At 41.5% G+C, this 61,719-nt stretch overlaps 1 protein-coding gene across 1 annotated transcript; it reads left to right on the top strand.

The window, feature by feature from the left end:
- Positions 1–7,803: 7,803 nt before the first annotated feature.
- ZNF333 (zinc finger protein 333) lies at positions 7,804–39,194 on the top strand. The gene is made up of 13 exons (XM_036845693.1): positions 7,804–8,101; positions 8,282–8,517; positions 10,703–10,746; positions 11,720–11,843; positions 12,577–12,672; positions 16,027–16,109; positions 19,178–19,294; positions 20,508–20,595; positions 34,459–34,547; positions 35,151–35,277; positions 35,694–35,789; positions 37,476–37,552; positions 38,054–39,194. The coding sequence occupies exons 3-13, from the start codon at positions 10,744–10,746 to the stop codon at positions 39,149–39,151; spliced, it is 1,998 nt and encodes a 665-aa protein (XP_036701588.1). The 5' UTR covers positions 7,804–8,101; positions 8,282–8,517; positions 10,703–10,743; the 3' UTR covers positions 39,152–39,194.
- The last annotated feature ends 22,525 nt before the right edge of the window (positions 39,195–61,719 follow it).

The following is a 61,719-nucleotide window of genomic DNA, read 5'->3' on the forward strand; positions in this document are numbered from 1 at the left end:
AAGAATGACAAGCTCAAAGTCCTAAAATATTTGCTCAAGTCACTTGTCAGGGAATCAGGGACTTTATCTTACTTTACTAAAAGAATGTCTTATTTCCTACATCCTCAGGCTGAAATAATCTAAAACTAACCTTAAAGTTTTATCTTGCAGGTAGCAGAATTACAGCCACAGATAAACTCACAGCCTCAGTGGATTCCCAATTGTGATAGTGTTTGTGTTAAGGAGACTCCATAACTGTCCTAAAATAATCTCTGGGAACAAGTAAACTCTTAAGAACACTTTTAATTTGTATCTTCAAACAGATAAAACAAGAATAGTTGCAAGTAAAGAAAGAATAAGACAGAGCTTTAAGAAATTAAAATTATGGAAGCCAACATGAAAATTCAATAAAAGGATTAGATATAAAGTGGTGACACTCTGCAAGAAAGGAGACCAAAAAGATAGAGTCTGAGGAGTTTTAGAAAGAAAGAAACAAAAAGGAAAAAAAATCCAAAAGGAGCATGTTATCTAAGAAAATAATATAAAATACTTTCCCAGAGCTGAAAGACATGAATTTCCAGATCAAAGATACCTACTGAGTAAACCACAGTGAAATTTTGGAACATGTAGTATATAAAGAAATTATTTTTTCTATTTCTTTATATTTCCCATAATATATAACATTTTAAAATAAGTAACATGGATGACTTTAAGTTGTCATAACCCTTTCTGTTCTAAGGGACATTTTTTTTGGGTCAATTCCTGTTGGGTGTTTGTACTGTTGGTGTGGCAAGAACTCTACTGGGGATATAATCTTCTCTTTATATTAGGAATATATCTCCAAGTTTATCACTTATCATTTACTCTTTACTCTTGTTTAATATAGAGAATGTTATAATTTAAGTCTATTAAATCCATCAGTGTTTTCCTTTGTGATATATTAAAAAAATAAGTATTGAATAACATGGATGATTTTAATAATATAAATACAAAACAAGGCAGAAAAGGACAAAATAATTGATAATCAGGAAACAACACCAAATAATACTCTTAATTTTGACCATAACTTGTACTTTTACAAATTAACATACTGAAGAAAAGGTGGAGCAAACTGAGAAGAGTAAAGAGAACTGGCTCACCCACCATCAGTCCCTCCTATCAGGAAACTTGCACAAGCCTCTTAGATAGCCTCATCCACCACAGGGCAGACAGCAGAAGCAAGAAGAACTACAGTCCTACAGCCTGTGGAACAAAAACCACATTCATAGAAAGATAGACAAGATGAAAAGGCAGAGGGCTATGTACCAGATGAAGGAACAAGGTAAAACACCAGAAAAACAACTAAATGAAGTGGAGATAGGCAACCTTCCAGAAAAAGAATTCAGAATAATGATAGTGAAGATGATCCAGGATCTTGGAAAAAGAATGGAGGCAAAGATCGAGAAAATGCAAGAAATGTTTAACAAAGACCTAGAAGAATTAAAGAACAAACAAAGAGAGATGAACAATACTGAAATGAAAATTACACTAGAAGGAATCAATAGCAGAATAACTGAGGCAGAAGAACGCATAAGTGACCTGGAAGACAGAATGGTGGAATTCACTGCTGCAGAACAGAATAAAGAAAAAAGAATGAAAAGAAATGAAGACAGCCTAAGAGACCTCTGGGACAACACTGAACGCAACAACATTCGCATTATAGGGGTCCCAGAGGAGAAGACAGAGAGAAAGGACCCGAGAAAATATCTGAAGAGATGAAAGGGAAGAACCTACAACCAAGATTACTCTACCTGGCAAGGGTCTCATACAGATTCGATGGAGAAATCAAAAGCTTTACAGACAAGCAAAAGCTAAGAGAATTCAGCACCACCAAACCAGCTCTACAACAAATGCTAAAGGAACTTCTCTAAGAAGGAAACACAAGAGAAGAAAAGGACCTACAAAAAGAAATCCAGAACAATTAAGAAAATGGTCATAGGGACATACATATCGATAATTACCTTAAACGTGACTGGATTAAATGCTCCAACCAAAAGACACAGGCTTGCTTAATGGATACAAAAACAAGACCCATCTATATGCTGTCTACAAGAGACCCACTTTAGACCTAGGGACACATACACACTGAAAGTGAGGGGATGGAAAAAGATATTCTATGCAAATGAAAATCAAAAGAAAGCTGGAGTAGCAATACTCATATCAGATAAAATAGACTTTAAAATAAAGAATGTTACAAGAGACAAGGAAGGACACTACATAATGATCAAGGGATCAATCCAAGAAGAAGATATAACAATTGTAAATATATATGCACCCAACATAGGAGCACCTCAATACATAAGGCAACTGCTAACAGCTATAAAAGAGGAAATTGACAGTTACACAATAATAGTGGGGGATTTTAACAGCTCACTTACACCAATGGACAGATCATCCAAAATGAAAATAAATAAGGAAACAGAAGCTTTAAATGACACAATAGATCAGATAGATTTAATTGATATTTATAGGACATTCCATACAAAAACAGCAGATTACAATTTCTTCTCAAGTGCACATGGAACATTCTCCAGGGTAGATCACATCTTGGGTCACAAATCAAGCCACAGTAAATTTAAGAAAATTGAAATCATATCTAGCATCTTTTCTGACCACAACCCTATGAGATTAGCAATGAATTACAGGGAAAAAAATGTAAAAAACACAAACACATGGAGGCTAAAGAATACGTTACTAAATAACCAAGAGATCACTGAAGAAATCAAAAAATACCTAGAGAGAAATGACAATGAAAACACGACGGACCAAAAGCTATGGGATGCAGCAAAAGCAGTACTAAGAGGGAAGTTTATAGCTATATAAGCCTACCTCAAGAAACAAGAAAAATCTCAAATAAACAATCTAACCTTACACCTAAAGGAACTAGAGAAAGAACAAACAAAACCCAAAGTTAGCAGAATAAAAGAAATCATAAAGATCAGAGCAGAAATAAATGAAATAGAAACAAAGAAAACAATAGCAAAGATCAATAAAACTAAAAGCTGGTTCTCTGAGAAGATAAACAAAATTGATAAACCATTAGCCAGACTCATCAAGAAAAAGAGGGAGAGGACTCAAATCAATAAAATTAGAAATGAAAAAGGAGAAGTTACAACAGACACCGCAGAAATACAAAGCATCCTAAGAGACTAGTACAAGCAACTTTATGCCAACAAAATGGACAACCTGGAAGAAATGGACAAATTCTTAGAAAGGTATAACCTCCCAAGACTGAACCAGGAAGAAATAGAAAATATGAACAGACCAATCACAAGTAATGAAATTGAAACTGTGATTTAAAATCTTCCAGCAAACAAAAGTCCAGGACCAGACGGCTTCACAGGTGAATTCTATCAAACATTTAGAGAAGAGCTAACACCCATCCTTCTCAAACTTTTCCAAACAATTGCAGAGGAAGGCACACTCCCAAACTCATTCCATGAGGTCACCATCACCCTGATACCAAAACCAGACAATGATACTACAAAAAAAAAGAAAATTGCAGACCAATAACACTGCTGAATATAGATGCAAATATCCTCAACAAAACACTTGCAAACAGAATCCAACAACACATTAAAAGGATCATACACCATGATCAAGTGGGATTTATCCCAGGGATGCAAGGATTCTTCAATATACGCAAATCAATCCGTGTGATACAGCATATTAACAAATTGAAGGATAAAAACCATATGATCATCTCAATAGGTGCAGAAAAAGTTTTTGACAAAATTCAACACCCATTTATGATAAAAACTCTCCAGAAAGTGGGCATAGAGGGAACCTACCTCAACATAACAAAGGCCATATATGACAAAGCCACAGCAAACATCATTCTCAGTGGTGAAAAACTGAAAGCATTTCCTCTAAGATCAGGAACAAGACAAGGATGTCCACTCTCACCGCTATTATTCAACATAGTTTTGGAAGTCCTAGCCACGGCAATCAGAGGAGAAAAAGAAATAAAAGGAATACAAATTGGAAAAGAAGAAGTAAAACTGTCACTGTTTGCAGATGACATGATACTATACATAGAGAATCCTAAAGATGCTACCAGAAAACTACTAGAGCTAATCAATGAATTTGGTAAAGTTGCAGGATACAAAACTAATGCACAGAAATCTCTTGCATTCCTATACACGAATGATGAAAAATCTGAAAGAGAAATTAAGGAAACACTCCCATTTACCATTGCAACAAAAAGAATAAAATACCTAGGAATAAACCTACCTAGGGAGACAAAAGACCTGTATGCAGAAAACTATAAGACACTGTTGAAAGAAACTAAAGATGATACCAACAGATGGAGAGATATACCATGTTCTTGGATTGGAAGAATCAACATTGTGAAAATGACTATACTACCCAAAGCAATCTACAGATTCAATGCAATCCCTATCAAATTACCAATGGCATTTTTTACAGAACTAGAACAAAAAATCTTAAAATTTGTATGGAGACACAAAAGACCCCGAATAGCCAAAGCAGTCTTGAGGGAAAAAAACGGAGCTGGAGGAATCAGACTCCCTGACTTCAGACTATACTACAAAGCTACAGTAATCAAGACAATATAGTACTGGCACAAAAACAGAAACATAGATCAATGGAACAAGATAGAAAGCCCAGAGATAAACCCACGCACCTATGGTCAACTAATCTATGACAAAGGAGGCAAGGATATACAATGGAGAAAAGACAGTCTCTTCAATATGTGGTGCTGGGAAAACTGGACAGCTACATGTAAAAGAATGAAATCAGAACACTCCCTAACACCATACACAAAAATAAACTCAAAATGGACTCGAGACCTAAATGTAAGACCGGACACTATAAAACTCTTAGAGGAAAACATAGGAAGAACACTCTTTGACATAAATCACAGCAAGATCTTTTTTGATCCACCTCCTAGAGAAATGGAAATAAAAACAAAAATAAACAAATGGGACCTAATGAAACTTCAAAGCTTTTGCACAGCAAAGGAAACCATAAACAAGACGAAAAGACAACCCTCAGAATGGGCGAAAATATTTGCAAACGAATCAATGGACAAAGGATTAATTTCCAAAACATATAAACAGCCCATGCACGTCAATATTAAAAAAACAAACAACCCAGTCCAAAAATGGGCAGAAGACCTAAATAGACATTTCTCCAAAGAAGACATACAGATGGCCAAGAAGCACATGAAAAGCTGCTCAACATCACTAATTATTAGAGAAATGCAAATCAAAACTATAACGAGGTATCATCTCACACCAGTTAGAATGGGCATCATCAGAAAATCTACAAACGACAAATGCTGGAGACGGTGTGGAGAAAAGGGAACCCTCTTGCACTGTTGGTGGGAATGTAAATTGATACAGCCACTATGGAGAACAGTATGGAGGTTCCTTAAAAAACTAAAAATGGAATTACCATATGACCCAGCAATCCCACTACTGGGCATATACCCAGAGAAAACCATAATTCAAAAAGACACATGCACCCCAATATTCATTGCAGCACTATTTACAATAGCCAGGTCATGGAAGCAATCTAAATGCCCATCGACAGACGAACGGATAAAGAAGATGTGGTACATATATACAGTGGAATATTACTAAGCCATAAAAATGAACGAAATTGGGTCATTTGTAGAGGTGTGGATGGATCTAGAGACTGTCATACAGAGTGAAGTAAGTCAGAAAGAGAAAAACAAATATCGTATATTAATGCATATATGTGCAACCTAGAAAAATGGTACAGATGAACCGGTTTGCAGGGAAGAAATTAAGACACAGATATAGAGAACAAACATATAGACACCAAGGGGGAAAATCGGCGGGGGGGTGGTGGTGGTGGTGTGATGAATTGGGCGATTCGGATTGACATGTATACACTGATGTGTATAAAGTTGATGACTAATAAGGACCTGCTGTATAAAGAAATAATAAAATTAAAAAAAGAGAACTGGCTTAATCAACATACAACAAACACACATGATAAATAGAAAACATAAGATAAATGTAAAATGAGGTGGCAAAAATACATTAAACATATCAATAATCACATTAAATGTAAGTGGTTTAAGTTCCCCTGTTAGAAGAGAGTTACTTTCAGACTTCGTTAAAAAACAAAATCCAGCTATGTACTATTTCTTTTTTCTTTTTCTTTTGTTTCTTCAGCTATGTATTATTTATTAAAAAACATCAATTAAGAGAAAATGACAAAGAGGTTGAAAACAAGAGACATATCAGACAAATACAACAAGAGCAAGAAGATGTTATGGTAATATTAGACTAAATTCAAGGCCAATGTTAGAAAGGGAAGAGGGGGAGATTTTATACTGATATAAGGTTGCGTCATCAAAAACTATAATGATAGTAGCCAATATTTATTGAGCACTTATAACATGTCAGGCATTATGATAAGTGTTTTGCATACAGACATTATATCATCCAATCCTCAGTGCAATCTCATTATTGCCCCCACTCAAGAGTTTAGGAAACTTGAGGCACAGAGAAATTAGGTAGGTCACAGGTTGGCTAGTAAGTATCAAAAACCAGTACTCTTAACCATTGGGCTATGCAACTGATACCATACCTTTGAAAAATATAAAGCAAAATCTGTTAGGAATACTATTCCTATACTTTCATCTAATATCTTAAAGTTCTTTTTAAAGTTTGAGTCAGTCTGCCTGGAATTTATTGTTGTGAATGATGTGAAATGGGGATCTAAGAACTTAATCCTTTAGCCAATTGTCCCAACTGCCTCCTTTCCCCATTGATTTGAAATACTACCCCCTAACCCATACTAAAAGTCCATACATGCCTGAGTCTGCTTCTGAGCTATTGTTTCTTTGATCTATTTGTGTATTCCTGTGACAGTAACACACACACAGAGCTTTAATCTCTAGCCATAACTCATTACTCAGTGTTCCCAGAACATGTATTTCCCCCTTGCCTCTGTGTTTTTGCTCACACTATACCCCAAAGTTGCAACATTTCTCACCCACTGCACTAACCATTCTCCATGACTTGATATTCATCCTTTAAGATCTACTTTCAACCAACTATGCCAAATTTCTTGATTTCTCTTCCACATCTCCTTATCAGTTAAAAAAATTCTGCTAATACATCAATATGACAATGTGTTGAGTTAGTTTTATTGGAATGGATCAACCTCATCTCTCTCTCCACATCTTCCCTCCAATCCTCCACTTGTAGCACCCTTGCAGGAAAGGGCTTTGTAACCTTAGCATGTAGCAATCAACCGATGCTCTGCAGGTTACTTATTGAGAAAAATAATACACGCAGTGCTTGAAATATAAACGATATCAGGGAACTGGTCACAGTGGTTGTTTCTGGGGAGGAAAACTTAGGGATGGAGGGAGATCCCCCATTGAACTTTTCCTATATGTATGTATTATCTGTACGACATAACAAATACATAATTTTAAAAAGAACAGTCAGATCTATCTATTGTCTTGAATAGATTTTCACATATTATTTTTAGTGAGAAAGGCAAATTGTAGAAGTAGAATATATAATCTTATTTTTAGAAGAAATCAGAAATTCTGAACAAAAAAATCTTACTTATGGGTATGTTTTTGCAGGGCATTGGGTTAAGGCAAAGGAGAAAGGCAGGGCGGGGCAGGGTCGGGGGGAAGGAAGGGGGAGAGGAAAGTAGAACATCGAGCGTGCCAACGAGCCAGCGAGGCCCCGCCTCCATCCCGCCCACCAATCCCAGGCCCTGCCCCAATCCCCGCCCATCGGGCTTCAGCTCCGTCCTTAGCCCCGACCAGTCGGCGTACACCTTGCCCCAACCCCACTCTTTAGGTCCGGTCAGACCCCACCCCAGAGCTTAACCTCGCCCGCAGCCCTGGGGAAGGAAACTAGACTTTTTCCTCCAAGGTTGGATGAAGGAGTCAACCTTTCCGCCACTGCCCGGAGGTCCTCTGGCCCTGAGGGCCGGTGCCCCGACCACTTCCGCTCCCGGCGGGCCTGACACCGGAAGCAGAAGTGCGCAGCGGCGGCGGATGGTGGCGGCTGTACTGGGCGCACGGCGCGCTGCGGTGGGAGTGTCTCCGGCCGGTCTGTAGGTGCGGCCAGGTCCCTCGGGAGGGCGGGGAGGGCTCGGCGGGCGCGGGGAGGGGCCGGAGGGCCTAGGACGGCCGCCCGGGCCGAGGTGCTTCCTCCCCGCGGTAACCCCGGGGCCGGGATGGGGCCCGCACAGCTCGGCTCTGCAGCCGGGCTCCCCCTGTCCGGTCTGTCGCCCTCAGGTACCCCTTGTTCGGGCCAACAGGACTGTCATCCGCCTATTGAAGGGGAAGTCACGAAGTAGAGCCCAGGTCCCGCAGCGAAGAAATGGTGACACCAGCCGGCCCCAGCACTCACCCGTCTTCCCCGATTTGTAGGCCTACCGTATCTCCCATATGCAGGATACCTGTTTATTAATAAATCACGTTTTATTTCATATTACGTTTCAGGTTATCTAGCTCTGCAAATGGAAATTTAGGTCTGAGTCTACATGTGCAAACTGGTTTGAGTGACTTGGCATGTGAATTTAAAAAATGAAATGTACCCTCTATCAAGGGATGAATTAGTTGGTGACTGACAATTTGCACTTGCTTACCTTAGGACCTGTTAACTTAGCTTTCTTTTACTTTTCCTTTCCTTTCCCCTCCCTCCCTCCCTCCCTTCTAACTTTTACTTTGTATCAGTTTTCTTAACTGTAAGGGGAGCATGTCCTAATAAAAGCTATTTCTCACTTATGTCACAAGTCTTATTAACATAAAAGAAAAGTAAGACTATTCAGTTCTTTTCAAGTTGGTTCCAGCCTGTAAATTGCCAAAAGGCTTCAAAAGATGGGACTCCAGGAAAAAGAACATAAGCTTTGTTAGTACCGGGAATTGAAATTGAGTTGGCAGTAAATGGGATGTCTTTTTTAAATCATAGGGTTAAGACTCACTTCTAATGAGAAATGGGGAAAAAATGAATTCTGGAGGAAAATTAAGCATCAGATATCAATTTGATGAGTGTGGTGTTTGTTTTTAGAGAGAATTCATGTCCCGCCTTGTCTTTTTAGAAAGAATTAACGTTTCTTAAAGACAGCTGAAATCTAGTGTTGTGATTTTTGTTATATGAACAGGCATTTAAAGTCATTTTTATTTTTGACTTGTGTTGTCTAATGTGTTTGTGTGTGTGTGTGTGTGTGTGTGTGTGAGTGTGCATGCGGGCACATGCCTTCTTAGTCTAACTATATTGAATTATTTTTGAGGAGTGTTGATTGTTTGGCACATTTTCATTGGGGGTGCCCTCAATGAACCGGGCCCTGTACAGGGGAAACAATATGACTGAAATAGATTTAGTGCTTGCCCCTGTGGAGGTTTTATTCTAGCTGGGAAGACAGATTTTAAATTAATCATGACAAGGGTGATGTAGAAACACAGAACAGGGGAACTTGAGGAGGAGATCAGCAAAAATATCTTAAATGGGACAAATGTTTGAACTTAAAAGATGAGTTGTATGTAGCTAGACATGGGTCAGGCTGTGGAGGCGGAGGGGGGAGGAGATTTGAAAGAATGGTGGATGCGTAATCCCTCAGGCAGTACAAAGCCTGGTGTATTCCAGGAGCTGAGAAAAGATAGGGAAAGCTAAAACACAGAAGACAAAGTACGGAATGGATGAGCCAGGAGGAGAGGAGGGCAGGGCCCTGAAGGCCATGGTAAACTATGGACCTTGTTCTAAGGCCAATGGGAAGCCACTGAATCAGAGTTTTAAGTAGGGAGTAATATGATTTTGTTTGTGATTTAAACAAAACACCAACTCCTGGGTTGAGCATGGTGTTTAGGATGGACAAGAATGAATGCAAAGTCCACACATATAGCAGCTTGGGTTAGTTCAGGACTCAGATGATTGTGGAGTTGGAAAAGTTGGGGCTTGGTGGTGATCGTGGAATTGAAAAAGTTGGAATGTTTGAGATGCATAAGAGGTAGAACTGAGAGAATTTGGTGATCGATGTATTCTCTCTACCACATTATATAGAGTAGGGCTTGGCAAACTGTGGCCTGTGGGCAAATCTGCCCCAGTGCTGTTTTCTATTAATAAGGTTTTATTGGAACATGTGTTTATGTGTTCCCTGTGGCTGTTTCTGTGCTATAACCACAGTTAAATAGTTGCCATACATGTGGGCCACAAATTTTAAGATATTTACTGTCTGGCCTTTTACAGAAAGTTTGCCAACCCCTAGTACATAAAGTACTTAGTACTTATCAAGTGCTGTTCTGGTGGCAGGATTTGGAGTCCTGAAAAAAGTGGACACAGGTCTATACTTCGAGAATTTACATCATGGTTGGAGAGAGAGAGGCAAACTTACCTATACAAATACATATTAAAAAATCGCAACTTGATAAGGGCAGTGGAGGAAAAGTAGAGGATGTTAGAGGTGTTTTGAGGAAGGATAAGAGGAGAAATGATCCTTTTATTAGGTGACTGGAGCCAGTAGAAACGGTCAGGGCCTGTGGTGTGAAAGGTGGCTCGGGGCCCAATATGTTCCTTATTGAGATAATTTCCGGGTAAGCAGGTTTCGCTTGGCCGCCCTGCTGGTGGTCCACAGAAATGGAATTACCTGGGCCAAAGCCCTGCTTGGTGTTCTGCTTCCACTCTCATTTCTTCTTTTACCTCCGTCTCTCTTATTGCAGGAAGGACACCTACTGAAACTTTAAACCCTGGCGCTGGTGTCATGGTGAGGGGGAAGGGGGTTAGGATGGTTGCGGGGTGGGGGGGGGAATAATTATGTACTCTGGGCCCTGTCTCCTCTCTGCCTGCCTCCCAACTGAGGAAGAAAGAGGAGGGAAGTGTGGAACATCTTTAGCCCCGTCCCCAGGACCTGGCAACCTCTTTCAGTACATGACCTCCGGAGGGAACTGGTTTGGGTGGAGGGTTCCCAAAGCGACCCTGGGGTTCTGTGCCTAATTCCAGAGTGTGACTGCAGTGTGGGGCTCATTTAGAGCCGGCAGCAGCAGAGCTCCAGGGCCATCCCTGCCATCGCTCGTGAGAGCTACCAAAAACACATGGCTCTATACAGTAAAATTAGAATTAATTAAAATCCAACAAAATTAAACCTCAACTACTCAGTCACCCAAAGCACATTTCTCAAGTGCTCAGTAGCCGCACGTGCCAGTGGCTGCCTTTTTGGAAAGTGCAGACATAGAACATTCCCATCGTCACAGTGAGCTTTACCAGTCAGTGCTGTTCTAGAGAATTCTGAGATTAAAAGGCCATCAAGCTTCTCAGATGCAATGGAAGTCTTATTTTAACAGGCATAAAAAATGACTAAATGCTTATCTATGTCTTGGGCGGCGTCCTAGGGACTTGATGAAAATTAAAAGATCAAACACAAACTTTTGATGTCTTAAATAAAGAGTTTAGGAAAAGCTCTGTAAAGCTGAGAACAGGCTCTGCCATCACTGGTTAGTGGAGTGACAGAGAGCCAAAGCTTATACTTTTGGATCTGTCCCAAATGTTGAAAGAAAGTCGATATTTTCTTCTGGGTGTACCATATGAGCTCTGTCCCAGCAACTCCTCAATTCTGCCCTTGTAGCACAAAAACTGCCGTAGAGATAAACAAACGGGTCTACCTTCCCCAGGGATAACCCCTCGTCCTGCAGAATGGTGAGGGTGGTCCTTGCTGAGCCGGAATATGTGTACTGTCTTAGGAATCAGTCACCTTGGAGGATGTGGCAGTGGGGCTCATCCAGGAGTGGGAGTTGCTGGATGACGCTCGGAGGAACCTGTGCAGATACGTGCTGCTGGACAACTGCAGGACCCTGGCCCCCTGGGGTAAGGCTGGTGCTACTCCGGTCCTTCCTGTATGCAAATGCTTTTTAAGCGCCTGCCACGTGACCACAGTGATGTAGTGTGGGTTTCCAGTTCATGGGCTTCCACAGGATAACAGCTCCATGCATTGCTTTTTTAAAAAAAATTTATTTATTTATTTATTTATGGCTGTGTTGGGTCCTCGTTTCTGTGCGAGGGCTTTCTCTAGTTGTGGCAAGCGGGGGCCGCTCTTCATCGCGGTGCGCGGGCCTCTCACCACCGCGGCTTCACTTGTTGCGGAGCACAGGCTCCAGACGCGCAGGCTCAATAACTGTGGCTCACGGGCCCAGCTGCTCTGCGGCATGTGGGATCTTCCCAGACCAGGGCTCGAACCCGTGTCCCCTGCATTGGCAGGCGGACTCTCAACCACTGCGCCACCAGGGAAGCCCCCATGCATTGCTTTTACTTAATTCTCTCCATAGTCACTCGTGTGGGTCTCACTGACTTTGACCTTGGACTTCGGGACTTAGAGAACCACAGTTCCATGGGGCAGAGAGGGGAGCGTTTGTGGTTTGGGCCCTTGTGAAAGAACCTCACTGAGTTAATTAAAAACTGGATGCGATCACTTAGGTACCCCGTGTACTTGCTCGGGGTCAGGAGCTGAGGTCCAGGTGGAGGGCGGGCAGGCTGGGGAAGCATGCATTTTCCTCTGCAAACCCTCCCTTCCCTCAGCACGTATGTTTTTCTCCACCCGCAGGGACTCCACCCTGCAAAGCCTGTCTGGTCTCCCAGGTGGGTCCAAGAGAAGAGCTGAGGACAGCAGAACGAGGCATTCTCTGTGCCACGGGTGTGGGTGAGTACCAGGGGGGCGTAGCATATTGTGACCCAACCAGACCGGGGTTGGAGGGTGGGTGCTGCTGGGAAGTGTCAGTCTGAGGGCATTTTTAAGGTTCTTTATTCTGAGGGGAAATAAGGTTGTTTGGGGTGAGTTCCTTTAGTTCTTCTTTTTTCACTTTTTAGCTCTCTTACTTTTTGTTGGTTTCAGAAAAAGATCTGTTCCAATTTCTCTTTTTTTAAAAAAAAATTTAAGATACGTACTGTAAAATTCACCCTTTTAAAGTGTACAATTCAGAGGTTTTTAGTATATTCATAGAGTTGTGCAACCATCACCACTATCTAGTTCCAGAACATTTCTGTCACCTCAAAAAGAAACTGTACTTGTTAGCAGTCCCCCCCATCCCCCTTTCTGCAGTCCCCAGCAACCACCAATTCACTTTTTGTCTCTGTGGATTTGCCTGTTCTGGACATCTCATATAAATGGAATCATACGTCTGTATCTGTCTTCTTTCACTCAGCATCATGTTTTTGAGGTTCTTCCATGTAATAGCATGAAATGCTTCATTCCTTTTTAAGGCTGAGTGATATTCCATTGTGTGGATGTACCACATTCTGTTCATCCATTCATCAGATGATGGCCATTGGCTTGTTTCCACTTTTTGGTGATTGGGAGTAGTGCTATTCTGAACATTCATGTATAAGAATTTATGTGGAGCAAACATCATTCTCAGTGGTGAAAAACTGAAAGCATTTCCTCTAAGATCAGGAACAAGACAAGGATGTCCACTCTCGCCACTATTATTCAACGTAGTTTTGGAAGTCCTAGCCACGGCAATCAGAGGAGAAAAAGAAATAAAAGGAATACAAATTGGAAAAGAAGTAAAACTGTCACTGTTTGCAGATGACATGATACTATACATAGAGAATCCTAAAGATGCTACCAGAAAACTACTAGAGCTAATCAATGAATTTGGTAAAGTTGCAGGATACAAAATTAATGCACAGAAATCTCTTGCATTCCTATACACGAATGATGAAAAATCTGAAAGAGAAATTAAGGAAACAATCCCATTTACCATTGCAACAAAAAGAATAAAATACCTAGGAATAAACCTACCTAGGGAGACAAAAGACCTGTATGCAGAAAACTATAAGACACTGATGAAATAAACTAAAGATGATACCAACAGATGGGGAGATATACCATGTTCTTGGATTGGAAGAATCAATATTGTGAAAATGACTATACTACCCAAAACAATCTACAGATTCAATGCAATCCCTATCAAATTACCAGTGGCATTTTTTATGGAACTAGAACGAATCATCTTAAAATTTGTATGGAGACACAAAAGACCCCGAATAGCCAAAGCAGTCTTGAGGGAAAAAAACGGAGCTGGAGGAATCAGACTCCCTGACTTCAGACTATACTACAAAACTACAGTAATCAAGACAATATGGTACTGGCACAAAAACAGAAACATAGATCAATGGAAGATAGAAAGCCCAGAGATAAACCCACGCACCTATGGTCAACTAATCTATGACAAAGGAGGCAAGGGTATACAATGGAGAAAAGACAGTCTCTTCAATAAGTGGTGCTGGGAAAACTGGACAGCTACATGTAAAAGAATGAAATCAGAACACTCCCTAACACCATACACAAAAATAAACTCAAAATGGATTAAAGACCTAAATGTAAGACCGGACACTATAAAACTCTTAGAGGAAAACATAGGAAGAACACTCTTTGACACAAATCACAGCAAGATCTTTTTTGATCCACCTCCTAGAGTAATGGAAATAAAAACAAAAATAAACAAATGGGACCTAATGAAACCTCAAAGCTTTTGCACAGCTAAGGAAACCATAAACAAGACGAAAAAACAACCCTCAGAATGGGAGAAAATATTTGCAAACGAATCAACGGACAAAGGATTAATCTCCAAAATATATAAACAGCTCATGCAGCTCAATATTAAAGAAACAAACAACCCAATCCAAAAATGGGCAGAAGACCTAAATAGACATTTCTCCAAAGAAGACATACAGATGGCCAAGAAGCACATGAAAAGCTGCTCAACATCACTAATTATTAGAGAAATGCAAATCAAGATTACAATGAGGTATCACCTCACACCAGTTAGAATGGGCATCATCAGAAAATCTACAAACAACAAATGCTGGAGAGGGTGTGGAGAAAAGGGAACCCTCTTGCACTGTTGGTGGGAATGTAAATTGATACAGCCACTATGGAGAACAGTATGGAGGTTCCTTAAAAAACTAAAAATAGAATTACCATATGATCCAGCAATCCCACTACTGGGCATATACCCAGAGAAAATCATAATTCAAAAAGACAGATGCACCCCAATATTCATTGCAGCACTATTTACAATGGCCAGGTCATGGAAGCAACCTAAATGGCCATCGACAGACGAATGGATAAAGAAGTTGTGGTACATATATACAATGGAATATTACTCAGCCATAAAAATGAACGAAATTGGGTCATTTGTAGAGGTGTGGATGGATCTAGAGACTGTCATACAGAGTGAAGTAAGTCAGAAAGAGAAAAACAAATATCGTATATTAACGCATGTATGTGGAACCTAGAAAAATAGTACAGATGAACCGGTTTGCAGGGCAGAAGTTGAGACACAGATGTAGAGAACAAACATATGGACACCAAGGGTTCTCCCCAGGGCCACCCACGCTGCCGGGAGGTGGGGATGGTGGTGTGCTGAATTGGGCGATTGGGATTGACATGTATACACTGATGTGTATAAAATAGATGACTAATAAGAACCTGCTGTATAAAAATAAAATAAAATAAAATTCAAAAATTTTAAAAAATAATTTATGTGAATATGTTTTCATTTCTTTTGGGTATATACTTAGGTGTGGAATTGCTGGGTCATTTTTTAAACTTTTTGAAGAACTGCCAAACTGCTTTCTAGAATAATCACACTATTTTACCTTCCCACCAGTGGTGCATGAAGGTTCCAATTTCTCCATATCATACAAACAATTATTGTCCAATTCCTCTTTAAACCAAACATTTCTTTGTGTGTTCCTTGTCTAATTGCTTCTTACTTGTTTGCCTGATAACACTGTCTGATAACGTCACTTTCAATGTCCACGGATTCCTTTGCTGGGAAAAAGTCTCTCACTTCCACCTCATTCCCATCACTGCCCAATTCCTACTCTTTAGAGCCTCACTTTTTCACTGATACCTTCTTCCATTTCAGTACTGACCCAAGTTTAGGGTCAATATTAAAAAAACAAAACAAAACATGTTGTGTGTGTCAATATCATGCCACTACTTCTTTCTGAAAGAAGGTAATTTTTATTTTCCAATTCATTTTAGACTGGGAATCTCAACTTAAACCCAAAGAGTCTACTCCTCTGCAGGATATTTTGGAGGAAAATTCATCCCATGATTTGCAAATGGTAAGACTCACGGGTGATGATTCTTTACTCCCTGTCATAGAAGAAGTTGAGGAATACGTGAGTTGGACACGCACACCAGGGCCAGGCAGATATTTGAGCCAGGGCGTCTCCTCAAGGGCATGAAGTGTCTGGAGGGGGCATCCAGGATCCACGAATTTGGGCAAATCCCACCTATCACTTAAGATTCTTTCTTCATAGAAAGTTCCCCTGAGTAAACATTTCCATCAGTGAGAGTCAGACATCGATTGTATGCAGTGTGATTTACTCTTCAACAGCGATCAGAAGCACGCTGTGTGTTAGAGATGCCCCATGTAAGTTCAGGACGTGAGAAAGCCTAGTGGTGGAGCCTGCAACATCCTGGAAGAACTCGACCTGTCTGAACAAGGCGCACCTTTGAAAATGGTGAAAACGTGCCCCTCACGAGGAGCGTCCCTGGGTGACCTTTTTGTCATCGTCCACTGCTTGTCAGGAGCAAACTCGCCCTGGAGGGAAGCCCCCTGATGATTTAACGTGGTGAGAAAGGCTCCTGGAGGAATTATGACTTGGATCTGAACAAGAGGACCTGCAGGAGAGAGGGCCACTCTGATTGTAAAGAACGTGGGAAAGTTGTCAGGGCTCCCACACCCCTGGGGAGACAAGTTGAGACCCCACACGGGAAGGAAGCCCTTGTCAAAGAGCGGATAGGCATTCAGAACCAGCTTGCACAGTATGGTGCGTGAGAAAATGCAGAGTCCTGCCATCCCGCCTTTGACCCTAAATTCCTGCCTTCCTAAACTACCGAGCCTCCAAGTTTGAGTTCCCATTCTTGGGGTTTTGAAGCTTAGGGTTAGGGCTAAGATTTGGATAGAGGGACATACAGAGCCCAGCTTCACCCCCAGGCTGGGCCTCTTTGTCCCAGAGCCAATGAGATCTCTAGCTTCCCTCAATATGTGCCTCTCTACCTCTATCACGGATGGTGTCAGGCTCAGAGTGTCAGAGACACTGGCGCAGTGCATGGGGTGGTGAGGCCGGGGTAGTAGAGACCCCTTTTCCATTCCTGTGCCCTGAGCATGCGGAGCCTCAACCCTGCACAGCCTCGTGTGGAGTGGGCTGCCAGGCAGCTGAAACTCTCGCCCTGCATGGCTGGCATCAGACCCCAGGGCAGCCGAGCCCTCTCCTTAGTGCCCAGATCCTCCTCGTCCTTGGTTTACACTCTTGTTTCAGAAGAGAACGTCCTCCAGTAGCTGCTTGGGAAAGGGCGCTGGCTTTTTGAGACCTTAAGATCTGCAGATGTCTTACTGGAGCTGCTGGATCCCAGGGGCCTCATCTGATGTCATTGTTGCAGCAACCCCATTATAGAGTGTTCTGTGCGCCATTATAGAGCTCTCGATTGGTGCCTTTTGAGTGAAGGAGTGAACAGATGGGTGCTGGTAGAGACGGCTCCAGGCCCCTACCGTCACCATGCCTCAATCAGCAGATGGACCGTGTGAGGGAGGGAGTACGGGCCATGAGGGACGGGTGTCCTCTGTGGTTTCTGTGGGCTCTTTCCTCTCAGTATGGGGTTCCAGCACTTTCCACAGAACTTCACTGCCAGCTCAGTAGTGAGTACTGAGTGTGGGAGAGGAGGGGCTTCTGCTGCATCTGGAAACACAGGCAGTCACAGAATGTTCTGAGTGGGCATAAGTGGTCCACTTCCTTCTATATAGAGAAATCCCACTACAGTTCCCTCTGTGTAGAGGAATCAAGCAGTTCATCCCTGAATATGCCCCTAAGTGGTCCAGCATATGTGAGGCTGGGAGTCAAATCCAGGCCTGTCTCTAGAGACCGCCGTCTTAGCCACCAGGGTCTTCTGCTTGAGGATTGCACATCCTGATACTTGGTCCATGTGGCTGAACCTTTGGTTATCCCTTCTAGGCCATGTGGGTGTCACTGTCACCCCTTGTCGCAATCACTGGGGCCCCTTATGGCAGCTCTGAGGTCACGTGTGAATAAGTGCTGGTCCAGGGACAGACCAAGGCCCTGTAGGCGCAAAGAATGGGCATCTCCAGGCTCAGCCTTCCTACTGTCCCAGGGCCACCCATGCCACCTCTCCTGCACAACACCCAGCTCCTCAAGGCTGTGATTTCACCTCTTTTGTTTTCTGCTGGATCCACAGTGCTTGTACTAGCAGCGCTCAATAAGTATGTGTTGAGCAAATAGGCGGAACTCCTCAAAACCTTCAAGAAGAGTGATCTGTGTCAGAATTATTCTGATTAAAACATTTGTCTCAAAATGGTACCCCCGGGATTTCAATTCACGGAGGTGACTGAGTGATGACATGGAGAGGCCAGTGACAGCGACTTACATTTCTTGAGAGGAGGGGGCTGGCCACGCCACACAGGGCCACACGAGGAAGCACCAGCATCAGTCAGGAGGCTGACAGGAGTGAGGGGAGACTCTAGGCCAGAGCCTTTATTGGTTTTCTATAGGAAAGGCAAGGGAGGGCAGGGTAGACAGCTTAGGATTGGTGAGTTTGAGTAATACTTCTGGGGGATCTTGAGGCACAGGGGCTGTCCCCAGTTGTCTGGTACCTGGCCTTGGTGATTTAGGGCAGGGGAAATGTTGGCTTGGTGTGTGAGAACTAGATAAAGGAGGTGGTTCAGAGTACGAGCTGTGGATCACAGGAGAGATGTAAACAACTGTGGCCATTCGTTTGGCCCTATGATTGATGGATGCCAGATAGACAAATATGGAATCTAAGAAAACATAGAATGAAGTTCATATTCAGCGCCAGGAGCTCCCAGCCTTTCTATAGAAACCTTTCTAGTAAAATATCTTGGAGCGCCTCCAAGGGCTTGTGGCCTAACCTCCAGACAGGGCCTCTCCAGAACCAGAAAGGGGTCAGGTCTGTCTCCAAGTCTCTGGCGTGATCAGTCCTCGTTGGTGGCAGGGGCCCACAGTGCAATAGGGGAAGTCACCAGGTCTGAAACTACCAGGCCCATGTTCCCCAAATTCTGATGGCACTAGCCCCAAACTTAGGGGTCTCTGAGGGTGAGAACGGCCTCCATACCGCCTCTGTCCTGCTCAGCACCCTCCGTGCCTTTTCCCAGGGGCTGGGGCTGGACCTGAGGATGCAGATCAAGCCCATGATGGGAGAGAGGGGGACACCTCTGACTCCAGGGGACCGGTCAGCTCTCCAGGAATCACCTTGGTCTTCTGAAGACACAGTAAGCCTGGGAGGTGGTTTGCTGGGAGGGCCCCAGCCCCAGCCAGGAAAGCCTGGGGTTCAGGAGTTTTGTTAGGTGGGGAGGCAGGAGGGAGGGATGAATCTAGGGCCAACTGCCAACTGTTGGGGGAATTGGGAACATGCTGGAGGCCCAGGCTTACCTCCTGGTAGGAACTACTGGACACGCCGTGGCGTTTCTGCGTTGAATGTAAACATCCCTAGTGTGATGTCAGGCCCAGAGCAGTCCTAGGGGAGGGGCTAGCAACTAGCGTCCAGGCCCTGCCTCTCTGGGTCCAGCCTTTCTTCGTCCAGTCCTTCCACCCTCATTCCCACCGTGTCCATGGCCAGGAAACCTACAGGAATGAGTGGGTCCAAGGGCTGTGTGAAGAGTGTCCCGGCCGGTAACCAAGCTCTTGGCTCAGGGCCTTGTGTTTTGGTGCTGAGGTGGGGAGAGTTACAGAGAAGGACACTTTCAGGTGTGCTGTGAGCCCCGCGCTGAGGAGAAGGGGCCTCCTCTCACCTGTCCCTGCCCATCACCTGCCCTGAGGGACCTGCCACATTTACTTCCCGTCCACCACGAAGTCCTACGAACTTGTCCTCCAAAATATAAACCTACCTCCGACTGCTCCTTCTGTCCCTGGTGCCACCACCCTGCCCAGAGCCACCGTTAGTTCTCCTGGACCCCCGGGAACTGCTCCTGACAGGCGCCTGCTGCCACTGGGCATCACCCTGGACACGGAGGCCAGAGGCATCCCTTAGAAATGCAAGTCAGTTCAAATACCCTTCCCAAGGGAGTGGCTGGCGGTATAGGAGAGTTCAGGTCCTTTCTCCCACAGCAGGGCTTCCCCTCCGGGAGTTTGCTAACGTCCCCTCATTTGCAGGGACCCACCTCTGCATCCTCCCTCTACCCCTCAATCTGCTGGCCAGCCACTGCCCCTCTTTGCTCCAGCATCTCCCCCACTACCGGAGGCTGCTCAGAGAAGGCCTCCCCTACCCAGGCCCCCTCTCTCCATCCCATCTTGGAGTTGAAATTCCACGACAGTGGTTAGCTTTATACTGAAGAACTGTAAACCTGGACAAGGGAACAGGGCCTGTCCCTGTATGTTCAGTGTGTTCCCCAAAGCAGGGCCAGTCATGCCAATTCCGTCTGGGTGAGCAGGTGTGAGTGGACCCCACCGACTGTGTGACTAATATGTTCCTGTCACTCTGTCCAGGGGCTGAAGGTGGCTGTGCAGATTCAGAGGGTGGCCACACCGGAGCCTGCGCCGCGCCTCCTCAACCTGTTGGGCGCTGGGGGTTCTGGTGAGTGAGAGCTGGGTGGAATTGACGGCCAGCGGGCCCCGCTCTGCTGCGTTGTGTCTGGGAACTTGCATCCGCCTTCTTTTTCTCTGACTGCAGTCGTTGCCATAGGGAGAGAATACATGAAGCAATCTCTTATTATTTACATATGCAAGGGGAAAGGCACTTTCTAGGGATTGTGGGCTGGGATTCTTTTTTTGTTTTTTTTGGTCTCAGATCTTTCTGTTATGGAAGAGCAGTCCCCACTCAACTATGGCAAAGGCCAGACCTCTTTTGGGGCACGGTTAAAATCTCCACTGCGCAAGCCTGTTGATGCTGAAGGTTACAGTTGAATTTACTATAAGTGGCACATGTTTGAACTAAGCTTTTAAAAAATGAGGTTAAAAGCCACATCTCCTGGGCTTCCCTGGTGGCGCAGTGGTTGAGAATCTGCCTGCCAATGCAGGGGACACGGGTTCGAGCCCTGGTCTGGGAAGATCCCACATGCCACGGAGCAACTAGGCCCGTGAGCCACAATTACTGAGCCTGCGCATCTGGAGCTTGTGCTCTGCAACAAGAGAGGCCGTGATAGTGAGAGGCCGGCGCACTGCGATGAAGAGTGGTCCCCACTTGCCATAACTGGAGAGAGCCCTCGCACAGAAACGAAGACCCAACACAGCCATAAATAAATAAATAAATAAATAAATGGATTATCACGTTTAAAAAAAAAAAAAGCCACATCTCCTGAGAAGTGGGGGAAAAAATTAATTCTGGAGGACAAATAACATCGTAGCTTGAACTGCAAGGCATTTGTTTCCTTCCATCTTGCCTTATTGTAAGAATAATAAATTTTGTTTATTAATCATATCATCCAGTCTTGCATTTGGAATCTGTATTATGGCACTGACAGGAAGTAATTCTTAGATTTGGGTTATATGTTGTTCTATATATTTTTGGTATGCCTTCTGGGCCAGGCTCTGCCATAATGTACTTGTTTTTTTAAAAAAAATTTTATTATAGTTAATTTACAATGTTGTGTTACTTTCTGCTGTACAGAAAAGTGAATCAGTTACATATATCCATATATCCACTCTTTTTTAGATTCTTTTCCCTTATAGGTCATTACAGAGTATTGAATAGAGTTCCCTGTGCTATACAGTAGGTCCTTATTAGTTATCTATTTTATATATAGTAGTGTGTATATGTCAATCCCAGTCTCCCAATTTATCCCTCTCCCCCCCCCCTTTCCCTCCTGGTAACCATAAGATTGTTTTCTTTTTTTTTTTCACACACACACACTGTATTTTATTTTTACAAGAGATAAATAGACTGACACCAAGCATTGTACATGGATGACCACAACAACAGCAACAATGATTGTAATTACCAAACATGAAACACACTCATACTATGTCATAATATTGACATTCAGTCCAGTAATCCTCCACTGTAACAGCTCCTTTACTTTGCAGTGAAAATTGATTTGTATATTCTTTGCCTCTGAGTCCTTGTGGGATTTTTTTTTTTAAATTCAGACAGAAAGTCACAAAAATTATACTCATCCTCATCAGTTCACTCAGTCCCATGTAATTAATTTTTTTTTTCATCTTGATCTTTTGTTAGCACTTTTATGCGTTCATCAGTTTTTCATTAGAGTTCTGAAAATGCTTATTCATTCAGTTCAGCAGTACAGTCAGTTACCAGAAACCTGTACTTGTCAGAGTCTTTTCCATGAATTTCTTGAAGATGAAACCCTTTTATAGGAACATATTTGCAAAAGCATCAGAGTACACCCAGAACTGTCTGTAAATGACAAAAGACTTAAAAATGACCACGGTTAAAGATTTGATGAAAGTTCATAATAATGCAGTTGACAAGAAAATTAGTTATTTCTGAGATATACATTTTAAAGTAATAACTAGGATTATTACTTATAACATTATACCAGAACATATAAGATTTTTAGAAATTTCATGCAATGTCTGAAACATTTATATTAACATATTTCCATACATATTTCCATACAAATACAAATATAAGATTTTTAGAAATTTCATGTAATGTCTGAAACATTTATATTAACATATTTCCATACAAATAACCCAATGAAAGTTTAGTATTAGTTGTTTTGTTTGTTTTTTTATACTGCAGGTTCTTATTAGGCATCAATTTTATACACATCAGTGTATACATGTCAATCCCAATCGCCCAATTCAGCACACCACCATCCCCACCTCACCGCAGTTTTCCCCCCTTGGTGTCCATATGTCCGTTCTCTACATCTGTGTCTCAACTTTTGCCCTGCAAACTGGCTCATCTGTACCATTTTTCTAGGTTCCACATACATGCATTAATATACGATATTTGTTTTTCTCTTTCTGACTTACTTCACTCTGTATGACAGTCTCTAGATCCATCCACGTCTCAACAAATGACTCAATTTCGTTCCTTTTTATGGCTGAGTAATATTCCATTGTATATATGTACCACAACTTCTTTATCCATTCGTCTGTTGATGGGCATTTAGGTTGCTTCCATGACCTGGCTATTGTAAATAGTGCTGCAATGAACATTCGGGTGCATGTGTCTTTTTGAATTATGGTTTTCTCTGGGTATATGCCCAGTAGTGGGATTGCTGGGTCATATGGTAATTCTATTTTTAGTTTTTTAAGGAACCTCCATATTGTTCTCCATAGTGGCTGTATCAATTTACATTCCCACCAACAGTGCAAGAGGGTTCCCTTTTCTCCACACCCTCTCCAGCATTTGTTGTTTGTAGATTTTCTGATGATGCCCATTCTAACAGGAGTGAGGTGATACCTCATTGTAGTTTTGATTTGCATTTCTCTAATAATTAGTGATGTTGAGCATCTTTTCATGTGCTTCGTGGCCGTCTGTATGTCTTCTTTGGAGAAATGTCTATTTAGGTCTTCTGCCCATTTTTGGATTGGGGTGTTTGTTTTTTTGATATTGAGCTGAATGAGCTGTTTATATATTTTGGACATTAATCCTTTGTCCGTTGATTCATTTGCAAATATTTTCTCCCATTCTGAGGGTTGTCCTTTTGTCTTGTTTATGGTTTCCTTTGCTGTGCAAAAGCTTTGAAGTTTCATTAGGTCCCACTTGTTTATTTTTGTTTTTATTTCCATTACTCTAGGAGGTGGATCAAAAAAGATCTTGCTGTGATTTATGTCAAAGAGTGTTCTTCCTATGTTTTCCTCTAAGAGTTTTATAGTGTCCAGTCTTACATTTAGGTCTCTAATCCATTTTGAGTTTATTTTTGTGTATGGTGTTAGGGAGTATTCTAATTTCATTCTTTTACATGTAGCTGTCCAGTTTTCCCAGCACCACTTATTGAAGAGACTATCTTTTCTCCATTGTATATCTTTGCCTCCTTTGTCATAGATTAGTTGACCATAGGTGCATGGGTTAATCTCTGGGCTTTCTATCTTGTTCCATTGATCTATGTTTCTGTTTTTGTGCCAGTACCATATTGTCTTGATTACTGTAGCTTTGTAGTATAGTCTGAAGTCTGGGAGTCTGATTCCTCCAGCTCCATTTTTTTGCCTCAAGACTGCTTTGGCTATTCGGGGTCTTTTGTGTCTCCATACAAATTTTAAGATGATTTGTTCTAGCTCCGTAAAAAATGCCATTGGTAATTTGATAGGGATTGCATTGAATCTGTAGATTGCTTTGGGTAGTATAGTCATTTTCACAATGTTGATTCTTCCAATCCAAGAACATGGTATATCTCTCCATCTGTTGGTATCATCTTTAATTTCTTTCATCAGTGTCTTATAGTTTTCTGCATACAGGTCTTTTGTCTCCCTAGGTAGGTTTATTCCTAGGTATTTTATTCTTTTTGTTGCAATGGTAAATGGGAGTGTTTCCATAATTTCTCTTTCAGATTTTTCATCATTAGTGTATAGGAATGCAAGAGATTTCTGTGCATTAATTTTGTATCCTGCAACTTTACCATATTCATTAATTAGCTCTAGCAGTTTTCTGGTGGCAGTTTTAGGATTCTCTATGTATAGTATCATGTCATCCGCAAACAGTGACAGTTTTACTTCTTCCTTTCCAATTTGTATTCCTTTTATTTCTTTTTCTTCTCTGATTGCCGTGGCTAGGACTTCCAGAACTATGTTGAATAATAGTGGTGAGAGTGGACATCCTTGTCTCGTTCCTGATCTTAGAGGAAATGCTTTCAGTTTTTCACCATTGAGAATGATGTTTGCTGTGGGTTTGTCATATATGGCCTTTATTATGTTGAGGTAGGTTCCCTCTATGCCCACTTTCTGGAGAGTTTTTATCAGAAATGGGTGTTGAATTTTGTCAAAAGCTTTTTCTGCATCTATTGAGATGATCATATGGTTTTTATTCTTCAATTTGTTAATATGGTGTATCACATTGATTGATTTGCGTATATTGAAGAATCCTTGCATCACTGGGATAAATCCCATTTGATCGTGGTGTATGATCCTTTTAATGTGTTGTTGGATTCTGTTTGCTAGTATTTTGTGGAGGATTTTTGCATCTATATTCATCAGTGATATTGGTCTGTAATTTTCTTTTTTTGTAGTGTCTTTGTCTGGTTTTGGTATCAGGGTGATGGTGGCCTCATAGAATGAGTTTGGGAGTGTTCCTTCCTCTGCAATTTTTTGGAAGAGTTTGAGAAGGATGGGTGTTAGCTCTTCTCTAAATGTTTGATAGAATTCACCTGTGAAGCCATCTGGTCCTGGACTTTTGTTTGTTGGAAGATTTTTAATCACAGTTTCAATTTCATTACTTGTGATTGGTCTGTTCATATTTTCTGTTTCTTCCTGATTCAGTCTTGGAAGGTTATACCTTTCTAAGAATTTGTCCATTTCTTCCAGGTTGTCCATTTTATTGGCATAAAGTTGCTTGTAGTAGTCTCTTAGGATGCTTTGTATTTCTGCGGTGTCTGTTGTAACTTCTCCTTTTTCATTTCTGATTTTATTGATTTGAGTCCTCTCCCTCTTTTTCTTGATGAGTCTGGCTAATGGCTTATCAATTTTGTTTATCTTCTCAAAGAACCAACTTTTAGTTTTATTGATCTTTGCTATTGTTTTCTTTGTTTCTATTTCATTTATTTCTGCTCTGATCTTTATGATTTCTTTCCTTCTGCTAACTTTGGGTTTTGTTTGTTCTTCTTTCTCTAGTTTCTTTAGGTGTAAGGTTAGATTGTTTAGTTGAGATTTTTCTTGTTTCTTTAGGTAGGCTTGTATAGCTATAAACTTCCCTCTTAGAACCGCTTTTGCTGCATCCCATAGGTTTTGGGTCGTCGTGTTTTCATTGTCATTTGTCTCTAGGTATTTTTTTATTTCCTCTTTGATTTCTTCAGTGATCTCTTGGTTATTTAGTAACGTATTGTTTAGCCTCCATGTGTTTGTCTTTTTTACGTTTTTTTCCCTGTAATTCATTTCTAATCTCATAGCGTTGTGGTCAGAAAAGATGCTTGATATGATTTCAATTTTCTTAAATTTACTGAGGCTTGATTTGTGACCCAAGATGTGACCTATCCTGGAGAATGTTCCGTGCGCACTTGAGAAGAACGTGTAATCTGCTGTTTTTGGATGGAATGCCCTATATATATCAATTAAATCTATCTGGTCTATTGTGTCATTTAAAGCTTCTGTTTCCTTATTTATTTTCATTTTGGATGATCTGTCCATTGGTGTAAGTGAAGTGTTAAAGTCCCCCACTATTATTGTGTTACTGTCGATTTCCTCTTTTATAGCTGTTAGCAGTTGCCTTATGTATTGAGGTGCTCCTATGTTGGGTGCATATATATTTATAATTGTTATATCTTCTTCATGGATTGATCCCTGGATCATTATGTAGTGTCCTTCCTTGTCTCTTTTAACATTCTTTATTTTAAAGTCTATTTTATCTGATATGAGTATAGCTACTCCAGCTTTCTTTTGGTTTCCATTTGCATGGAATATCTTTTTCCATCCCCTCACTTTCAGTCTGTATGTGTCCCTAGGTCTAAAGTGGGTCTCTTGTAGACAGCATATATATGGGTCTTGTTTTTGTATCCATTCAGCCAGTCTATGTCTTTTGGTTGGGGCATTTAATCCATTCACGTTTAAGGTAATTATCGATATGTATGTTCCTATGACCATTTTCTTAATTGTTTTGGGTTTGTTTTTGTAGGTCCTTTTCTTCTCTTGTGTTTCCCACTTAGAGAAGTTCCTTTAGCATTTGTTGTAGAGCTGGTTTGGTGGTGCTGAATTCTCTTAGCTTTTGCTTGTCTGTAAAGCTTTTGATTTCTCCATCAAATATAAATGAGATCCTTGCCAGGTAGAGTAATCTTGGTTGTAGGTTCTTCCCTTTCATCACTTTAAGTATATCATGCCACTCCCTTCTGGCTTGCAGAGTTTCTGCTGAGAAATCAGCTGTTAACCTTATGGGAGTTCCCTTGTATGTTATTTGTCGTTTTTCCCTTGCTGCTTTCAATAATTTTTCTTTGTCTTTAATTTTTTCCATTTTGATTACTATGTGTCTCGGCGTGTTTCTCCTTGGGGTTATCCTGTATGGGACTCTCTGCGCTTCCTGGACTTGGGTGGCTCTTTCCTTTCCCATGTTAGGGAAGTTTTCGACTATAATTTCTTCAAGTATTTTCTCTGGCCCTTTCTCTCTCTCTTCTCCTTCTGGGACCCCTATAATGCGAATGTTGTTGCGTTTAATGTTGTCCCAGAGGTCTCTTAGGCTGTCTTCATTTCTTTTCATTCTTTTTTCTTTAGTCTGTTCCGCAGCAGTGAATTCCACCATTCTGTCTTCCAGGTCACTTATCCGTTCTTCTGCCTCAGTTATTCTGCTATTGATTCCTTCTAGTGTAGTTTTCATTTCAGTTATTGTATTGGTCATCTCTGTTTGTTTGTTCTTTAATTCTTCTAGGTCTTTGTTAAACATTTCTTGCATCTTCTCAATCTTTGCCTCCATTCTTATTCCGAGGTCCTGGATCATCTTCACTATCATTATTCTGAATTGTTTTTCTGGAAGGTTGCCTATCTCCACTTCATTTAGTTGTTTTTCTGGGGTTTTTTCTTGTTCCTTCATCTGGTACATAGCCCTCTGCCTTTTCATCTTCTCTATCTTTCTGTAACTGTGGTTTTTGGTCCACAGGCTGCAGCATTGTAGTTTTTCTTGCTTCTGTTGTCTGTCCTCTGGTGGTTGAGGCTATCTAAGAGGCTTGATGGGAGGCTCTGGTGGTGGGTAGAGCTGACTGTTGCTGTGGCGGTCAGAGCTCAGTAAAACCTTAATCCACTTGACTGTTGATGGGTGGGGCTGGGTTCCCTCCCTGTTGCTGTGGCGGTCAGAGCTCAGTAAAACCTTAATCCACTTGACTGTTGATGGGTGGGGCTGGGTTCCCTCCCTGTTGGTTGTTTTGCCTGAGGCAATCCAACACTGGAGCCTACCCGTGCTCTTTGGTGGGGTTAATGGCAGACTCTGGGAGGGCTCACGCCAAGGAGAACTTCCCAGAACCTCTGCTGCCAGTGTCCTTATCCCCACGGTGTAACAGAGCCACCACTCGCCTCTGCAGGAGACCCCCCAACACCAGCAGGTAGGTCTGGTTCAGTCTCCCCCAGGGTCACTGCTCCTTCCCTTGGGTCCCGATGCACACATTACTTTGTGTGTGCCCTCCAAGAGTGGAGTCTCTGTTTCCCCCAGTCCTGTCAAAGTCCTGCAATCAATTCCCACTAGGCTTCAAAGTCTGATTCTCTAGGAATTCCTCCTCCCGTAGCCGGACCCCCAGGTTGGGAAGCCTGACGTGGGGCTCAGAACCTTCACTCTAGTGGGTGGACTTCTGTGGTATAAGTGTTCGCCAGTCTGTGAGCCACCCACCCAGCAGTTATGGGATTTGATTTTACTCTGATTGCGCCCCTCCTACCGTCTCACTGTGGCTTCTCCTCTGTCCTTGGACGTGGGGTATCCTCCTTGGTGAAGTCCAGGGGCTTCCTGTCAATGATTGTCCAGCAGCCAGTTGTGATTCTGGTGCTCTCACAAGAGGGAGTGAGAGCACGTCCTTCTACTCCGCCATCTTGGTTAATCCCCTCCATAAGATTGTTTTCTACATCTGTGACTCTGTTTTGTCAGTAACTTCATTTGTACCTTTTTTTTAGATTCCACATATAAGTGATATCATATGATATTTGTCCTTCTCTGTCTGACTTACTTCACTTAGTATGACAATCTCTAGGTCTGTTCATGTTGCTGCAAATGGCATTATTTCGTTCCTTTTTTATGGCCGAGTAATATTCCATTGTATATATATACCACATCTTCTTTATCCATTCCTCTGTCGATGGATATTTAGGTTGGTTCCATGTCCTGGCTATTGTAAATAGTGCTGCAGTGAACATTGGGGTGCATGTATCTTTTCGAATTATAGTTTTCTCCGGGTATATGCCCAGGAGCAGGATTGCAGGATCATATGGTAACTCTATTTTAGTTTTTTAAGGAACCTCCATACTGTTCTCCATAGTGGCTGTACCAATTTACATTCCCACCAGCAGTGTAGGAGGGTTCCCTTTTCTCCACACCCTCTCCAGCGTTAATCGTTTGTAGACTTTTTCATGATGGCCGTTCTGACCTGTGTGAAGTGATACCTCATTGTAGTTTTGATTTACATTTCTCTAATAATTAGTGATGTTGAGCATCTTTTCATGTGCTTTTTGGCCATCTGTGCCATAAAGTACTCTTGAAGTACTTGGTGTGCTCTGTGCTTCTGAAGTACTCTGGAAGGTACTCTTGAAGTACTCACCACTGTCATCCTGTGGTGAGATGGGCACTGGGAAACAATTGCAGACCAAACCCTGAGGCCCTCCCCCGTGGAGTTCACAGTCAGGCTCGGTGGTCAGATTTTTAAATGGAGACCGGAATGCAATGGAAGCATATAACAAGAGGGCTTTATCTTGGGGGGCAGAGAGGAGCTCTGGGAAGTTTAAGTTTAGACCAAGTGTCTCAACTGCAGCACTCCTGACACAGGGGCGGGATCTGTGTGGTGGGGGCCGGCCTGCGTGCTGTGGGATGTTTAGCAGCATCCCTGGCCTCCACTCACTAGCTGACAGTACCACCTCCCCCTGTATTCGTTTGCTAGGGCTCCCATAACAAAGTACCACAGGCTGGGTGGCTTAAACAACAGAGCTTCGCTTTTTCTCACAGTTTTGGAGGACAGAGGTCCAAGATCAAGATGCTGGCAGGGATGATTTCTCCTGAGGGCCGTGATCTGTTCCAGGCATCTTCTCTTTGGCTTGTTGATGTCCGTCTTCTTCCTGCATTTTCCCTCTGTATGTGTCCATGTCCAAATTTCCACCAATTACATTGGATTAGGACCCATCCTACTGACCTCACTTTAATTTAATGACCTCTGAAAAGACCCTATGTCCAAATACGAGTTATATTCTGAGATTCTAGGGGTTAGGACTTCAACATATGAATTTTTGGAGGGACACAATTCAGCCCATAACACCCTAGTCATGACGACCAAAGACGTCTTCATGTGCTATGGGTTGTCCCCCTCTAATGCATATGTTGACGCCGTAACCTCCCATGTGGCTGTATTGGAGACAGGGCCTTTAAGGAGGTTGTTAGGGTTAAATGAGGTCTTAAGGGTGGAGCCCTGATCCCATAGAACTGGTGTCCTTATAAGAACAGGAAGAGGAAAAGCAGAGTTCTCCACCATGTGAGGACACAGTGAGAAGGCAGATGTCTGCCAGCCAGGAACAGCATTCTCACCAGAGCTGGACCATGCTGACACCCTGATCTCAGACTTCCAGCCTCCAGAACTGTGAGAAAGTAAATTTCTGTTGTTTAAGCCACCCAGTCTGTGGTATTTTGTTACAGCTGCCCGAGCTAAGATACTAGACACTGCCACCTGACCCCTGGGGACAAGTGCTGGCTTAAGACCATAATAATTACTGTATCGTTTAGATGTTGGGTTGTTTGGAGGTTTGGGGAGAGGAGTTCAGGCCTAGGAATGGCATCTCTAAAATCCACTGGGGATTGGGGAAGAAGAGCCTGGTCTTTCAGCACCTGGGAGGAGGATGGGCCTCGGGAGGATACGAGTGGTGGGTGGAGGCAGTTAGGAAAAGGATGGTGGTGGCCTAGACTTGGGGGTTAGTGTGGGGTAGGTGTGTCAGGGGTCCCTAAGACCACTCCCAGGTTTGACGATTTGCTAGGAGGACTCAGGACTTAGCTTACAGTTGTACTCATGGCTATGATTTATTCCAGTGAAGGGATGCAAAGCAAAACCAGCAAAGGGAAAAGCCTCATGGGGTGAAGTCTGGAGGAATTCAGGCACAAGCTTCTGGAGTCCTCTCCCAAGGGGGTCACAAGGGACACGCTTAATTCCTCCAGCAACAAGCTGTGACAACACATGTGCAGTGTTATCTACAGGGAAGCTCATTAGAGACTCAGAGCCCAGGGTTTTCCCTGGGGGCGGTCATGTAGGCACCCTCTGCCCAGCACATACCTAAATTCCAGACTTCCAGAAGGAAAACAGGCATTGAGCATAAACCACACTGTTTGTACAAACAGTTTAAGCAGAGAGTGAGCCCCTCTTATCAGTTAGGGTGGTGGGAACCCTCTCGAAATCCAAGTTCCCAGAGGCCAACTAAGGGTCAACCTTGCTGGCAGGCCTTGCTGAGGAGAGCAGTCAGGCCTGCTGTGTTAACTCTTGTCTGCAAGCAGGGAAGCTAGGAACCATGTAAGATGTACACAGGAGGTCGAGTTGAGATAGATTGGTGAGTCATGTGTGCATGCGTTTACCAGACATTCCAGGGCATTTTTATGTGCCAAGCACGGTTGGGGGGTGGGGGTGTAGCAAAAGGAAAAGGACCCCAGGCTTGTTCTTCTGAAGCTGCCAGTCAATTGGGGGAGACGGAAGATAATCACCTAAGGAAGCAAAAAAAAAAAAAAAAGCTGGTTATAGATAGGTAAGGGCTGTGAAGAAAGGAGAGGGTCTTTTTAGAGAAAAGAAGGGTATTGGGGAGGAGAGACTCTCCGAAGGAGTGACATTTAAGTGGGTCCAAATGAGAAGGTATGATACAGGCGTTCCCCATAATGGGGACAGGATGGGAGGAAGGGGAATAGGGTGGGTGGAGGTGGGGAGGTGGGTGTAGAAATGTCATCACTGATTTTTTTTTTTTTGACTGATTGTTGTGGTCAGAGGGGGTGGGATTGCTCATCTGAGATCAGGGACATTGGAAGAAGGACAGGCTTTGAGAAGAAGGTGATGAGTGCATTTTTTTTTTTTTTTTTTTTTTGGGTGGAGTGGATGAAACAACAGAAATTTCTGTCTCACAGTTCTGAGGTCAGAAGTCTGAAATCAAGGTGTTGGCAAGGCCATGCTTCCTGTGAAACCTGTAGGGAAATAATCTTTCTTGCCTCTTCCTAGCTTCTGGCGGTTGCTGTAAGCCTCGGTATTCCTTGGCTTGTGGATGCATCACTCCCATCTCTGCCTGTGTTGCCACGTGGCTTTCTCCCCTGATTCGGTATCTCTTCTCCTCTTATAAGGACACCATTTGTATTGGATTAAGGGCCCTCTATTCCAACATAACTTTATCTTAACATCTGCAAAAACCCTATTTCCAAGTAAGGTCATATTCTGAGGTACTGGGGGTTAGGACTTGTTATTTTTTGGGGGGACACAGTTCAACTCATAACAGTCTGCTCTCTGGACCCCCCAAATTCATATCCTCCTTACATGCAAAATACAGTCACATGATCCCAACATCCCCAAAGTTTTTACCCATTCCAGCATCAACTCTGTCTAAAATCTCATCTAGATATTGGCTCAAAATGTCCCAAATTTTATCATCTAAATAATCTAAATCAGGTATGGTGAGACTGGGGGTGTGATCCATCCTGGGGGCATAATTTCTCTCCATCTGTAAATTGGTAAAACCAGAGAACAGGTTCTCTGCTTCCAAAATACAATGGTGGGGCAGGCATTGGATAGACATTCCTGTTCCCAAAGGGAGAGGAAACAAGGGTCCCGGGTCCCACGTAAGTTTGAAACCCAGCAGGGCAAGTTCAAAGCCTGAGAATGATCCTCTGTGGCTTGAATCTCTGTCCTCCGCCTGCTGGGGCAGCAGCCCCCCCTCCAGCTCATTTTGGATGTTTCATTCGTATTCCCCCAGGTAGATGAGTGGAGATATTGGAGCCAATGGTTGGGTATATGGGTCTGGAGTGCAGATGTGAGAGTCAGCCTGGAGATTTGGGCCTTCTCAGGTAGTTGGGAATTGACGCCCAGAGCTGGGGACGGTGCCTTCCGAGGCGGAGACTACAAGGTGAGAGGAGGAAGGTGTGCGCCATGGGGACGCCAGCAAGTGATGGAGGAGGAGCCTATACAGGAAACCGGGAGGGAGGCTGGGGTGGTGGGCACTGAAGCCCAGGGGGGTGGGTTCTAAGATGGAGGGATTGGATGGCTGAACATTTCAACTAGATCCCCACTCTGGATGGAGGTCACGGGTGATCCTAGTGAGGTGCTGGTCCTTGGAATGGTGATGTTGGGAAGTGAGTAGGAGGTGAGAAAATGGATACAGAGATTGCCCACGATGGGGAACAGAGAGATAGAACAGTAGCTAGAGGGAAGGGTGGAGTATTACAGCTTGAATTGTGACTCCCCCCCAAAAAAGCTATATTGAAGTCCTAACCCTCAGTACCTGTGAATGTGACCTTATTTGGAAATAGGGTCTTTGTAGATGCCATCAAGTTAAGATGAGGTCATGATGGTGGGCCCTAATCTAGCATGAATGGTGCCCTCGTAAGAAGGGGAAAATGCCCTGTGAAGACAGGGACACACAGGGGGGAGGACAGCCATGTGATGACAGAGGCAGAGATTGGAGAGACATGCAGTTACAAGCCCAGGATTGACCTTCACCACCAGAAGCCAAGAAGAGGCAAGGAAGGACTCTACCCAGAGTCTCAGAGAGAGTGTGACCCTTCCCACACCTTGATTTTGGGCTTCTGGCCTCCAGAACTCTGAGAGAATACATTTCTGTTGCTTTAAGCCACCCAGTTTTGGTATTTTGTTACAGCAGCCCCCCGGGAAACTAATAACATGGGGTCAGGGATTGGACGTGATTCAGGTTTAATTACCAAGGGGAAAGGTCCCATCGAGAGGGGAGGTGAGGGTGCAGGGAGACAAGGGTTGGCTGGGGAATCACTTGCTCCTCTGTAACAGGCCAGAGTGAGGAGGCCTGGTGCGGATGAGGGATGTTATCGATTTGAAGGCAGGAAAGGAAGGACGCTTCCTCCTCAGGCACACTCACAGGGAGGTGGCGGTTTCTCTGTCCCCTGCTTGTGGTAAGTCCTGGGGTGCTACCGGCCCTGCAGAGTCGGGGCACAGGAAGGGGCCCAGCAGCTAGGGCGGAACAGCTGACCCAGGGCTGAATCAAGGGGGAGAAAGGGGTGCCCCAGAAACTTCAGTGTCTGTTGGTGAATTGAGACTGTGGCTCCAGAGATTTGGAACAGAGGAAACGTGTGTGTGCGTGCGTGCATGCATGTGTGTCTGTGTGTATGTCTGTGTATTTCTGTGTGTTTGTGTGTGTGTGCTTGTCAGTGTGGGTATGTGCATACTGTGCGTGGTGTGTCTGTGTGTATATAAACATTTGTGTGAGTGTATGCATGCGTGTGTACTGGTGTGTGTGAGTGTACATGTGTGCCCAAGCAGCTGGGAGTGTGTGCAAGCATATGTGCATGCATCTCTCTGTGTGCATTACATGTGTGTGTCCCTGGGAGTGTGTGCACATGTGTGTGCACATGTGGTCATTCACAGGGTGGGCAGCCCTTGGCCCTGCAAGTGGGGTCACTGGGCCAGGTCCAGACCCTCACGGCTCCCCTCTTCTCCTGCAGCAGTGCCTGCTCAGGACCCTGCCTGGCTCCGGGAGGAGAGCACAGAGGAAGAAGCCGTGGCTCCTGGGACACTGAACATTTGTCTGCAGGTAAGTAACAAATACTTGTTCTTCTTCTTGCTTTGCCTCCTTGTCCCCTTACCCTGTCTGGGAGTTTCTTGACCCCAGAGGACTGGTCTCCAGGCTTCCAGGCACTGGGCCTCTAGCAGTGGGTGGGCAGTGACCCCACTCCCTCATTCAGGCCTTGCGCCGGTTATCAAGGGCCATGTTCAGCTGAATATCAGGAGGGAAAGCAGGGCGAGGACGTGAGCTGTCCTTGTCTTATAGTCATCATGGTCTCCCAAGAGCAAACAGCTGTCATTTACCAAACATTTTTCTCTTGCCTGTAACGCGATCAGGTCTGCTGGACCCTGGGGCTAGAGGGGAAGGGCTTCCCAGCTAGTTGTTAATAACTAACTCCTGTCATGAAGTTGAGGTCCTTTGCTGCCCCCCCTTGGGATGCTGTCATTTAGGGAGGGAAGAGTAGATGGAGAAGAGTTCTAGTTCTGAGGCCTGAGCTGAGAGACCTCAGAACTGTGTCTGAACATCCTCTACATGGAGGTGTCCCTTCCCCAGGCCTGCAAGCCCCCCACTGTCCTCTTGAGTATTGGTCGGGGTGGCCCCTGGCTGAGCAGGGACGGGTGTGCATTTTAGGAACCAGTCACCTTTGCGGATGTGGCCGTGCTGTTCACACCGGAAGAATGGCTGTTTCTAGACTCTGCTCAGAGAAGCCTGTACAGAGACGTGATGCTGGAGAACTATAGGAACCTGGCCTCTGTGGGTAAGGCCAGCCTCGCCGCTTCATCCACACGCTTGCGCAGCTACTGTGGTTTCCCAGAACTGTGCTGGTTTCAGAAATCGAGAGGTTAAGAGACAGGCAGGTTCTGCCTTCATGGTGCTTATAGTCTAGTGGTTTCCTCTTGGAAATGAAGATCTGTCCATTGTTTCTCATCTTCTCAAGTGTGTCCCTGAGCCAGGCGCTGGGTTTTGGGGACTGGAGAGTCCCACTGTCCTTCGGGACCCAGTGAGAGAGCTTGTACTTTGGTTCCTTAGTGAAAGAGCTCGGCCGTGCCATCAGAATATAGGTGCGCCCATTTTGCTATTCTCATCTCCAGTGACCCTAAAGACTTCGGAATATCGGCTCCCGTTGCATGGCAGGCACAGTTGCTCATACTCTGCATCTTTTCCCACGAGCAGGAGATCAACTCTGCAAAGCCAGTACGTTTTCCCATTTGGAGCAAAGAGAAGAGCTGTGTGTCACTGAGAGAGGGATCTTCCCAGGAACCCACTTAGGTGAGCACCAGGCAGATTAGGGGTGCTTAGTGCCCTTGATGGGGAAGGATGTTGGGTTGAGCTCCCTCAGTAAATTCCACTTTCTTTCCTCTTTCCCTTCCCTTTTTATCTCTAATGCTTTACTCTGGCTTCATAGAAAGATTTATCCTACCTCCTTTTCACATTTAGCACTTCCATGTGTATATTTCATCCAGTTCCTCCCCACTGTATGTTCTTACTGATACTTTCTCTCAACATCAGTCCCAATCTTCATAGAATCCCTCCTGAGTAAATTGTCTACTATTTCCATTCCTTTTTTTTCCCCTTAAATTCCATATATATGTGTTAGCACACGGTATTTGTTTTTCTCTTTCTGACTTACTTCACTCTGTATGACAGACTCTAGGTCCATCCACCTCACTACAAATATCTCAGTTTCGTTTCCTTTTATGGCTGAGTAATATTCCATTGTATATATGTGCCACATCTTCTTTATCCATTCATCCGATGACGGACACTTAGGTTGCTTCCATGTCCTGGCTATTGTAAATAGAGATGCAATGAACATTTTGGTACATGACTCTTTTTTTTTTTTTTTTTTTTCTAAATGGAATCACGATATGTGGTCTTTTGTGACTGGCTTTTCTTTCTTTTTTTTTTTTAATTTTTATTTATTTATTTATTTATTTATGGCTGTGTTGGGTCTTCGTTTCTGTGCGAGGGCTTTCTCCAGTTGCGGCAAATGGGGGCCACTCTTCATTGCAGTGCGCGGGCCTCTATCGCGGCCTCTCTTGTTGCAGAGCACAGGCTCCAGACGCGCAGGCTCAGTAATTGTGGCTCACGGGCCTAGTCGCTCCGTGGCATGTGGGATCTTCCCAGACCAGGGCTCGAACCCGTGTCCCCTGCATTGGCAGGCAGACTCTTAACCACTGCGCCACCAGGGAAGCCCGGTACATGACTCTTTTTGAATTATGGTTTTCTCAGGGTATATGGCCAGTAGTGGGATTGCTGGGTCGTATGGTAATTCTATTTTTAGTTTTTTAAGGAACCTCCATACTGTTCTCCATAGTGGCTGTATCAATTTACATTCCCACCAACAGTGCAAGAGTGTTCCCTTTTCTCCACACCCTCTCCAGCATTTATTGTTTCTAGATTTTTTGATGATGGCCATTCTGATCAGTGTAAGATGATATCTCATCTAGTTTTGATTTGCATTTCTCTAATGATTAATGATGTTGAGCATTCTTTCATGTGTTTGTTGGCAATCTGTATATCTTCTTTGGAGAAATGTCTATTTAGGTCTTCTGCCCATTTTTGGATTGGGTTGTTTGTTTTTTTGTTATTGAGCTGCACGAGCTGCTTGTAAATTTTGGAGATTAATCCTCTGTCAGTTGCTTCATTTGCAAATATTTTCTCCCATTCTGAGGGCTGTCTTTTGGTCTTGTTTATGGTTTCCTTTGCTGTGCAAAAGCTTTTAAGTTTCATTAGGTCCATTCCTTGTTCCTATGATTACGTGACTCCTCACATAGCCAAACACCTTAAAATTTTCCTTTACTCTCTGATACGTTCCTCTTATTCATAGTTTCTTCCCATATTTAGGATCAGTATTAAAAAAAAAATCTGCACATGCCTAGCTTTTTTTGTCATCTTGATCCCACAGTTTCCTTCTCTGTGCGCTTAATACTTCCTCCCCTTAATTCATTCCAGAACCTCAACTTCAACCCCAAGACTCAATTCCTAACCAAGATATTTTTGCAGAGATTCCATCCATTGGCACGAAAAGGGTAAGGCATAAAGGGATTATTCTTGTTCCTCTACAGTAGGAAATGTCTGGGGTTGCTGTAGGTTAGAAACACAAGAAACCCAGAGAGAGATTCAAGGCAAGTGGTACTCACCTAGGAGAAAGCAGTTTCTTGGGAGAGAGTCTGTGAATGTCATGAATTGGGGAAAAACTCTAAATGTAGATCAAGAAGTGGCTTTACAGAGTTCCCAAAGCTAACCATTTTCGTAAATCTGACACAGATGTAGAGCATTTAAAACTTAATTTAGCCTTACACAATTCAGAAAAAGTCTACATCTAAGAAGCCCCATGAAAGTAATGAAAATGATACTCTTTGTGGCAGAGTATCTGCTTGAAGGAACTCAGGGTAGAAATGGTATAGATACACTAAAATGGTAAAAGCTTCAGCTATAGGAATGTCTCTTTCCTATACTCAGTTCACTTCGGGGAGAATATCTGTGAATGCAATAAAGCCTCTGGTCTTCCCATTTTCCTCAATTGACAGGAGCAACCTCAGACTGGAGAAAAACTCTATAAATGCAATGTACTAGGGAAGCCTTTTAAAAGCATCAAACCACTTTTTCAGTACCAGAGAATTCCTGCAGGAGGGAACCCATGTGAATGCCGAGAGAGTGGAAAATCCTTCTTCCAGACCGCTCACCTAATCATGCCTGAGAAAATCCACAGCGGGGATAAAACCTATGTGTGTAACAAATGTGAAAAATCGTTCAGATACAGCTCCGATCTCATCAGGCACGAGAAGACTCACACTGCGGAGAAGTGCTTCGAGTGTCAGGAGTGCAGGCAGGCCTTCAAGTATTCCTCGAATCTGCGGCGGCACATGAGAACTCACACTGGAGAGAAACCCTTCGAGTGCAGTCAGTGTGGGAAAACCTTCACGAGGAACTTTAACCTGATCTTGCACCAGAGAAACCACACAGGCGAGAAGCCTTACGAATGTAAGGACTGTGGGAAAGCTTTCAACCAGCCGTCCTCTCTGAGGAGCCACGTGAGAACTCACACTGGAGAGAAGCCTTTTGAATGCGGCCAGTGCGGGAAAGCCTTCAGGGAACACTCATCACTGAAGACACACCTGCGGACCCACACCAGAGAGAAACCGTACGAATGTAACCAGTGTGGGAAGCCCTTCCGGACGAGCACTCACCTGAATGTACATAAGAGGATCCACACAGGGGAGAAGCTTTATGAGTGCGCCACCTGCGGACAGGTCTTGAGTCGTCTCTCAACCCTTAAGAGTCACATGCGGACCCACACGGGAGAGAAGCCCTACGCGTGTCAGGAGTGTGGGCGAGCCTTCAGTGAGCCCTCATCCCTCAGGAAACACTCGAGGACCCACACCGGCAAGAAGCCCTATGCGTGTCAGGAGTGTGGGCGAGCCTTTGGCCAGTCTTCACACCTTATCGTACATGTGAGAACCCACACTGCAGGGAGACCGTACGAATGTAATCAGTGTGAGAAAGCCTTCAGGCACAGCTCTTCACTTACCGTGCATAAAAGGACTCACGCCGGGAGAGAAAACGTCAGGACTGGCGGCCTGCCTTTATCAGTGTCTCTTGCGTACGGTGGGCCCCATGCTGATTAACTTCCAATTTGTAAAAACATAAACATCCAAGGCTGTGATCATCTCTCATAGTACTCGTTAAGCGACATCCCATGTTTCAATGTATGATATTTTCATTTTGGTTTAATTCTTCATATTGTCTTAGCTTCTTTTACCACTTATTCTTTGACACACGAGTTAAATGGAATTAGGTTTTCAAATAAAAGTACATGGGTATATTTTTATAGAGGTATAATTGTAGTGAAATGCATAAATCTTAAGTGTACAGTTGGATGAGTTTGACAGATGTATACTTGTATGTAATCAATACTCCAGGCAGGATATAGACTGTTTCTGTCGTTCTGAAAAGTTCCTGCAGATATATGGGTGTTTCTTTTTAGTTGCCTTTTTGTTGTTGGTTTCTAATGTAATTACACTCTTAGCAGGGTGTGTGGTCTTTATGTTGTTGAATGTTAAGTATTTGTGGAGATTTGCTTTTAGGTCTAGTGTGGCATGTCCTGTTAATTGCCTACCAAAATTGCCCCTTCTTGCTTACAAAAGCACTTAGGTTTTTTTTGTTCAGATTGGGACTGTGCACTATATATATTTTTTTTTGTGGCTTAAAACAACAGAATTTTATTCTCTCACAGTTCCGGAGGGCAGAAGTTGAAATCAAGGTGTCTGCAGGGCCACACTCCCTCTAAATGCTCTAGGGGAGGATCCTTCCTTGCCTCTTCCAACTTTTGATGGCTCCAGGTGTTCCTTGGCTTGTGGCAGCATCACTCCCATCTCTGCCTCCGTTTTCAAATGGCCTTCTCCTGTGTTTCTGTGTCTTCTCCTCTTCTGTCTCTTATAAGGACACTTGTCATTGGATTTAGGGTCCACCCAGATATCCAGCATGGTCTCATCTTGAGATCTTTAATTACATCTGCAAAGACCCTTTTCCAAATCAGATCACATCCATAGTTTCCAGGTGGACATATCTTTTGTGGGGGCATCATTCAAACCACAGCACCATCAGGGAATGTGCACTATTAAAACACCTCCATCTTCCTGTCCTTCTTGCTGCCAGGCGAGGCCACATCCTCCAGTCCTGGCCAGTATGAGACATCGCTGGGTGTGAGTCCTGGGAAAGATGTTGCAAAGGAGTGGTTTCATTTAGCCAGATCCCTCTCCTTCTTGCCTTCTGTACAAGCAGACACCGTGTCCAGGGCTAGAGGAGCCATCCTATGACCATGAGGGCAAAAGCCACAGGCTAAAGAGAGTGTGACCAGAAGTCACAACCATCCTGGTTCCCCAGCTGGTGTCCTTGTGTGGCTGTACCAGCCCTGGATTGTTTATTTCTGGTCATTCTGTTACACGAATAAGATGTACTTCTTACTGGTACATGACATTGTCTTTTTTGGGGAGAGTCTGGGGGAAGGCAGGGATGGGTTTATTATGGCTGAATGCAGTCTCTAACTGATGCACTTAGTATATGGTCAATTTTTATAAATGCTTCGTGGGTAGTTGAAATCAATGTATTCTTCATATATCCACTAGATGGAGCATATTATGTGTGTTTAAAAGTCTTTTACACATTTTAAAATATGGTCTCTGTCTTAGCTCAGACTGCTATAACAAAAATACTGTTGACTGGGTAACTTATAAACAACAGAAATTTACTTCTCACAGTTCTGGAGGCTGGAAGTCCAAGATCAAGGCTGGTAGATTTGACGTCTGGTGAGGGCCCACTTCCTGGTTCATAGATGGCCATATTCTCGCTGTGTCCTCATGTGACAGAAGGGGAGCAAGAGAGCTCTCTGGGGTCTGTTTTATAAGGGCACTGATCCCATTCATGAAGGCTCCATCCCCATGACCTAGTTACCTCCCAAGGGCCCCACCTCTTAATACCATCCTCTTGGGGCTGAGGCTTAAGCATGTGAATTTTGGGGAGCACAAACATTCAGTCCTTAGCAGTTTCTGATCTATCATGTACTGAGAAAGCTACATTAAACTCTCCCACCATAAGTATGGATTACTGAATAAGTCTTGTAATTCTGCCAATTTTAAGTTTCATATATTTTGAAGAAATGGAATTAAATGAAAAGATTTTTGACATTTTATAAGTTTCCAGATAATTGTTCCTTTTATTCTTATAGTGACCATCTTTCTCCCTAGCAATGAATATTCAACCATTTATCATCATACTAGCAAATAATTATTTAGTGCTTACTATTACTAGCTAGTAGCTACTACCCTAAACTTTGCATCTTTTAGGTTATTTAGTCCTCACAGTGAGACTTTCAGGAAGGTACTGGTTATTATCCCCAATTCACAGATGAGGAAACTGAGGCCTGGAAAGTTGAGGTGAATTTACAGAGGTATGCAAGGTGGTAAGTGACGGAGTCTGGCTCTCTCTACAGAGCTTCACCCCAGGGGGCCATTCTCCATTTTAACCTGTACTCACATGATTCTATTTTTGTGTTTTAAAGTTCTTTAATTGAGGCATAACTTAGGTAAAATTTCATAAGTTTTAGTGTATACCTTAATGAATTTTATATATGTCTATACCACCCACATCAAATGTAAAATACTTTATCTCCCCGTAAGTTTCCCTTGGGCCCTACCCCAGTCAATAAGCCCCATCATCAGAGGTAACCAGTATTCTGACTTCTGTCACCATAAATCTGTTTTTCCTGTTCAGAGAAATAGCACCACACAGTATGCCCTCTTGTGTCTGGTGTTTTCACTTAATATAGTGCCCATAAAATTTATCTTTGTCACATTATCAGCAGTTTATTCTTTTTTTTTTCAATTTTATTTTTTTACATCTTTATTGGAGTATAATTGCTTTACAATGTTGTATTAGATTCTACTGTATAACAAAGTGAATCAGCTATATGTATACATATATCCCCATATCCCCTCTCGCTTGCGTCTCCCTCCCACCCTCCCTATCCCACCCCTCTAGGTGGTCACAAAGCACCGAGCTGATCTCCCTGTGCTATGCAGCTGTTTCCCACTAGCTATCTATTTAACATTTGGTAGTGTATATATGTCAATGCTACTCTCTCACTTCGTCCCAGCTTATGCTTCCCCTTCCCTGTGTCCACAAGTCCATTCTCTACATCTGTGTCTTTATTCCTGTCCTGCTCCTAGGTTCATCAGAAACTTTTTTTTTTTTTTTTTTTAGATTCCATATGTATGTGTTAGCATACGGCATTTATTTTCTTTTTCTGACTTACTTCACTCTGTATGACAGACTGTAGGTCCATCCCCCTCACTAAAAATAACTCAATTTCGTTCCTTTTTACACCTGAGTAAAATTCCATTGTACATATGTGCCACATCTTCTTTATCCATTCATCTGTAGATCGACACTTAGGTTGCTTCCATGTCCTGGCTATTGTAAACAGTGCTGCAATGAACATTGTGGTACATGTCTCTTTTTGAATTATGGTTTTCTCAGGGTATATGCCCAGTAGTGGGATTGCTGGGTCATATGGTAGTTCTATTTATAGTTTTTAAAGGAACCTCCATACTGTTCTCCATAGTGGCTGTATCAATTTACATTCCCACCAACAGTGCAAAGGGTTCCCTTTTCTCCACACTCTCTCTAGCATTTATTGTTTGTAGATTTTTTGATAATGGCCATTCTGACTGGTGTGAGGTGATACCTCATTGCAGTTTTGATTTGCATTTCTCTGATGATTAGTGATGTTGAGCATCCTTTCATGTGTTTATTGGCAATCTGTATATCTTCTTGGAGAAATGTCTATTTAGGTCTTCTGCCCATATTTTGGATTGGGTTGTTTGTTTTTTTGATATTGAGCTGCATGATTTGCTTGTATATTTTGGAGATTAATCTTTTGTCAGTTGCTTCATTTGCAAATATTTTCTCCCATTCTGAGGGTTGTCTTTTTGTCTTGTTTATGGTTTCCTTTGCTGTGCAAGAGATGTGAAGTTTCATTAGGTCCCATTTGTTTATTTTTGTTTTTCTTTCCATTTCTCTAGGAGGTGGGTCAAAAGGATCTTGCTGTGATTTATTTCATTGATTGTTCTGCCTATGTTTTCCTCTAAGAGTTTTATAGAGTGTCTGGCCTTACATTTTAGGTCTTTAATCCATTTTGAGTTTATTTTTGTATATGGTGTTAGGGAGTGTTCTAATTTCATACTTTTACATGTAGCTGTCCAGTTTTCCCAGCACCCCTCATTGAAGAGGCTGTCTTTTCTCTATTGTATATGCTTGCCTCCTTTATCAAAGATAAGGTGACCATATGTGCGTGGGTTTACCTCTGGGCTTGCTATCCTTTTACATTGATCTATATTTCTATTTCTGTGCCAGTACCATATTGTCTTAATTACTTATTGTCTTAATTGGAGCTTTGTAGTAGAGTCTGAAGTCAGGGCACTGATTCCGCCAGCTCCTTTTTTTTTTTCTCAAGATTGCTTTGGCTATTTGGGGTCTTTTGTGTCTCAATACAAATTGTGAAACTTTTTGTTCTAGTTCTGGGAAAAATGCCACTGGTAGTTTGATAGGGATTGCATTGAATCTGTAGATTGCTTTGGGTAGTATAGTCATCTTCACAATGTTGATTCTTCCAATCCAAGAACATGGTGTATCTCTCCATCTGTTTGTATCATCCTTAATTTCTTTCTTCAGTGTCTTATAGTTTTCTGCATACAGGTCTTTGGTCTCCTTAGGTAGGTTTATTCCTAGGTATTTTATTCTTTTTGTTACAGTGGTAAATGGGAGTGTTTCCTTAATTTCGCTTTCAGATTTTTCATCATTAGTGTATATGAATGCAAGAGATTTCTGTGCCTTTATTTTGTATCCTTCTACTTTACCAAATTCATTGATTAGCTCTAGTAGTTTTCTGGTAGCATCTTTAGGCTTCTCTGTGTATAGTATCATGTTATCTGCTAACAGTGACAGCTTTACTTCTTTTCCAATTTGGATTCCTTTTGTTTCTTTTTCCTCTCTGATTGCTGTGGCTAAAACCTCCCAAACTATGTTGAATAATAGTAGTGAGAGTGGGCAAGCTTGCCTTGTTCCTGATCTTAGAGGAAATGGTTTCAGTTTTTCACCATTGAGAACGATGTTGGCTGTGGGTTTGTCATATATGGCTTTTATTCTGTTGAGGTAGGTTGCCTCTATGCCTACTTTCTGGAGAGTTTTTATCATAAATGGGTGTTGGATTTTGTCGAAAGCTTTTTCTGCTCCTATTGAGATGATCATATGGTTTTTATCCTTCAATCTGTTAATATGGTGTATCACACGGATTGATTTGCGTATATTGAAGAATCCTTGCATTCCTGGGATAAACCCCACTTGATCATGGTGTACAATCCTTTTAATGTGCTGTTGGATTCTGTTTGCTAGTATTTTGTTGAGGATTTTTGCATCTGTGTTCATCAGGGATATTGTCCTGTAGTTTTCTTTTTTTGTTAAATCTTTATCTGGGTTTGGTATGAGGGTGATGGTGGCCTCATAGAATGAGTTTGGGAGTGTTCCTCCCTCTGCTATATTTTGGAAGAGTTTGAGAAGGATAGGTGTTAACTCTTCTCTAAATGTTTGATCGAATTCGCCTGTGAAGCCATCTGGTTCTGGGCTTTGGTTTGTTGGAAGATTTTTAATCACAGTTTCAATTTCATTACTTGTGATTGGTCTGTTCATATTTTCCATTTCTTCCTGGTTCAGTCTTGGAAGCTTATACCTTTTCTAAGAATTTGTCCATTTCTTCCAGGTTGTCCATTTTATTGGCATAGAGTTGCTTGTAGTAGTCTCTTAGGATGCTTTGTATTTCTGCGGTGTCTGTTGTAACTTCTCCTTTTTCATTTCTAATTTTATTGAGTTGAGTCCTCGCTCTCTTTTTTTTGATGAGTCTGGCTAATGGTTTATCAATTTTGTCTTCTCAAAGAACCAGCTTTTCGTTTTATTGATCTTTGCTATTTTTTTCTTTGACTCTATTTCATGTATTTCCGCTCTGATCTTTATGGTTTTTTTCATTCTGCTAACTTTGGATTTTGTTTGTTCTTCTTTCTCTAGTTCCTTTAGGTGTAAGGTTAGATTGTTTATTTGAGATTTTTCTTCTTTCTTGAGGTAGCCTTGTATAGCTATAAACTTCCCTCTTAGAACTGCTTTTGTAGCATCCAATAGTTTTTGGGTCGTCGTGTTTTCATTGGCATTTGTCTCTAGGTATTTTTTTATTTCCTCTTTGATTTCTTCAGTGATGTCTTGGTTATTTAATAACGTATTGTTTAGCTTCCATGTGTTTGTTTTTTTTACGTTTTTTCCCCTATAATTCATTTCTAATCTCATAGGGTTGTGGTCAGAAAAGATGCTTGATATGATTTCAATTTTCTTAAATTTAGTGAGGCTTGATTTGTGACCTATGATGTGATCTATCTTGGACAATGTTCCATGCACACTTGAGAAGAAAGTGTAATCTGCTGTTTTTGGATGGAATGTCCTATAAATATCAATTAAATCTATCTGGTCGGGCTTCCCTGGTGGCGCAGTGGTTGAGAATCTGCCTGCCAATGCAGGGGACACGGGTTCAAGCACTGGTCTGGGAAGATCCCACATGCCACGGACCAACTGGGCCTGTGAGCCACAACTACTGAGCCTGCGCGTCTGGAGTCGTGCTCCGCAACGAGAGGCCGCGACAGTGAGAGGCCCGCGCACCGCGATGAAGAGTGGCCCCAGCTCGCCACAAATGGAGAAAGCCCTCGCACAGAAACGAAGACCCAACACAGCCAAAAATAAATAAATAAATAAATACATTTATTTAAAAAAAAAAAATCTATCTGGTCTATTGTGTCTTTTAAAGCTTCTGTTTCCTTATTTATTTTCATTTTGGATGATCTGTCCATTGGTGTAAGTGAGGTGTGAAAGTCCCCCAGTATTATTGTGTTACTGTCGATTTCCTCTTTTGTAGCTGTTAGCAGTTGCCTTATGTATTGAGGTGCTCCTATGTTGGGTGCATATATATTTATAATTGTTATATCTTCTTCTTGGATTGATCCCTTGATCATTATGTAGTGTCCTTCCTTGTCTCTTGTAACATTCTTTATTTTAAAGTCTATTTTATCTGATATGAGTATAGCTACTCCAGCTTTCTTTTGATTTTCATTTGCATGGAATATCTTTTTCCATCCCCTCAGTTTCAGTCTGTATGTGTCCCTAGGTCTGAAGTGGGTCTCTTGTAGACAGCATATATATGGGTCTTGTTTTGATATCCATTCAGCAAGGCTGTGTCTTTTGGTTGGAGCATTTAATCCATTCACGTTTAAGGTAATTATCGATATGTATGTTCCTATGACCATTTTCTTAATTGTTTTGGGTTTGTTTTTGTAGGTCCTTTTCTTCTCTTGTGTTTCCCACTTAAAGAAGTTCCTTTAGCATTTGTTGTAGATCTAGTTTGGTGGTGCTGAATTCTCTTAGCTTTTGCTTGTCTGTAAAGCTTTTGATTTCTCCGTCAAATCAGAATGAGATCATTGATGGGTAGAGTAATCTTGGTTGTAGGTTCTTCCCTTTCATCACTTTAAATATGTCATGCCACTCCCTTCTGGCTTGCAGAGTTTCTGCTGAGAAATCAGCTGTTAACCTTATGGGGGTTCCCTTGCATGTTATTTGTCATTTTTCCCTTGGTGCTTTCAATAATTTTTCATCTTTAATTTTTGCCAATTGGATTACTTTGTGTCTCGGCGTGTTTCTCCTTGGGTTTATCCTGTATGGGACTCTCTGCACTTCCTGGACTTGGGTGGCTATTTCCTTTCCCATGTTAGGGAAGTTTTCGACTATAATCTCTACAAATATTTTCTCGGATCCGTTCTCTCTCTCTTCTCCTTCTGGGACCCCTATAATGCAAATGTTGTTGTGCTTAATATTGTCCCAGAGGTCTCTTAGGCTGTTTTCATTTCTTTTCATTCTTTTTTCTTTATTTTGTTTCGCAGCCATGAATCCCACCATTCTGTCTTCCAGGTCAGTTATCCGTTCTTCTGCCTCAGTTATTCTGCTACTGACTCCTTCTAGTGTATTTTTCATTTCAGTTATTGTATTGTTCATCTCTGTTTGTTTGTTCTTTAATTCTTCTAGGTCTTTGTTAAACATTTTTTGCATTTTCTCGTTCTTTGCCTCCATTCTTTTTCCGAGGTCCTGGATCATCTTCACTATTCACTTCGTTATTCTGAATTCTTTTTCTGGAAGGTTGCCTATCTCTGTTTCATTTAGTTGTTTTTCTGGGTTTTATCTTGTTCCTTCATCTGGTGCATAGCCGTCTGCCTTTTTATCTTGTCTATATTTCTGTGAATGTGGTTTTTGTTTCACAGGCTGCATTATTTTATTCTTCTTGCTTCCGCTGTCTGCCCTCTGGTGGATGAGGCTATCTCTATTTCATTCTTTTTAATGGCTGAGTAATATTCCATTGTATATATGTACCACAACTTCTTTATCCATTCATGTGTTTATGGACATTTGGGTTGCTTCCATGTCTTGGCTATTGTAGACAGTGCTGCAGTGAACACTGGGGTCCATGTGTCCTTTCAAATCATGTTTTTCTCTGGATATATGCGTAGGAGTGGGATCACCAGATCATATGGTAGCTCTATTTTTAGTTTCTGAAGGAACCTCCATACTAATATTTCAACTTTAATACTATGTAATGTTGTACCTTTGTGAATTTAAGAAAAAGGTTCTGAGGAAAGAGATTAATCTTAAAACTAAGGCAGACTGAGGCCAACGTAGGTACAGGGAAGTTGTAGGGATTTGAGAAGTGGCCATGAGATTCCTTTTGATTAAGTGTAGTGGTACTAGCTGTTTTTGGACTTTCTATATGTTTTAGGTTAGATGAGAAAGTAGCAGCCTAGGAAGGCAAATGGGTCTTTATTCTTGGAATGGCAAATAAGCTTCTCCTCTCTTTGAAACTGAGAACCAGCAGGCAAAGATCATTGTTACTAGAGAGAAATGTAAGGCTTTCTAGAAACTTCCTCAAAGAGGTTCAGATGGAGAAGCCCTGGAAGGCTATTTAAATTGGGATCTACATAAGCCCAGAGAAACAGTGAGTTTAGATTACAGTGACTGAGAATAGCTAAATGTTAGTGAGGTACTTATTGGTACCTGGGATACATGTATTTCTTTAGTCTTAGCACTATATATGACTTTTATAAAAAGTATGTTTAAAATGTAGAGTGTAGGTTTTATTGTGTGGCTTTTAATTAAACAGAATGTTCCTTTCCATTTGTATTTATGTGATACAACAAAGTTTTATTTTATAGGAGAAAATAATAATTGTTCTTTGGCTAGGTTGATACGGTGCTGTAGGATGTCCTAAGCACAATGATACCACGCAGCCCCAAGGCACAGGCATCCAGCAGGCAGAACTGAAACTGCATGGTGTGTCAAATGATAGAAGGTATGGGAATAAAGTAAACAGTTAAAGGAGCATTTATTATTATATTAAGAGATATTTCCTGAGCACCTCTATTCATTTTACTCCATCCCAAAGGCCGAGGTGTTAGAATTCCTTACCATATCCAAGAAACCAAAAAGGGATGGATAAATCTAGACAAAGAGTTCCATCTGGGTCTAAAGAAACCTACCTCAAATTTTGTGAAATTCCTGTTTGGGGCTGTATGTTTTTCTTCTTCAATATAAATCATCTCCAACCCCACTGCACCTTAGAATAAAGGGGATAAGGCAGAAAGAAAAAAAATGAACCAGAAATTCCAAAGTAAAAGAAATGGTTGAACACAATTATGCAAAAGCCAGGAAGCCAAAAATTAATGTTTTCCTATAAAGGATGGAAGATGATGAGTTGGGCTATTAAATGAGTACTGAAGGATGCAGAAAGGGCCATAAGGGGGATTTATTGTTGCTGGGAGAGCTTTCGCCTAGCATTTCATGACTTTTGTGCTTTCAACTTTATAGTCAGACAATTCCACTCCTGCAGTTAAAAAAAAAAAAAAAAAAGCTGGTATGTGATAAAATTAATACTACAAGGAGATGAGAGAAGAGGTGAATTAGGTTGATTTGAAGGAAAATGTTCCAGAAGAGATGAATACACATACTCAGTTATGTTTTTTGAGATGATGGCTAAAAGGCAATAAGATTTCCAAGTCCCAGAGTTGGGACCAGCAACAGTTTCAATTCAAAAGCTGGGAGTATTTGTACCAGCCACCTCTAAGCCAGAAGAAATTCTTTAAGGACTGGTACAGTGTCAAAGAAGATAAATCCAGTGCTTAGGTATGAACATTTTGTAAGATTATCCTGTGACTCTTCATGTGTTGGAATTAATAGCAGTTCCCTAAGCCAAAATTTAGTCTAGAATATGTGCCTTTCTAGCAAATAAAGTGGTTTGTAGTTGTTATACTGATTTTAAACGAGTATGGTCAGTATAAAAGTGACTGCTAAAGTGATCTGTTATAAAAGGCATCTATTCTCTGAACACTTTATTATACAAAATCAATAGGCAACTGAATTGTGTACCCAGGAGCATAGCTAGTTCTTCATATAAACCACCTACTTCAGGCACCCAGGCAACAATGGGCACCCACTTCCCTCAGGCCATCAGTCAGCATGACATTGCTAAGGTGTATTTTAAATTGATAATGTTTTGGAGAATAACAAAACAACAAATAAACAATTGTCATTTTTTTTTGATGGTTTACTATGTGTTAAGCACTAAGCAAAGGGTTTTAAATAAATAAGAAAGATCCTCTGGCCAGTGGATCAAATGTAAACTCTGTGTGAGTAGGGACTGTGCCTTATTCTGCCTTAAACAGAATAGGTATACATGAATGAGTTCATTTGCTCTCCACAAACAATCTCATGAGGAGAGAAAGGCAGGTACCATCCTCCTAATTTGTTAAAGGAGGACGCTGAGAAACAGATGTTAAGTGACTTGCCGAAAGTGGTGGACAGCATCAGCTCTAGGGAGGAGGACAAGGGAGATAGGGTCCAGTGTTGCCTCTTTTCTACGTGGACATTAGGCATCTTGTCTTTGTGCTTGGCAGGAACCACGGTTAGATGCAGAACAGGTAGAGTCAATCCTGGCGTACACTCCTGAGGCAACCACTGAGTGAAGAGGAACCTTTTAGATCACTTTGATTGGAGCCAGTCCATTCTCATACTACCATCTATTTTTTTCTATCAGAAAAAAATTGCTTTACTAAATATTATTTACAGACACTATTGCCAGTAGTTGCCACATATTTGCCACTTAACTACTGGCTAGTTTCTCTGCTAAGCAGTTGACATATAATATCTCCTTTAATTCTTACCTCAACACTGTGAAGTAAACATTATGCCCATTTCATAAGAAAATGGTCATATAACTTGTCCAACGTCAAGGAATCAAACTTAGACCTACTGAATTTCATGGCTCATAAACTTGTTTGCCTCACTATCTTTACTTATTATTTTATGATGTGAGTAATCAGCTGCTGATCCAGACACATTTTAATACTGTGGGTGTATTTCTAGACCTTATTTCTTAAAGAAAACATTAGAGAGACGCCTCTTTGAATAATGCAGACATGAAGAAAAGGGGAGGGGGAAATTTACTTGTTTGAAAGGCATATTCCAGTGAAACTAGTGTGATGAAAAAGAGACAAACATAAAAAGGTATTACATTCATGAATAGAGAGACATGAAAGTGAATTAACTGGGATGACTAGTGACTGCAACCATAGTCAAAGGGATGCGTCTAATGAAAACATCCAGCAGGACGCCTAAAATTCACTCACCGTTCACCATCTAGAGATCCCACATTATCTTATTTTAGGTAATAGTATTTCTCACTTTTTCTGAAAAATACTCCTTGTTCCACCTAGTTGCTCAGGCTATTACAATATTTCTCAACCTTTTTTTTTTTAAATTTTGCTACCTCAGAGAGAAAAAAAATAATTTAAATGCTCCCTTATACAGAAATGAAATACTGGGATAAGATCTGTTGGGTAAGGAGGGCCACAGACCATTTCATATCTAAGACATATTTGCTTCCCAAGAAACAAGTTGCCCTGTTGAGAATGTTTGGGTTATAAAGCTACTTGATCCCTTCTCCTACATCCTAGATCTGCTATTACTTCTAAACCGTAAGGGGTTCTGGCTAAATAACAAGCGCCCAGGAAAAGCATATGGATGGTCAGCATAGCATTTCATGGGTGTCTCATTAACTCAGTGTATAGCAAGTTAGTCCAGTTGATCCATAGCTCCTGTTAACTACAAGGCCATTTGTTCAACTGCATAGGCTGCTCAGAAGAAGAAAGGCTGTAAAGTCAGATGTTCGGGTTCAAACCTCAGCCCCACCACTTCTCAGCAATGAGACTTTGGCCCATCATCTAACCTAGTGGTCCTCAACTGGGGGCAACTTTGTGCACCCTCCCCCGAAGACATTTGGCAATGTCTGGAGACAGTTTTGATGATCAAAACTGGGGGTGGGAGACTACTTTTACCTAATGGGTAGAGGCCAGGGATGCTGCTAAACGTCCCCCAATGCACAGGTCAGCCTCTCACAAAAGGGAATCATCCAGTCCAAAATGTCCACTGCCAGGTTGAGAAAGTTTGATTTAACTTCTCTGCTGCTCATTTTTGTCATTGTGCCAGATGGCGTTCATTCCTTAACGGACATTTCCAATCCATCTCCTTGTTGCCTCCACTGAAGAGGTTGCAAACACTAAATACTTATTTTGCCAGCCTCCCTTGCCTTGCAGCTAGGGATAGCCCGGAGGCGCAGTTCTGCCCAGTGAGAGATAAGTGGAAATCTATTAGAGGCATAAGGAAAGCTTTGTTTTTTTCCTGAGACAAGAAACAGATCAGACTGGTGTCATCCCCTTCTTAGCTGCTTTCTATCTCAAATGTGGAAGTAATATATAGAGTTGCAGCCATCTTCTTACTATCGTTAGGGAAAGGCAAGAGAATCAAAGAGAGGATGACCTAGATATTGTTGAGGCCATGAACCAATGCCATATCACCCTCCTGTACTTCTTGTTATGTTAGAATATATAACTCCTATTTGTTTAAACATTCCTGATATACTCAAATGTAAAATTAGGAAAATAATAGGGTTTTTTCACTAATTTTTATTGAGGTAAAATACATAATAAAATATGCCATTTTAACCATTTTAAATGTACAATTCAGTGGCATCAATTACAATACATTTGCAATGTTGTGCAACCATCACCACTATTTACAATTTTTTTCAACACCCCAAACAAAAACTCTGTGCTCATTAAGTAATAACTGTCATCCACCTTCTCCCCAACCTGAAATCCCTGCTAACCTCTAATCCACTTACTGTTTTTATGAATTTGTCTATTCTAGACAGTTCATATAAGTGTAATAATACAATATTGATCCACAAGGCTTATTTCACTTAGTATAATGTTTACAAGGTTCACCCATGTTGTAGCACATATCAGAACTTCATTCTTTTTCATGGCTGAATGATATTCCAATGTATTCCTCATTTTGTTTATCCATTCACCTGTTGATGGGAACTTGGGTTGTTTCCACCTTTTGGCAATGACAGGGTTTTAAAAGATTAAATGAAATAATATACCTAAAGCACTTAGAACAGTGCTTGGTACCTAAGAAGAACTTAGCAAATGTAAGCTAAAATTATTACTGCTATCACTAAATACCAACCTGTCACATCCACCCTGTCAACTGTCTTTTGTTCCAAGGGGGAATGTACTAGTATGTATGTGCACTGGCATAAAACTGTGATCAGAACCTACTGTACAATTCAAAGCAAATGATACTCTCATGGATCTGTGACCATGTGCAGATGTGACGGACAGCAACCCACACTCATTTATCCATTCATCCTTCCATACATCTATCCATTTAGAATTTATTGAGCACCTCCTATGGGAGAAATCCTATGCTTCAAACCTAAGCAGAAGTGACACATAATTGATTTGTTAAAAAAGACAAAGAAAAGGAGGTGCTTAATAAACATTTTTGGTGATTATGGAATAGTTCTACACTCAGTCATGAGCTTCAAAAATGTCTCTAGGACTGTGTTATTTCTCCAGAGTTATCAATGAACCAGGCGCCTGCCTTATGAAGTCCTCATCCTGCTAAGTACTTTTTAAACAGATTCATAAATATTGTTGACTTTCATCCTTTACACTTAATATCTCAAGGTACAAAATAAAAGCTTGGTATAGTGACTGTCATGACTGGTGCCAGGAAGAATGCCATTGCCTAAGTGAGAAAAACTTCTACCTCCAAGTAACAGGGATAGGCAGAGAGTAGAGATGTGTGCACAGCAGGCCAACTTTTTAGCTGGCGAGAGATAAATTTTTGGGGAGAGAATCTGGTGTAGGGAGGGGGCTTATACTGACGAGCACATTAAAACAAGGAGTAGGAAAAATGTGTGGAGGAGGAAATGATAGTAAATCTGATGTCAGTGGTGATAGCAGATCTTACTTTGGCATAGAAGACCTTTTAGATGAGTGTGGATGGTCAACATTTAAGATCAACTACTGGAATGTTTGGAAGTGAGGTATTCAAGGAGCATTTCCTATGTGCAATGTGTTTTATAACATAAGATAATTATCAGCTTGTCCTGGTGTATCTTACAATTTATTTAGTCAAAATCCACCCACACAATATCTTCAGAAAGCAAGTGGAAGAAATAGTGAGGAAATAAGAATGCCGCGGGGGTCTGAGATGGTACGTGAACTCCACGCTTAGAGAACATTCGTGAGGGAGCTAGAAACTGAACTGCACTGAGTAGTGGTTGGCATGCAGGAAAGAAAGGAAATATCACCAATAGAGGAATGACAGAGCACTAGAAAGGAGGTGGTGGGCTGACTAGGCAGTAAGAGGTTGGCCTGACTGGACCACCATGAGAAATAAGGCTTAATGGGAGAGTGGTGCCCAGAAAGAGACAGGCACTAAGTAGCTCATTATTTTCAGGTCAGTCACAAGATAATATGGCTTCATTTCTAGGTGCTGGAGATTCTCATTCCGTTTCACTAGTCCCTCCCCTGACCACTTTTTTCATATCTTGTTGTATTTCATCTCACACACTCTAGGCAAGGGGAAAAATATTCATGTTTCAAAAAAATAAACTAGCTCCCAACAAATTTTCTCGGGCTCCTCTGAATAACTACCACACACCCTCCCAGTCATATCTTTACATGATTTTCATTTAAATTGGCTCACTGACCTGGCATTTCCTGATAATCTAACCTGTCACTGGTGCTCCAGCTGATACTGTGATTGCTACTGGCTATTTTATACTCTGGAATGAAAAGTGGTAACAATAGAGCCTCTTGTGTTTTATGTTTTGTCAAATGCTGGGTATATTTCTGGCATTTCGTACGTAACAAGTGTAACAAAGCAGGCCCGGGCCGAAGGATATGGCATCTGCTGGCCTCTGGCACAACAAAGGTGGCAAGCCCAGTGGTCTCCGACCCGTAGGGTAGTGATAGACGGCCCTGGGAAATGAGGCTTTTATCACAATCTACATGAAAAAAGAAATAGTGCCTCCAGTGTATCTCCATGAACACTAGAAAAGCCTGAGTGGAAATAACCTACACCCAGAAGACAAGTGCTTTGCTTAATGAGGGTTTTAATCCTACAGTCGCTCTCTGATAGGTGTACATTGCCAAGCATAGAAACTTAGAGTCACTTAAAGTTACTAGGGTGTATGGTGTTAGGGAGTGTTCTAACTTTGTTCTTTTACATGTAGCTGTCCAGTTTTCCCAGCACCACTTATTGAAGAGGCTGTCTTTTCTTTATTGTATATTCTTGCCTCCTTTATCAATAATAAGGTGACCATATGTGTATGGGTTTCTCTCTGGGCTTTCAATCCTGTTCCATTGATCTATATTTCTGTTTTTGTGCCAGTACCATAGTGTCTTGATTACTGTCGCTTTGTAGTATAGTCTAAAGTCAGGGAGTCTGATTCCTCAGCTCTGTTTGTTTTTTTTTTCTCAAGGTTGCTTTGGCTATTCAGGGGTCTTTTGTGTCTCCATACAAAATTTAAGATTTCTTGTTCTAGTTCTGTAAAAAATGCCATTGGTAATTTGATAGGGATAGCATTGAATCTGTAGATTGCTTTGGGTAGTACAGTCATTTTCACAATATTGATTCTTCCAATCCAAGAACATGGTATATCTCTCCATCTGTTTGTGTCAGCTTTGATTTCTTTCATCAGTGTCTTATAGTTTTCTGAGTACAGATCTTTTACCTCCTTAGGTAGGTTTATTCCTAGGTATTTTATTCTTTTTGTTGCAATGGTAAATGGGATTGTTTCCTTAATTTCTCTTTCTGGTCTTTCATTGTTAGTGTATAGGAATGCAAGAGACTTCTGTGCATTAATTTTGTATCCTGCAACTTAACCAAATTCATTGATTAGCTCTAGTAGTTTTCTGGTGGCATCTTTAGGATTCTCTATGTATAGTATCATGCCATCTGCAAACAGTGACAGCTTTACTTCTTCTTTTCTGATTTGGATTCCTTTTATTTCTTTTTCTTCTCTGATTGCTGTGGCTAAAACTTCCAAAACTATGTTGAATAATAGTGGTGAAAATAAACTCAATATGAATTAAAGACCTAAATGTAAGGCCACACACTATAAAACTCTTAGAGGAAAACATAGGCAGAACACTCTATGACATAAATCACAGCAAGATCCTTCCTGACCCACCTCCTAGAGAAATGGAAATAAAAACAAAAATAAACAAATGGGACCTAATGAAACAAAAACTTGCACAGCAAAGGAAACCATAAACAAGACGAAAAGACAACCCTCAGAATGGGAGAAAATATTTGCAAATGAAGCAACTGAGAAAGGATTAATGTCCAAAATTTACAAGCAGCTCATGAAGCTCAATATCAAAAAAACAAACAACCCAATCCAAAAATGGGCAGAAGACCTAAATAGACATTTCTCCAAAGAAGATATACAGATTGCCAACAAATGCATGAAAAGATGCTCAACATCACTAATCATTAGAGAAATGCAAATCAAAACCACAGTGAGGTATCACCTCACACCTGTCAGAATGGCCATCAAAAAATCTACAAACAATAAATGCTGGAGAGGGTGTGGAGAAAAGGGAACCCTCCTGCACTGTTGGTGGGAATGTAAATTGATACAGCCACTATGGAGAACAGTATGGAGGTTCCTTAAAAAACTAAAAATAAAACTACCATATGACCCAGCAATCCCACTATTGGGCATATGCCCTGAGAAAACCATAATTCAAAAAGATACACGTACCACAATGTTCACTGCAGCACTATTTACGATAGCCAGGACATGGAAGCAACCTAAATGTCCATCAACAGATGACTGGATAAAGAAGATATGGCACATATATACAACGGAATATTAGCCATAAAAAGGAACGAAATTGAGTTATTTGTAGTGAGGTGGATGGACCTAGAATCTGTCATACAGAGTGAAGTAAGTCAGAAAGAGAAAAACAAATACCGCATGCTAACGTATATGTATGGAATTTATAAAAGCAGTACTGATGATTCTAGTGGCGGGGCAGGAATAAAGACGCAGACGAAGAGAACAGACTTGAGGGCATGGGACGGAAGGGGAAGCTGGGATGAAGTGAGAGAGTAGCATTGACGTATATACAGCTACATAGCACAGGGAGATCAGCTCAGTGCTTTGTGATCACCTAGAGGGATGGGAAAAGGAGGGTGGCTCAAGAGGGAGGGGATATGGGGATATATGTATACATATAGCTGATTCAGTTTGTGGTACAGCATAAACTAACACAACATTGTAAAGCATTTATACTCCAATAAAGATGTTAAAAAATAATAAGTTTAAAATTGTGCACCATTCTGAGTAGTGTGATGAGAACCATCCTGCTCCATCCAGCCCGGGACGTGAATCATCCCTTTCTCCAGCATATCCCACCTGTTAAGTCACTTAACTAGCTGTCTCAGTTATTAAATTGACTGTCTTGGTATCATAGTGTTTGTGTGTAAATAACAACTATTTTACTTAATAATGGCCCAAAGCACCAGACTAGTGATGCCGGCAATCTGGATATGCCAAAGCGAAGCTGTAAAGCGTTCCCTTGAAGAGAAAATGTCAAAGTTCTCAACTTAATAAAGGAAGAAAAAAATTAAATGCTCTGGTTGCTAAGATCTATGGTAAGAACAAATCTTTTATCTGTGAAATTGTGAAGAAGGAAAAAGAAATTTGGCTTGCTTTGCTGTTGTACCTCAAACTGCAAAAGTTACGGCCACAGTGTGTGATAAGTACTAAGTTAAAATGGAAAAGGCATTATATTTGTATAAGATATTTTGAAAGAGACCATGTTCACATAACTTTTATTACAGCATATACTTATAACTTTTATTTTGTTATTAATTGTTCTTAATCTCTTAATGTGCCTAATTTATAAAATAAACTTTATCATAAGTATGTATGTATAAGAAAAACATAGGATACACAGGGTATAATACTATCTGCAGGTTTAGGCATTCAACTGGAGGTCTTGAAACATATCCCCTGTGGATAAGGGAGGTCTATACTATTTATATATTCAACACAATAAATTGTTTCTTATTTCATGATTACAGTTGTGATTAGAATATGTATTTAGTTTTTAACTGATCACAGTATTTCTCTACTAATTATTACAAAATTACCTCAATTCAAGTAGATCAAACAAGAGGATACCTTATCAGTTAGAAACATACATTAGTATACTCAAACAATCTTTGAATTTACAAGAGCTTAAATAATAACATTTAATAAAAAATTAATAGTAGCAATAAAATTGCTAAAATAAATATTCTAAAGTATGAAAGAAAATCAATTAAATAAATACTTATCATCATTACTTAAGCTAAACAGGCATCAGGAAAATAGTAATTTCATAGGTAGTGAAACCAGGTAACCACTACCACTAAATAAAACTTGCTGAATGTCTACTACTACATATGAAAAGCACTGTTCCGTGTACCAAGAGGAATTACAAAATAAGTTTCAGACTCTCCTCAAGGAATTTACATTCTGGTTGAGGGAGATACAATATGTACAATTAAACTATCATATAAAGTGGTATATTATGGCACATGCACACCAATGAAGGACAGGAAGCAAACAATGCAAAAAATAAATGAGGCAGCAGATAGCTAGAATGATGTACTCCAACTACATCAAGAGAAACTTTCAAGTAGTAAGGCTCTTACCATGCCACTTATAATCCTGTTGCTAACATCGCCTACTTAAATATTTGAGGATAAAATAGAGAATAACTAAATTCAGCAATAAAATATGATGGTTAGAAAAAAATCACATCTATTTCCAGTACTAGCATCATTGTTAGGACCAGAAAATGACTCCTCATGTAGCATTCTGCAAAAAGACTTGCTCATTATATCCATCTACAGGTTGTACTTTCCCCCTCCAATTCCCCTCCCTGATGAGGGAGCAGTGGTAGGCCTGCGGTTCCTCTGGGGTTCCTACTGAGGACTATACAAAATAATTATTGCTTTCTAACAGCCAATTGGAAATTTAACTTTAAAGTGATAATAGTATAATAGGTTTAAAAACAAGGAGCTGTATTAGATAACTCTGCATCTGAATAGCATACAAGGCATTACTCTAAATAGGCAAAACTGCTTAATATCTAACTGCCAGAGCACTGTAATATGATGTTAAACTAATTGTTCCCAACAATTTTTACTTTAGTAGCCGTGACTGAAGATTGACTGGTTAGTGAGTTTGGAAATCTGATGGATTAAGAAGCTCACCTGAAGGAGAAAATTAACAAAGTTAAGTGGAATTTCTGCAAATTAAAAAAAAGTTATTATTAGAAACTTTAAGAACTTTAGCTACAGAGAAATATGAAACAAGCCACTACGCCTTCTAAACCAACCTTAACAGGTGGTAAAGAGGATGCAATATTTTTGAGTGACATAATGTAGCCATACAGAATGTAAACTAACACACGTAATAAAAAGTGCTCACATTCTTTTCTTGGACTTTAACACACTCCAACCTTTTTCATAGGTTCAGTGTGCATAAGTAACTAAAAAATAAAAATTGTTGATTCTCTGTGTTTAGCTCTCAAGAAAGATTATTCGCCAAAGCTCTCCATTAAACACTGATTATACAAGCAAAGCACATCTAAACTTAAGAAAGCATTTAAACCTTTTGAAAAAGAGCTATTATTCCTTCAACTACTGTGAAAAGACTATAACTGCATGAAACTTAGCCATTGTAACACCACCACCAAGAATAAACTGCTTCTTACTTTATTCAAAGTTTATTACCACTCTGACGAATCCTCAAGCCATACATTTATTACAAGTCTAAAGAATCCTCAAGCCATACAATTCAGCAAAATGCTTAAGATAACTAAGTAACAAATACCAATTTTTCCAGACCTTTCTACATAGAACTCACATTAAGTAACTAGTTTTACATAAAAATATCACATTAACAATGTTAGTCAGTAGTATCAAAACACACATATATAATAATACTTTGTCTTGAATTTAAGTTCCTAAAGTGTGTAAAATCTTTTTATGTTTTAACAATTATGTTCAAAAAGAAGCTGCCATTAAATCCCATAAGGTGTACGTGTGTGTGTATATGCCTTAAATCACCTAGTATTGATTAGAAAAATGTTAAAGAATGGTTTAAAAAAAAAGGCAATACTTTTTAGTCAGTACAGTGTCAACATCTGGGCATGTCTGAGAAGTAATAGCAAAAGCTTTCTAATACAGTGTATCACCCAGAAATTAGATCTTGGGAGATCCTAGAACAAAAAGGCTCAAGGCCCTCAGGCATAGGTGGAACTAAGCAATGGATCTCAAAGATGGGATCCTGAGATGTGGCTCTCTGTATAAGCATCACCAGGCAGCTTGTTAAAAATGCACGTTACTGGGCCACACTCCCAGAGATTCTAATTTAGTAGCTATAGGGTGGAACCAGGTATCAACATATTTTTTTTAATTTTTCTTTTCTCTCTTTTTTTAAAAAATTAATTTATTTATTTTTGGCTGCGTTGGGTCTTCGTCGTTACACGCGGGCTTTCTCTAGCTGCAGAGAGCAGGGGATACTCTTTGTTAAAGTGCGCCGGCTTCTTCTCATTGCGGTAGCTTCTCTTGTTCGGGAGCACAGGGCTCTAGGCGCACGGGCTTCAGGAGTTGTGGCTTGCGGGCTCTAGAGCACAGGCTCAGCAGTTGTGGCGTGCAGGCTTAGTTGCTCCACGTCATGTGGGATCCTCCTGGATCAGGGCTCGAACCCGTGTCCCCTGCACTGGCAGGCGGATTCCCAACCACTGCGCCACCAGGGAAGCCCTCAACATACTTTTTAAACCAGACCAAATTGATTCAGATGCATCATCAGCCTTGGGAACCACTGAGGTCCTAAAGCAATGTTTCTCAAAGTGTTAGACATTTGTTAAATATGCTCAATACCGGGCCCAATTTCTCATCAACAATGTGAGACTCTCTGCTAGTGGGACCAAACAATGTGAATTTTAAACACGTATCTCAAGTGAATCTACTGGTACTAAAAGCTTCAGAACCTATGTCTAAAGGATTGGGACTAGATCCTTTAGAGCTGCAGGTGCTCAAAAATAAAATCATTTTGTTGATTATAATCTACTCCATTTAGAGGCACTGAAAGCTTGAATATAAATCCAAGAAAATATCCTGCTGCAAAAAAGTCAAACAATTCTTCGAAATCTGCACTTAGCAGCTAACCTTCTAGAATCTAGTAAATTTAAACTTCTAGTCATCTCCTTCAAAAAGGTCACTTTCTAAACTGAGTGCCAGCCATGACAATAAGAACCTTCAAACCTAAATACAAAGCACTCTAGACAGAATGCTTAGGAATGCTTTCTTAGAAAGATGATATAACAGACAAAAAGTTCAATACAGCTTCTTTGGAAAGATTCCCTCCCACCCAAACAGGGCATTTTGCACACACAAGTTAACTACAATAAAATATGCTTCCTAAAAAATACAAGAAATTCTGAAAAAATACATTAAGTAGGTTCCTTTTTATAAAATCAAACTGTCAAAGAAAAATTAATTAAATATATAAGCAGAGTAAAATTTAGATTTTAATAATTAATTTGATTAAAGAATTTAAGCCTGAGTCTCCAAATATTACAGTATTTTATAGCCTGTTTATTTAAAACCTTTATCTTTTAAGAGAAAATAAGTGTTTCATGATGTCTGAATTTGCTCCTTCATATTATAATTTCAATCCTTATCACTGAAATCAAAATAACAAATTCATGGAGCGGAGACTGAATATAAGACATTAAGTTGCTTTTCTTCAACTTCCAAAAAACCTGAAATGATATAGTTCCTAATTTAGTGATCAAAAATAACCAAAAGTAAATACAGGTAGAGAATATCTTGCTATTGGTTCACTGAGGTTAAGCATGAACTTAACTAAAGGTCTGTTTTGTTTTGTATTTTTATAAATCTATTTATTTTTTATTTTTATTCTGGCTGCGTTGGGTCTTTGTTGCTGTGTGCGGGCTTTCTCTGGTTGCTGTGAGCGGCGGCTACTCTTCATTGCAGTGCACGGGCTTCTCACTGCAGTGTCTTCTCTTGTTGAGGAGCACGGGCTCCAGGCGCGCGGGCTTCAGTAGTTGTGGCACGT

Source organism: Balaenoptera musculus, chromosome 3 (assembly GCF_009873245.2).
Source record: "Balaenoptera musculus isolate JJ_BM4_2016_0621 chromosome 3, mBalMus1.pri.v3, whole genome shotgun sequence".
NCBI classification, from domain to species: Eukaryota; Metazoa; Chordata; class Mammalia; order Artiodactyla; family Balaenopteridae; genus Balaenoptera; species Balaenoptera musculus.

Coding starts and splice junctions, on each gene's coding strand:
- ZNF333 (XM_036845693.1), top strand. Junction 19,295..20,507: donor CTTGGTCTTCTGAAGACACA/GTAAGCCTGGGA, acceptor CACTCTGTCCAG/GGGCTGAAGGTGGCTGTGCA. Junction 35,790..37,475: donor CTTCCCAGGAACCCACTTAG/GTGAGCACCAGG, acceptor AATTCATTCCAG/AACCTCAACTTCAACCCCAA.